The sequence below is a fragment of the Marmota flaviventris genome, chromosome 16, assembly GCF_047511675.1.
Source record: "Marmota flaviventris isolate mMarFla1 chromosome 16, mMarFla1.hap1, whole genome shotgun sequence".
Classification (NCBI taxonomy): Eukaryota; Metazoa; Chordata; class Mammalia; order Rodentia; family Sciuridae; genus Marmota; species Marmota flaviventris.
The window spans coordinates 43,476,954-43,549,042 of record NC_092513.1 but is presented as its reverse complement, the minus strand read 5'-3'; positions in this window follow the sequence as shown (position 1 = coordinate 43,549,042).

Here is a 72,089-nt window from a genome sequence, read left to right as displayed (position 1 = left end):
GACTTGATTTAACAATGGTGTTCTTCCCTTTACCTAATACATAGTTTACCTAACACATATTTTACCTAACACATATTTTTGGGACCATAATTTCTGAAAATGATGTGGACTCCAATTTGCATGACAAACACTAAATAGATTGATTCCCACCCTCCATGTCTCTATGGGCTTCAAGGATATTTCTCCATTTTGGCAGAATCACACCTGCCCAGGCTCTGGCACCTAGACCTTGAGTTTATTGGTGCTGCTCCCTGTGGTAGCTTTCATTTAAAGTTGCTCAGTTTGCATTCCTGAAAGTGAGTGTGAAGGAAATAATAATGAAAAATCCAAACAATTCTCTGTGGTTGCATGTAACAAAATCACTTCTAATTGTCTCCATTTCCTTTTCCCAGCTCCAACATCATATAGTGACTTGCACAAACAGTGTTCTCAAGGGCTATTTGGAAAGTAAATTAATAAATGCACAGTGTGGTTCTGTACAAGAAGCAATATTTGCAGCTGTGTTGTTTTGGCCATGTGTTTAAAACCAGGGTCAGTCCTCTCGGGTAGGCACAGTGGTTCTTCCCATTATATGTCTGGCACATATACTAAGTGATCATTGGGCAAAGAAATCAGACTTTGTTCATCCTCAAATCATACCAGAATATAGAAATCGTGTAAAATAATATATGAACTTTATATATTTAAAAATTAGCAATTAATGTCTAGATTTGTTATATTATTGGCTCAAGGGCACAAAGTAAACTAAAGGAAGTAGAACTAAAACTAAAATTCAGACTCTGTTCAAATCTTCTTCCATCATATCGTCCAGCCCTTGTTGAAAAAATTACTCCGAACTTGCTTCCAATTATTCAGAGTAAATGTTGGGTAAACCTTGTTAGACTGTGAGAACATATATGATCTTTATTTTTTGACCCAACATGCCAAACTAAGGTCAGATTGTTAATCTTATTTTATTTCTTGCTTCAAAAATTGACACACGATTCAGTTCTTTCTAGAAATATTAATAGGTTCCTCTTGTGTTAAAAGATATTTACAGCAGAGTCTTAAAAAACCAGAGTAGCATTACAGAAAATAAATCAACAAAAGTTCAAGTTACCTTTCAAATATCAATCATATGTTGACAAGTCATTCCCTTTCAAATTACAAATTGCAAAGAAATGTGTAGCAGGTAGCAACTGCTAATGTTTTAAATGCAAAGTCTTCTGGGAAACCATTGCTTTTCCTAAATGAATAGTTTATTTTCTGTGAAAGCATGGTTCTAAATTTTAAGTACATTATATTAAATTTCCTTGAACTATAATCACACCTTTCCTGATAACTGTGTATAAGGCAACTTTGCTTTCTTCACCTCTGATAGTATTTGGACATATTTTTATTTGTTTAAAAAAAGTGCTCAAAGGAAATTCATGTCATCCTATGTAATCAAAATCTAGTTGTTCAGCAATTAACCAGTCTGTTCTTAATCATGGTAACTTCTGCCCATTGGAAAAGGGAGAATGCATTGGCTAAAACCCACTGCTGCCACCTAGCGGTACTGGACAGACACTGCCTCTGCTTGATCCCTTGCCTTTGTACATGGGAAAGATCCCATCTTTTGCCTTTGTACATGGGAAAGATCCCATCTTTTGGAGGGAGAGACCATGAGCAGTGAGACAGTGAGAGACAGAGAGAGAGAGAGAGAGAGAGAGAGAGAGAGAGAGAGAGAGAGAGAGAGAGATTAGTTACTTTAGCAATGATCTTCATGATTAATTATTTCGGAAACTTTTGTCTCTTCCTTTTGACTCTTTTATTTGAATAGTTCGGGTTCCAGACATGGTTCTTCAATACGCTTGGCATTTGAATTCTTTGAAGGCTCTAAATTGATGAATACTAAAGACAATGTGGTGGCTTAAGGCAATCATCCATATTGATGAGATCACTATAAATAGATGTAGGCTGCAATAACCCAAATGTAAAAGCAATGTGTCCTTTTTTATTCTATTCCTATTGATTCCAAAACCCTCTAAGGATGCCATTGTCAGTAGCTCAGCCAAAGGCATCAGAAGAAAGCCACAGACCACCAAGTAAGTCATCTTCTTTACAGAGCAAAGACCAATCCAAGAAAAGCAACCACTGCCATACGTTAATTGAGTTGATCAAAGTACAATAATTTTCTGGCATGAGAAATGCTATTGCTCAATAAGAACTACCCCTTCAAGTGACCTAAAATAATGGGATTTAAGTGACTTTTAAGGTCCCTGTCTCTATCAGAAGCATTTTTATATATATTCAAGAGAAGCTGGTGAGGGAGGGGATGTTAGAAATGTGAAGGGCTGGAGTACTCTGCAAAGAGCAGCTGTCTCAAGGGAGGGTATCAAGATCACCCTTTGTGCTGCAGAGGGGGAAGGTGGGTGTTCAGACATCCAGGAAGTATTCTTATTGAAGAGAAGAGAGTTCTGCTACTCCCATCCCCCAAAAAAAGAGGAAGCACAAAACAGTGCAAGAACACAGGAGCGGGTCTTCACATGTGGACTCTCCCATGGCTCTGAGTGTGTGTGTTTGAGCCATAAGCTAGTTATACCAAGTCTTTCGCACTCTTCCTATTTTACACAAACTACACCTGCACAAAATGAAATCAGGGGAGTTTCTTTTATGGGTGTGACTAAAACAAGCCCTGGAACATTCTCTTCCCCAAAATATAAATAGAATGAGCTGTCCCTTGGTACTGTCAGCTTAGAGACATATAGGAAGAAATGAACCCCCAAATCTCAGGGATTAAACCACATTAAGTGTCTCACCTGTCTCATTGTCCAATGCAGTGCCCCACAGGCAGCCTTTGGGCAGAGACACAGGGACTTGGGGCTTCTCTATATTGTAGTGATTGCATCTACTAGGACCTTGGAGCCTTTTCTTCCAGACAGGAAATGAAGAATCAGCAAGTGTGGGCATGAGGCACTTGTGTGACTAGACCTGAGATTTGCATACATTACTTATAGCAGTCAAGTCTGTGTTTTTTTTTTAATTGTTGTTGTTTTTGTTTTTCTCCAGTGACCAAAAGACCTAACAAGAACAATTTAGAGGAGGAAGAGTTTATTTGGCCTTCGTGGTTTCAGAGGTCTCAGTCTATAGATGGCTGACTCCATTGCTGTGCGCCTGAGATAAGGCACAGTATCATGGCAGAAGGGCAAAGAAGAGGAAAGCAGCTCAGGACATGGCAATAGGAAGCAAAGAAAGCTCTCCTCACCAGGGACAAAATATAAACCCAAGACATGCCCCCAGTGACCTATCTCCTCCAGTTAACTCCCTACCTGCCTAAGTTATCTCCCAGTTAATCCATACCAGTGGATGAATGCACTGATTAGGTTAAATCTTTCATAACCCAATCATTTCACTTCTAAACTTTCTTGCATTTTCTTACACCAGAGCTTTGGAAAGATACCTCAGCTCTGAAGTATGACACCCTCATTTCACTGGACAAGATTCAAATGCAGGACCACACCTACTTCCATGTTCACTGGTAAATACTGCCCAGATTTGTGTTCAGAAAATTGAGGGGATGGGTTTTGATGACTATAGATAGAGGTATAGATATGCATATCAATACAATGAATGTGTTACTTACATATTTTCTAGGGACTCTAAACTCTTCTAATCAGGGTTTGGCAAATATGTTTCATTCATCAAATCTAACATGTAACTGTTTTTGTCCAGCCCATGAGATAAGAATGGTTATTACAGTTTTAGCTGATGAATGGGAGAGAGAATAACATGCAATGAAGAATGTTTGTGACTCCCAGTATTATTCAAAATATTTACTACCTGGCTCTTTACAGAAAATGATTGCCAAATCCTGGCCCACTAGTATGGTTTAGGGTCCTGAAAGGAAAGAATGTCACTCTTAAAACAGCATTTAATAAAGGGACTTGAATTGCTTTTGACTGCTGCATAACAATTTGCTACAGACCCAGGGGCTTAAAATATACCCATGTATGATCTCCTGGTTCCTATAGATCGGGAGTCTGGACACAACTTCTCTGTGTTCTAGTCCTCTCAAGGTCTCCAGTTTGCAATCCAGATGTTGGCTGGGGCTGTGATCTCATCAGAAGCTCAATGTGGGAAAGATTCCTCTTTGTTGTTAGAAGACATCATCTCCTTATGAGTTAAGCACTGGCATCCCCATTGTATAGCCCTATCTCCCTGAATCTGGTCACTGAAGGCTGCCTGCATTCTCCCTCGGGTCTTAGAAGCCACTGTGATGGCTAATTTTATGTGTCAATTTGACTGACCACAGAGTGGCCAGACATTTAGTCAAGCAGTATTCAGGGTGTGTCCATGAGTGTGTTTCTGTATGAGACTAACACTTGACATCCTCTCTAATGGAGTTGGACCTCCTTCTGACAGTGGAGGGCTTGGATAAAACAAAAAAGTTAACCCTCCCACTTTGAGTTGGAGCATTGTTCTGGTTCTCCTGTGTAAAGATTTAAATGGCAACATCAGCCCTTTCTGGTTTCTAGTCTGTTAGCCTTTGGACTGGACCTACTACACCAGCTCTCTGGTCTTCATATTTTCAGACTCAGACTGAAGCTGCACGTTGGATCGTTCTGGGTCTCCAGCTTGCTAACCACAGGTCTTGGGATTTGTCCACCTCCATGTTGGCATCCTTATTGATTTTGCTTCTGTGGGTAACCCGGACTAACACAATCACCCCATTCTCTGCCACATAACCTTCTCCTCGGTTTGCAAGTATGACTGCCTAGTTTTTCATGGTCTTATGCAATGCACTCTTATCAAGACAGTGACGTCTCATCACTTTTGCCATATTTTATGGTTAGAAGCAAGTCGCAGGTTCTACCCGTACTAAAGGAGAGATCATAAATGTGCTTGGCTCACTGTGGGATTTCCCTAGGGAGTGTCTTCCCCAGGACAGTCTGTAAAGGGTTAGCAGAATAGATGGCAATCAGCAAGAGATGGGGACACCCCCAGCTTTGGAAAGCCACTGCCACTCCGTAGCCTGGAAAAGGACTGGGATGGGGGTGAATACCAGAGCTGCTCTTTTTTCCAGGTCTCTGGTCACTGCCTGAGCCTCCCAGTGCCTAGCCAACCCAACAGAAAGAAAGAGGACAGACAGTAGGGCAGAGACAGGTGGAGAATGGATGGAGGCAGGGACGGTAAATGACAGCTATTCAAAATATCCAGCACTTTACTCTCCCAAACCTCAAAGGAAGCAGCAAATGTCCTTAAGAACAAACGATAGATCGAATTATATATCCTTATGAGAAATAAAGAATGACCAAAGAATCAGCAGCTGCACGCAAAGGACTAGTATGCTGTTCAAAATCATCTACACAGAAAACAGGGCCCGGCATCCTCAGGGGTAAGCTGATCTCAGAGAACCCGGAGGCTTTACCAACTCACAGAATGGAAAATGCAGCAGCATATATTATCCTAACCAAGCGATGCAGTTAGAGAAATGAGCTTTCTGGAAAAATTGAATAGAGCTCCACCCAACAGCAGGAGCAGGTGACACCTGCTAGTCCTTCACATTTGAATTTTCAGCTTAGTGTCTGTTTTTAAATGAATTGTGAGCTTGTTCCCACTGAGTCAGGTCTGCTGTAGAAATGGAGGCATGCTCCCATCTGTGGGAAGGTGGTATTTTTAAAGATAAGCCTTTTGGTAAGCACATCACTTAACAGTAGAGCCATTTTAGCAACCCAGGACTAGACTGGCTTCCCCCAGAGAGCTGCCCAGCCTCATTCATTGCAGCTAGAAGAGGTGTCTTTGCAATGCAGGAGAATATTGGATCTGGAACTGCTAATGGATGGTTAAGGAAAGAAATGCAAAAGAATTAAAGCACACCATTTTGGAGACATGTTTTTTTGATGTTTTTGTTTGGGTTTCAGCACATAAGAGAATAGTTGGAATTATCCCAGAGTGAGTTTGGAGTTCCTATCATTCTTCAATAATCCATTTATAAGATTTAAGTGTGTCATGTATGCAATCAAATAAAAAATATAGGAGACATTGAAAAAGAAAAAACTCTAGAAATAAATGACTTGGCTAATAAAATTTTTGAATAAGATTATTTGGTTCATGTAAGAGCCGATTTTTCATATCACTTCCTCCCATGTCTCAGCACCCAACAAGATATGGCTGTGCAATTGAAAAGTTTTCTATTAAGAGTTTAGATAAAATAAATTTTAAAGAATTCACTAGCTGTGTGTGATATCATGGCAGACTTTCTACAGCAGTTTTACTGGTTCCCTATAAATAGAAAATTAATTAACGATGAGAAAATAAAGCAGTAACCATACCAAGTGTGAAAGGAGGTATTGTCTTAAACTTTTATTAACTGTTCATACATTACAATGAATTATAATGGCCATGGAAGGCTCATCTGAATTCCAAATTCACTTATGATTACTGGAATCAGACACTGTATGAGTTCACAATGGGGAGATATGTGTAAATTTTTCTGTAAAATATACATCCTGGAAAATCATGACAGCAAATTTTCACTGTCTTTCTCGGGTGAAAAATGTAGGCATCTTTAGGAGTTATGTATAGGGAATATTTTTAAAACTAGGATTTTATTTTTTGCATCTTTTATATGAAAAGTTACTTATAGAATTTTAAAAACCCTCATTTTTAAAAGACAAGACTGGTATAAAGTAGATAAAATGTAACCAATAACTTATTGTGTACCAAAAAAGTATAGTGGAAAATGTGTGCTTTTTGAAGGGGAGAGGCTCTGCAAATGGTGGATACTGGAGGAAGGAAGAAGGTCAATTATTTATTTTATTAAAGATATTCACCATATTCTTCATTAGTTTGCTTTAATGTTGAAAAGCAACTATATGGTCATGTAATACAGTGTTAAGTGAAATTTGGTAGTTATTCATTTAATTTGGTCATCAATCAAAATATTTCAGAAAATATAATATTTGACATGTGTTTTCTAAAATAAAATGTGTATTTATATTGATCAGTCTCCCTTTAGAGTAGTCAAATTCTACAATATCAAATAATTACTTCATATTGAGTAAGACAGAATCAGATCTGGCATCATGGATTTAAATGATTACCCCTGGATGCTTCCTCACCCTCTTTCTATATAGATGATCTACATCATCTACAATCCAGTATCCTTGCTCAGAGCTCTAAGCCCCTTCAAATTTTGTTCTTTTTGTCACCTGAGATATCACTCTGTATGATTGTGGGATGAGTGCTCTGCCTTGGCATCCATATCTCCTTATTATCATGTCTTAGTGCATGAGATTCCCTTGATTTGAAATGCCCTTCTCTTTTCTCAGCCCTGTAGACTCTTTCTCACCTTTAAGTTCAGCACAACCTCCTCTGTAGAGTGTTCCTTGTTCACACTCAGGCAAAAATTAGTCTCACTTTCTGAGACCCCATAGCAATTTGTGAATATCATAGCACTATTCAGACTGAATTCTGATTATTTGTTCATATGCCCATGCCACCGTTAGGCTGTGAGATAGCTAACTCTTATTTACATCTACCTCACCACTAGCATAGTGGCTCACGATAGATTTTAATGAATCTTTTTTAAATTAATGAATGATTACATTAATGGCTGTATATTTGAGTTGGCCTATTGAGAATCAATAGTCTGTTTTATATACATGAGAGAGAATAATGAATTCAAACGTTTATATATCTGTCATCTGAAATCTAGGAGCAAACAACAAAGGCTAATGTGTATGTGTGTGTGTGTGTGTGTGTGTGTGTGTGTGTATCCTCTTGTGGATATGCCAGTTTCTAATCTGGATCTGCATTCTCATGGTCAAGGTCTTGGTGTTTCTTAAATGCTTTTGATGAACTTCAAGCACAGTAATAGAAATGGAAGATTCAGATGAGCAAATAAGGGATCAAAAGCTGGCACGTTAATTATTGGAGGAAACACGACAAAAAGAACCCAGAGGCCCCGCAAATCTCTAACATTGTTGTTAGATTTTTTTAAAAAAGCGGAATCAACACAAAGCATGATGTCATGTTTTCTCTCTGCCAGTAGAGGGCAGCACACGCTTCAGTAACTACCCAAACAAGGCTGCCGCTGAGTTGAACTGCATATAGCAGCTGGAGCTGGGAACAATTTGTCCACAAAGATCCCAGGGATCTTCCACCCCAACCAAAAGTCTCTTCAGAAATTCTTATTCTTGAAACACTTTTTGTATCAACATAATTTCATCAACTTTGATCATGCATTTCAAACTGATTATATTTATGCCTCGGTGGGGAATGTGGCAAAGTGGAAAGGAAGTAGGGTACAGAGCCAGGAAACAGTGGAATCCAGCACCTACCAGCTGCGCGATCTGGTCGAGGTCCTTAATCTTTCCAAATCTCCTAGTTCTTATCATTAAAGCATAGGTAACAAGATCTACCTCCTGGGATTAATGCAAAATTAATTTTAAAAAAAGACGCATCAATTTGATATTTTGTGTTTCCCCCTTCTCTGTTTCTTTCTATGTAGGAAAAACAAACAGTATCTACAAAATGTCATTTGCTTGCAAAGGTCTTACAAGGTGTCCTGAAAGAATCAAAAAGTGCCTAGCCAGAATGGGCCTCAGGTCACTTTGCCCAATAAGCCTAACTTTTCTGCAGGAGCTCAGGCTAGGAGTTGTCCAAGGGCTACTTAAGAAGGAGGAAGGGGTGGAAAGGCCTAGACTCCATTCGAACCTCCCAGACCCTCTATTTGTATCTAGGTTACAAATGGATGGCGGGGGAGAGGTGACTCGGAAGAGTGACTGGGACTTCAGGGAGCTCAGTAGGGCTGTGAAAATTGGAATGCAATTCACAAGAGTCAAATGTAAAATATCTGCTTCAAGTCAGCACTGGGAATGTGGAGGATGTCTTCATTTTTTCCAACTGGTGTAACAAAATATTATAGACTGGGTGGATTACAAACAGCAGAAATAGGTGTCTCACAAATCTAGAAGTGGAGAGATTCAAGATCAAGGTGCTAGCAAATTCAAGGTCTGGTGGTGACCCGCTTTCTGATTCTTGGACGTCCATCTTTTGCCCTCTACATCCAGGTGGAAGGAGCAAGGGAGTTCTCAGGAGTCTCTTTGGTAAAGACACTACTCCCATTCCTGAGGGCTCCATCCTCATAAGCTAATCATTTCCTACATGTCCCACCTCCACATGACATCATACTGGGGATTAAGGGCCATAAGAATTGGGAGGAACACATTGGATCTACAGCAGAGGACAAGCTGGGAACCAGGGCTGTGGTGAACAAAATGATCCAGCAACACCAAACACAGTCTGGATGCCCAATGAGGCGTGGTTCTGGGCACAAAGTGTGCAAGGTTCAGAGGAGTGCAGCAAAGAGGTATGCAAGCAGAAGTTCCTGAGGGGACTTCTGCAACTAAACCACAAGGAACTTTGCAAAGCAATAGCAGCTATGAGAAATAGTAGCAGTATTTCTCATATGCCTTCAATGTAACTTCCTCTTTCCTGAAGATGGAAGACATCCGTTACTTTCATCTTTTTGGACTTATTGCACATCTGAAATGTGGACAGTGAAATACCACAAGTATATTATAAGGATGAGACAACATAGCATTGCTGTGATGCCTGGTAGGAACTCAAGAGATGTGAGTCCTAATCTTCTTTTTTCTTTTCTTTCTTTTTTTTTTTTGTGTGTGTATCCTACATGCTGCTGTTTTATATCATTTAGCTGAGTATATTTTCCATTTTGAAAAAAGAATATCTCATCACCATTTTTAACATAACAGTATTTGGGGGTGGGGTACCAGGGAACTCAGTGGTACTTGACCTTTGAGCCACATCCCCAGCCCTATTTTGTATTTTATTTAGAGACAGGGTCTCACTGAGTTGCTTAGCACTTTGCTTTTGCTGAAGCTGGCTTCGAACTTGAGATCATCCTATCTCAGCCTCCTGAGCAGCTGGGATTACAGGCATGTACCACCACACCTGGCAACATAATAGTATTTAATAGGTATGAAATAAATAACAGTTCTTGCTGCCCATAACCACGCATTCAGCATCTATAACTTCAAGCAAACTCAAATCAAAAATAGCTAGAAAAAAAGAAATTTTCTCTATAGTGAACATGCATAGACTTTTTTTTCTTGCTATTATCCTCTGAACAATACAATGTAACAACTATTTACATAGCATTTACACTTTATTGGGTATTGTAAGTAATTTGAGTGATTTAAAGTGTACAAAGGTATGTTTATAGGTTACCTGAAAATACCATGCCACTTTATTTAAGGGACTCGATTATCCACAAAATTGGGATACTGAAGGGGATCCTGGAAATAATAATCCCCTGTAGATACTAAGGGACAATTATATATTCTAATTTCTCAGTCTTTTCCAAGTCTCCTAAATTCTATCTCTAAACATGCTTGCAATCACTGAGTTTCCTTTTGCTTTTACTCTTCTAGAGTGTCTAATTTTATTTCTAATGTTTCAACATTAGGTCCAGTATTACTAATACTGGGAATATGTCTTTTAATGTGATAAACTGTACTAACAAATTTTCTAGAATAAACTCCACTTAATTAGTATGTATTATTTTAATGTAGTAATGATGAATTCTGTTTGTTATTATTTTATATAAGATTTGTGCAGTTGGTAGTCATAATTGAAATTTCTTGGTTGTTTCTTTTTTTGTGCAATCTTTATAAATTTTATTTATAAATGTTATAATTCATCATAAAATGAAACAGGATGATTACCTTCTTTTTTCTACTCTCTAGAATTCTTTAATTAGCTTTGAAATTACCAGGTTTTGAAGTTTTGGTAAAGTTTCCCTGGGAAACTTGAGTGCACTCACTTTAGTCCAGTTACTTAAATAACTTTGTATCTTTTATTAAAAATTGTCTACATAGACTTTCTGTCTTTACTGGGATCATTTTTGGTAAATACATTTTTGTTGGGATGTTTTTCCAAATTTTCAAATGTAATTGAATACATAAAACTATATGTTGTGTGTGTGTGTATATATATATATATATATTTATTTTTTTTTCTCATTTGTGATTTTTTCCTTCATTTTTCTTTTGTGTATTTGTGATTCCACCACACCCCCCCCCCACCCTTTTAATTATGTTTGGTAGCAGTTTGTCATTTTGGTTGTTTTTTTCAGAGCCTAGTATTTTGTTTGTTAAATTAATTATTTGGTTTTCTTATTTATTAGTTTCTAATATACATGTGTATATGTATGTATGTATTTTATTTGTTTGTTTATTTAATTGTTTAGTGCTGGGTCTAGAACTGAGGGTATCATGCATGCTGGACAAGCCCTCTGTCACTGAGTGGCAACTCTAGTTCCTAATTAGTTGTATCTTTTCCATTTATCCTTTGTCTATTTCTTTTTACTTTAATCTCTTTTGCAAATTTTTGAGTCATATGCAATTTATTTATTAACATTTTCTCTGACATATATTTAATGACATAAATTTTGCTTGAAGCTTCACTTTTGCAATACTGCAATACCCAGTAGATCCTGATCTGATGAGCTTTTAGTTTTATTTTCAAGAAACTTTACAATTTTTTGTTTATTCCTTCTTTTTCAAATCTCCAATTCCTCTTTAATGTAGCAATTACAAATCATTTCAAATATAAGAACGTTGTTTGCATTGCTTTATTTTTCCATTGCAATATGGTCCCAAGAATTTTGTTTGTTGTTTTTCTATATTTTAGAGTTTTCACTCTTTATTTAATGTGTAATATATAGTCAATTTATGTTGGATGTTTCTTGCTTTCTAGTGACAAAGGGTGGGAAGTCCATTACTGAGGTGCAGAATTCCACATGGAGATGTCAGATCTGTCCTATTGATTTTGTTGTTAGGTTTTCTCTATTCTACTAATTATTGTCAAACTAATCTGGTTTAAAATTATATGTCATAGATTAAAGAGTTTTAAATTTGTATTTGTTCATTCATTGTATTTGTGTGTGTGTGTATTTTAATTCTAGTCTTATGCATTATGTTTTCTTCCTTTCTCTGCTTAAGACATTTTGACTTGAATTTCACCTGCTCAATATCAATATTGCAATCCTTCTTCTACTCTTTTTTTTTTAATTTCCTTCTTCTACTCTTTTTTCCTTGCATTTGCCTTTTAACAAAATATTCTGAACTCCTTTGTTTTATGTATGTCCTTGTATACAGGACAACATTGGATTTTGTTTTGTTAGCCAATCTGAAAATACTTAATGAGTGAATTATATCCATTTGCAATTACTGTTATGACCAATATGTTTGGTGCTAATTCTGACATATGGTTCATTTTATTTGTTTACTTTTTGTTTTGTGATAGTTTCTTTGCAAATTTTCAGTTTGCATTTGTGTTCTAAGATCTATCTTTATACTAATTTCTTTATAAATTACTTTTCATCTTCTTATTTGTAGCTGATGACCATTGACTGACCGCTATGAGTAAAATTGAAATTACTAACCAATCTCTTTATTATTCTCCTTTCCTTCTTTCCTAGCACTTAATTTAAGGCAATCCTCTTATACTCGTGAAAATAAGGAAAGATAACCCAAAACTAGCTATTAAGAATTATTTATTCAGCACTTGTTATAGCACGGGGGTCAGCCACCATCTTCTATATTTGACAGAAACTCAAAGGTAGGCAGAGGAGTGAAAAACTCTACAGTGGAAGGAGAGACAGTCAGCTATGTCTAATTAAGGACCATCTTGGCAACACTGTAGCTGGGGTAAACAGAGGCATGGCATGATGTCTTGCATGTTTGGTATTGGGTATATGTACAAATAACTTTCTCCAGGTTGTTGAAAGTTGGAAGCTTAGGGCACTAAAGAAGCTGACAGTTCCCAGCGATGTCCAGGCCACTCCAATTGTCACATGGCTTATTGTTTGGTTTCTTAGACTGGTTGCTAGATAGTAACCTGATTTCTGGGACAGGTTACTGTAGATAGTAGGTTGGCTTCCTGCTGGTTGCTACAGGTCGTGAGTCAAAGTTTTATTTTTATATGTTGTCTGCCCAGCGTTTGCATGCATATTTAACTGCTCACTATAAAATAAATAAATCTACAGACCAATAAGATGTTTTTCTGAATTTCTTAGCATTCCTAGTCTTTGACTTTCTAGATTTCTGATTCTCTCTTTCTCTAATCTCTGGTAACTCACTTGTTTTCTAAAAGCCCATTTTCTTATCTGAAAAAGGACATAGTTATTGAGGAAATAGTTGCCAACCTCACACAGTAGGCAGGTAGATGGATAGGAGAAAATAGTTTACGGGGGCAGGAATTTAGGTAGTGATTGAGAATTACAGACTCATAGACTGCATCACCTATGCCACAAACTCAAGTGAGTAATATATAGAATTCAGATAAACATTACCTGGCAGGTTTTTGTATTCATTTTGTTTTGGTATCTCTTTGTTTTTGTTTTTGTGTTTTTGTTGTTGTTTGTTTTGTTTTGTTTTGTTTATGTAGCAGGGATTGAACCCAGGGATGCTTAACCACTGAACCACATCCCCATCCTTTTTTTTTAATTTTTTATTTTGAGACAGGGTCTCGCTAAGTTGCTGAGGCTGGCTTTGAACTTGTGATCCTCTTATCTCAGCCTCCTGAACTTCTGGGATTACTGGTATGCACAGTTGCACCAGACCCTGACAGGTATCATGCTGAAGAGAAAAAACTAGTTGAAAATCACTGGTCCAGTAAACCAGTTGGGTTCACTCCACTACAATTTTAATAGGAACCAATTCTTAGCTATAATCTACACACCTTTAATTCTGCGCATGACCATCACTAGCATTTATGAGAGTAAACACCTAACGGAAGCAAACAATACCCTAATGATCTCTGTGGGTTCAATTGGAAGGTTCATGTTGATCAGAGGCCAAGATCAATAGTGATATTGATTTGGTCATTAAGTTCCTCCTGGTCTTCCAGTCTGCCTAATTTTAATCCTTTTCTCTTTCTTGGGGGCTTAATTGTCCTTACATTGACACTGCCCCTGCTAAAAGTTAAATTACTTTTAATGTTTATTTCTGAACAAATTGTGAGATAAAAATGCCATATGCTGCCCCCTTAAGATTGCTGAAATAACAGACCATCATCAGTCACTTCGCATAGTTTTGCCAGAAGTTGAGATCACAGAGCTTCCTATGTGCTACTTTGTCTTGTAATCTCACTTACCTAGGTGTGTTATGCACAGTGTCAATCATTTCTCTATTCAGTTCTAGTAGATACCAGAGACTCATCTGGGTCCAAGGACCCATCAACAAATAAAAAGATAAATTGCTAGCCTCACTGGAGCTCACATTTCAATGCTATATGTTGGACTTAAATAAGTAAAGTTCCAAAAGTGATAAATACTCTGAAGATAAAGATATAAAGAATGATGAGGGGCGTCACAGGAGGCTTCTTTGATAAACTGAAATTCGAGCAGAGACCTGAAAGATGTAAAGAAAATTGCAATATGGAAACAAGGAAAAATGCTTCTGAGCAGAAAGAAAAGGGACCAACGTCCTGAGACTATAACATACTTGGAATGTTACAGATACTCTAAGGAAGCCAATGTGGTCAGAACTGAGTGAGGGAGGATGATAGGAGATAATCACAATCTTAGACGCATAGAGAGGCAAGCCCACAAAAGGTCACTGGGACCATGGTAAGAATCTGGATCCATGATTTGGAGCATGAACGTTGGTAGAATGGAATGGACAATAACCGAGATGGAAACACTGTCGATGACACAGGTTAGACAGGGCTGGAGAGGAAGGGAACTTTGAACATGTAAGGGCCCTGTTAGATATCTACTGAAATATCCAGTAGGTAATTACAAAAATGTGTTGGCCTTGAGAAATAGGGTCAAGGCTAGAAGACTACATTTGGGGATCCGAGGTTTATGTGTGGGATTTACTGCTATAAGAATGAATGCGATCAACGAAGAAGTGACAGTAGGAAGAGAAGACACGGAAGCTTGAGCCTTTGGATATTCAAGTATTTGGTATTTGGGAGATAAAGTGGAATAGCAAAGGATCTTGGGAAAGAAAGGTAGACAACCAAAGAAAAATGTTAGCTCGGAGTCCCAGTGAAGAAAGTGCTTCAAAAATGGAAAGATTCTCTTTGTTTAGTGGTACTAATAGGTCAAGAGGACAACCTCAATAAATTTGAAATGGCAACTTAGAAACTGTGTTTGATGAGAGAGGTTTAGTGGATTGTCAGAGATAAACAACAAAAACAAACAAACAAAAAACCTGATTAGAGTGAAATCATGAGAGATTTGGAGCAAGAAAGCAGAGGTCTCGCATATAGGCAAGGGTTTTGATCTCTGCTATTTTATAAAAGAAAGTGCCACCTGTTGAAGGAGAAGGAACAAGGATTTTTTTAAAAAAAAACTAAAAACATTTTAGCATTATTCTATGAATTACAAAAATATCTGGTAGGAAAAGAACAATGTATGAGACAGGTGGGAGAGGGGATGCCTGCTGGAGGGTTCTCCCTTGAATAGCCAAGAATGGAGGTACCCAGTGTCCCTCTGAGGGGACCGAGTGCTGAAAGCAAAGTTCAGCTCATCAGGAAGGAAGGTGAGCTGTACACACAAATGTAAGGTGGTTGTTCATTGTGGTGTTGGGAAAACGTCTTCTCCATTTTCACAGGGAATAAGAAGTATAGCCATCAGCTAAAATTAAAGAGAAAGTTTGGTTGGCATCTGACCAGTATTAGAAGTGCAGTTTACAAAAAAAGAAAAAAATGGAGTTGTTCCCAGTGCAAATTACATAGGAAACATACTTGATTTGGATGAACCTAAGAGTTCATGTGTTGGAAACTTTAATCCCTGTGTAGTATTGTTAAGAGGTGGTGAAACTTTAAACAATGGAAAATAATTAGGTCACTTGGTCACTTGGTTAAGGATGAGAGCTCTGCTGGCAGAAGGGAATGATGAAGTTCTGTTAGGACTCTAGCAAGTTCTTGCAAGAAGACTGATTTTAAAGAGTGAGCCTGACCCTTGAATCCCTCTCTTGCTTCCTATCTTGCTATGTCATCTTTCCCTCTTGTAAATACTCCCACCATCACATCATTTTCCATAATGTGATGCAGAGTTGCCATCACACTGTTTGGACTTTTGCCCTCCAAAGCTGAAAGCCAGATAAACCACTTTTCTTTATACATTATCCAGCATCGGGTACTTTGTTGCAGTAACAGAAAACAGATTTATACATGTAAGGACTCAAGTCATGAAATTAGAATACTTTTATAAACAGCTGAAACAATATTATGTTCCTATTTTTACTCACATTCATTAATTATTTCTCAATGAACATTTATTTAGTTTCTGTAATGTGCTAGATTTTATGAGTGAAGCTTGGAAAATTACATCCCTAAAACACAGTCACTGTGATCATAGTGGAGCTTATAGTCTAGTGGGGGAGATAAATGTGGAAAAACAACAATATGTGTCTCTTTTTTTTATATAGAATACACATCATCTTTACAGTGGTAATCTTTAGTTGATATCTTGGAACATTAACCACTTTAAATATTCTTTCTTGTTCTAGAATTGAGCACAATCAGATGTAATGCTACATGCTCTCATCTTTTCCTTAGAAAACAGGATGACCGTCACTGTTGCTAGGCATGTTCAAAATACTAAAAGAACATGGAGGAAATAGTGAGTCACTCTAGATAGAGTGGAAGAGATTCATTTGAGTGAAATCTTGAAGGGTGAGTAGAAAAGGCAACTACATGCCACATATAATAAAGAAAATATATAAAATCCTAGAGGCATGGCTATGGATAGATACTCTAAGAATAACTTGTCAAAGGAGGTAATCTTTATTTTTCAGATAAGTGGAGTTTTGTTTATTTGTTTTCTTTTTAGGCAGAATTTTTGAATTGGTTGATTTTTTTCTTAGAACAGTGAAGTGGCTCTGTGTAGGTGGATGAAAGGAAGAGGACATGGGCAAGTGGGTAGGTGTCATGGTTAAGAAGCCAAGGATGGCTTACTATAGGACGTAGACAGTGGTGGTGAAAATAATGGATAGATCACAGGTTTCTTTCATTCCTCTTCTTCTTTTATTTCATGAACAATTGACAAGACTTGCTGAAGGTCTTATTAAGGAGTGTGAAGGAGCACAAAGGATTAAAAGATTCAATAATTTCCCCAAGTTTTCCCAGGTAGAAAATATACAGTTAGCTGAAACAGGAATTGTGAGAGAAATAGCACATATTCTTTTCTTTTTCTTCTTTTTATTTCTTTCATTTTTTTGAATGATAATTAGGTTTGAATTTTAGAAGTAAGTTTGATTTTTAGGTGTCTACTGCACAGTGCATATAAGGACAAATGCTCAGGAGACAAGATTTGGAAGTCATCAGTGTAAAGTGCCAGTTAAGGCCTTGTGAGATGATGAACTCAGGGGGTGTTTATGTCTGCAATGAGACAAGAAGACTGAAGACTGACTCTGAGAGAGAATTCTAGTAACTGTTGAGAGCCACAGCCGAAGGGGCCCCAGCAAACTTCCAGCTGCCAGCAAACTTCCAGCTGCCGGCTCACAGCGGCCCCAGCAACATCTAGCTGATTGGCTCCTCTGCGGTGATGCTCATTGGAGATGCTCATTGAGCTGTTTCCCCGCCCTTTCAGACTGCCAGCTGATGATTGGCTCACAGTGGCCCCAGCAACATCTAGCTGATTGGCTCCTCTGCAGTGATGCTCATTGGGCTGTTTCCCTGTCCTTTCAGACCACGGAGCTGCTCATTGGGGAACATTTTTGGCTCCGCCCACGTGACCCAGCCAATCCGCCTCAAGAGCAGGAGGATGGGGGGAGGTGGAGGCTGGTGGTTGAGAGAGAGGCTTGTGGGAAGCCGGTGGTGGCAGTTGGGGCTCTGAGGGTTTTTCCTGAGGAGCTGTTTTGTTTGGCGTGTGTGGTTCTAAAAATAAAGTTAGTTTCTTTCGACAAGTGGCTCCTGATTGTGCCCAGCCAGACTGCGGCAAGTAACCAAGGAGCCAGCCAAGATGAGCCTGAGAAAGTAAGACTTAATGAACTTATAAAAATGTGCCACGGCAGCCTGAAACCAGGTTCCTGGATTAAGCATGAGTGACTAATGGGTGACTTTAGTGAGTACAGCTTTCGTTGATACACACAAGAGAATGGAGAAAACAATGGGCCTGGTGATCATGTGTGTATAAGAAAGTAAGGGTTAGTCACAAACATTGTGGACCTCAAGATACGGGCATGATGACTAGAAGTACCACTCTAAGGTGAGAAGCAAAATAGATGAGATCAAACAGATTTTATTCACTATTTCAAATAACCACCCTGCTTCTCTCTAGGTTATGTACCACAATAAAAGGTCCACTAGTGGGAAATTAAAAGAATGGGAGAGGAGGTGGCAGAATGAAGGCCAATAGTCTTGGTCACTTGGTTAAGGATGACATGTTCTAAAACGTAACAAGTAGCCAAGAATCCTTACCAAGTCCCTTCTTGAAAATCCAATGAACAAACAAGACCCAAATATATAACTTTACCTAAATCCCTGGCTGTGCACTAGGCATGAACAAGGAGGGAAGACATGGATGAGAAGGGGTATTTCTAACTCCTTAGTTTCACTTTCTAAATTATTTGATAAAGCTGTATGCATAATTGGAAGAAGCCATTTTGGATCATTGCTCAAACTCATTATATTGCTTTTTTTTTTCAAATTGTACATTTAAAAAAATGACAATGATATTTATATGACACTTTCCATACAAATGAATTTTAATGTGGTATCTTATTGAATCTCAGAACATCTTACAGAACTAATAGTAGTATTACAATCATTACAAAGATATGAAAACCAAGCTTCAGGCCAGGGTAGGGGATTTAGCTTTAGGTAAGACAAGAAAAGGATCAGAATTTAATCAAATCCAGTTAATTTGACACCTGTGCTGTTTGTAATATATTGAATTGTTTGTTTAACCCTGCCTAGAGCCATAGTGTTTCTTCAATTTCACAAGAAGCAAATGGCTGTATTAACTGAGTTATTTTCCATATAATTTTGCAAATCAAAGTTGAGAAGGACCACACCATTTGATGGGGTACATTTTCAAGATTGAAATAAAATAAGAAACATTAATTATTTCATATTATAAAGTACACTACAAATTTATTATAAAAAACATTGAGAAAGAAAAAAGTAGCACTTTCAATAGTTTATGAAATTACCTCTGAAATTCTACTCAACTAACTATATATTGTGAGCAATGAATGAAATCAAATTTTAAGCAATAGATGAAGCAGAGATTATGTATGACTCAGTGGTAAAGTGTTTGTCTAACCTACATGAAACCCTCAGTTTGCTCCCCAGCAACACAAAAAGAATTTTAAAAAAGTAAATAAATAAAAATTGAAAGTATACTCATGAAATACATAAAAGATTTTAAGTGTTCTGTGACTATTTACAAAGATACCCAAGCCAGTGGGTAATGAAAACTTCTTTAAGTCCTAGAGAACAATATTGAATAATTAGAGAAACACTGTCATATAGAACAACAATTTTAAATGTCTGCAGATTATATATTTATAATATGTACATATATGTATAGGTATATATATATATATTTTATGAAATTATGATTGAACAATTCATAGACTGCTAAAAGATATGCACGATTTAGAAGAGAAAAGTTAGGAATAATAAATGAAAAGAAGTGAAGTAAATATTTCATAAAACCAGGCAGGAGTCTTATCAAATAGCTTATTGTCAGGGAGAAGAGTTCTTGTAAGAGATCTGGGTTAATAGATTTTTCATTACTATAATAAAATACTGGAGGCAGGCTACTTTATTTTTTAAAAATAGATTTGTTTAACCTGTGATTGTGGAGAGAGTGGAATTCCAAACAGCAATACATAGGTTCTGCTAAGGATTCCCTTTGGCTGTATCATGTGGGGGCAGGGGTGTGGGGACAACAACGTGTGGTTCTACATCTCTCTCACTCACCTTATAAAGCCATCAGGACTCAATCATGGTGGCTCCACCCTAATGACTAATCTCATACAACTGCTTTCCAAAAGCCCTGCCTCCAAACACCATAGTAAGAATACATTTGCTTGCTCTTAATACCATCAACGTAAGACTTTGGAGATGATATTGCCGTGAGTTTGGGGAGACAAGTAACTAGACTATAACATGTTCCTTCCTGGTGGCTTTTCTTCCAAGCAGCAAAACTCAAATTGGATGGCTTTATACTACTAATCACATTCAGCTGCCAGTGCATGTATTCTGCTCTGATGGTCATTACTAGACTACCTTTGATTTCTGTAAAGCTACTACAGGGGAGAAAAGTAGTGTTTTTCCTTAACCCTCTTGATCTCTTAATTGGAACAGGATTCTATAACAAAATACCAAGTAACAAAAGAAGAGACACATGTCTATTTCATACATGGGGAATGAGTAATTCTCAAAGAGGTGGCTTTGAGTTCCAATTTGCATAGCTTCTTCAACAACAACAACAAAAAAAAAAACTGTAAATTTTTAGAGAAGTAAAAAGACAAGGAAAGGTATGTTTGAATCTATTGAGTCAGGGAGGCCAGTTAGTAAAGTTTCTTGATATAGATGCCTCTAGTGTCTCCTCCAGGTCAATAAGTATCTGAAGTTGTTCTCAGTGATTAACCTTTTTTCTCCCTGATGGAGAGGGGAAGCAAGTTACCTTTAATCTTCATAAATTTATGTCTTGCTTTCAGGTGAGTAGAGGAAGGGCAGAGAATTACCTGGTATCTGTGTCTCAGTGCCTTCAGCTCAAAATAATCCTTTTGACCAAAGAAGCATATTTTGGGTTGGCATGTTCTGATCTCACACACAACCATGTCTTTACAATATGGGTTGTACCTTGGGCTGGGTTCTGCAAGTATTTGGGAAATTGTGTATTTTTTCTTCTTTTGTACATTTTCTATGGAGAATTTTCAACAGATATGGGGAAAGATGTTTTAAAGTCTCAAGCTGCTTTTTATATAGAGAAAAGTAATTTCTTTCCTTGTTGATGTTGTTGATGGTGTTTTCCTTACAGGAATTTAATTATTCTTTCTATAGAATGGAGCAAAATGACTTTAAACTTTACCAGAATAAAGCACCTCTGAAAGTCGAAACTTCATTCTCTCACTTTCATAGTTTTCACTGGTTAAAATGGTGTCCAAGGGCAAACCAGAGACTGAGAACTTTTGTCACCCACAGAACTGAGACCATGTTACTTGAATAAATGACATGTTAAGCCATGCTTGGCCATTATACTTCCTGCTGAGAGTTGTGACAAATCATAGACTTCAAAATGCCATCATGGGGGAAAAATGAGTTCTTTAGGAAAGAACAGTATTTGTCTTCCTCAAGTATAACTCATCATTAAGAACAAATGTCTGGAAAAGAAAACTGCTCTTCAATTGACATTGTAACTTCACCCCTTTTATTAATATTTAAACAAAAAAAAATTCTAAAAGGAAAATCTACATGCCCTTATTAGTTCTCCTGATCACTTGCCAATCTGTAATTAGTAAAGGAGGAACTTGTGTAAAGATTTTTTAAAATGCATAAGGCAAGCAGAAAAAAATCATGCCTCTTGAACAGCAATCAGTCTTTGAAAAAATTTTTAAATATATTTTAAGCTAGTCAAGAATATTTGTATTTTTCTTAAAAAAAAACTGACCTTAAACAGACATGAATAAAAGAAGATGCAAATATCTGACTTACTTTTAAAGCTTTGCATTCTACATAGAAGATGTTGATTATCAAGTATGTATTAAAATAATGATTATACTTATTATTACCTAAACGGATATCTTTCTGCTGAATATGTATTTTTCTAACAAAACAAAATGAAGACAAAGAAAAGCCTAATCAATATATTTCAAACCATTAAATGGAATTCTTGCTTGCTCTGTGACAGACACTCACTCTTCTTTCTTGATTTTAATCCCAAATCAACTTGCATCTCTCAAATGAAGGACTTATTATTTAATTTTTCTTTTTTTAATGACAATAGTCTGCTTTATTAACAATAAAATCAGGTAAAAATTGACATACAGAGCACTTAGCCTTTAGATGAGCCCCACCCCCCACCAAGAACAATCAATTTCAATTTTACATATATTACCTTATTGATTGATCTCTAACATTATTCAAGGACGATGTTATCCACATTTTCCAGAGAAGGAAAAAAAAAAAAACCCTAAAGTCCATCTTAAGATTCAACTGATTTTGTGTCTGCTATGTGTTAATAACATGAGCAAAATTTGGATTTTTGCACCTCCCAAATTCCCATGCTGACTTCTGCATGAGATAACCATGGCCAATCCTGTTTCATTTTGTTATTCTACATAGCTGTCCTCAGAGTGTCACACGTAAACAGCACGTATACCTAGGAGTGAATCTCAAAGTAACTTGGTTTTCTGACTAGGTGTGAGAAACGTCATTGCTGAAAAGAAAGTATGGTTGATTGATAAAACATCTAGACTTTTCCCTTTTTTTGTAAAAGCTAATCTTAAGATAGATTTCTCAGTAAAGGTAACAGCTTGCCTTGACAACTTGGTGAGCATAGTATCATCATTTCACACAAAATATATGGCAGGCATTAATTTTCAGTGTCAGATCAATTCATTGACCACAACTATCAAGAACACGAAGAGACTGGACAATTAATTCCTTTTTGACATGAAATTATTATATAATAGAACTGCAGCCTTCACTCTTTCTCCAACCCATTGTCTGATATTATGCTTTCAGAGGTCATGGAAAGAAAGCACAGGGCATGAAACCTTTGACCAAACTTTTTCCATGTTTCTGTACTTGTTTGATGGTTGTTTTATATCAAATCATTGTTTTCTTTCCAAAGACTCTTCCAGTCTTCCAGAAGTGCTATTTCTAAAGTGAAAATATCAGAAAAGCATGAATTTAACTTAACATTCCTCATTCCTTCTCTGTAATTAGGTTGATCATTTTTTTTACATGAACATGTCTGCATTATATGTGCACAATATTCAATTGATTTTACATGTGCATATATATACATGCACATATACACATGCAAATACATACATATATTCTTTTAACTGTATATATAAATACACATTTTTAAAAATTTGCTTTTGGCTGGTTCCTATAAGAAGTGGACAGCCTAGTGAGGCTAACAGTGTGGTATCCTAAAGTTCACCCTTGGGTTGAACTTGACACTTTATATTTCAGCTTTAAGATATCAAAACTGTTTTTTTTATTTGTTTGTTTATACTGGAAGTGTCATCAAAATCAGATGGGGCAAGAATGATCTTTAGCATACCACCCACCCTACATATCTAGATTAATGCCTATGTGTGGTAGGCAAAAATGGGTACACATTAAGTAGATCTGTGAGTTCCTTTTAAAGACATTTGGGGGCAATATCTGATTTACATGAATGGATTTCTACAAAATAAAGAACACCATATTTGTCAACGTTAGTCACGTTCACTTCCAGTTAAAAAGGGTGGTTTTCATATATCCTTGAGAATGTTTAGGAATCAAGCGATATGACAACAGCATTCTTTGCTGTGGAATCTAAGTAGGTAATAAGTAGACTGGCATAGAGTGATGAGTGGGTTGCGGTCTCCAGGGCAGCGATGGCTGGGTTGGAAGACTGGTTTTGCTCTGTACTAGCTCTGGGACCTTGGACAAATAATTTACACTGTTTAATGGAGATAATAGTATCAACTTTACAGGTTTAAAGTGAGATCATCAGATGAATTAAAGCCACTGAAACAGCTCCTGACACAAAATAAGCTTACAAATCAGAAGAGGAAGAGGAGCTCTATCATTGGTTTCCCATTATAAAAAATGTCACTCCCTCATTTAATTTTACTTTCCTCTCCCTAGTCCCACTCCCAGCTCATTGGACTTCAATGCAAATATCAAAGTTAATCAAAATATTTTCAAGTACATTGCCCTTCTCTCTTGCATTTGAAAGTAAAGTACAAATCCTTCTCCTGGGAAATCCCTTGGCACACTGCACTGAGCTCTCAGCTCTGACCTCTTCAGGAGGTCATTGAGAGGCTGGAGGGTGGGGAGGTAAACTAGCTTCACAGAGTCCAAGGTAGGCAGGTGATAATTCCAAGCTAAGCCCATTTTCCCTCAGGTCTCATGATCTCTTATGTAGACCTCTCAATAAAGCCCTTTGGCCCTGAGTGCCCCAGGAAGTTTGTCCCTCCACCCCCAACCTCAACTTTCTTAGACACTGACTGAACCCTCTTTTCTGAACTTATTTTCAGCCTCAATTGTCCAATTAACATCAAGACCACCCGTGGTTCAATTTCATCAGCCACTGATCTTGTAGAATTTGCTCCAAGAAGCAGAAGATACTAATCATAGCCGTCATCAAAGAAGCTACTGAGTCACATAGAGAGTATTTGTATGAGCATACAGATTCAGAATATTTAACCTAAACTGGTAGGCTTTGGATAGCACTCGACAGGTATCAAAACAATATCTTCTTTATGGCCTATCTGCAATAATGCCAAAAATTTCACTATTTAATGTTTAATACCTTAAATCTTAAAAAAATGTTTATTTTTTCTATCTAAAGATTGTTATCATTTCTTAAAAATTCAGATCCACTGAAAATCCATACTGTTAATTAGATCACCAACTAACATAATAGGATACCCTAGGACCTAACTATATTTAACCTTATTATTTTAAAAGTTATATTTAATCTTCAGATTAAATCTAAGGTTCACACTGCTTATGACAATCTTGTGATGAATAAATCCAGATTCCAAAAAGAACACATAGCTTTTGTGTGACTAAGTAGAAAGTCTAACTGACACAAAGTCCATTCCCAGGTTAACTGAATTTAGGATTTTTTTAAACTAAAAATTTAAATTCACCTAAATGACCTTTCATACTCAACTTTTTCCCTCTCTACCTAGTTGTTTTGTTTCTGTATAAACACGAACCCTGTTCGCCAGTTAATTTCAAAGGCTTTTTAAATGTCAGGAGTTGAGCTGAGATTTCATGACTCTCAAGTATCTGTACAGGTCATTAGTCCAAAGGACTTTTAAGCCAACCCATCAGCCCCCAGTGACTCCAAATTCCAGTTAAACAGATGCCCACACTTGATGGTATCTACTTAAAACCCAAAGAGTAAATCTTGTAAGTAGCTCTGCAGATTTGACTATTGAAAGACTAATGGGTCCATATAAAATAATCTTCCAACTTCTGGGCTTAGGAAAGCCCTAAAAACAAATTAACTTTAATGTTTTTCCAAGGTTTGTTAACCTTGCTTGCTCAACAGCTGCTCTGCTTTCATAATGAAAGAGAAACGAAGTCGTAATGGCTCTAAGGTTGCCAAAATTTGGGGGCAAACAAGCTTTCTGCACTCTGCAGAATATTCCCTCTCCGTGAAGTATGATTGTCAGATTCCAAAAGTCTCAGGACACTTTCATCTCAGCAGTGATGTATGCCACAGATATACAGCAAATAGGCTGCCGTGCAATTTAATGTTCACTTTAGATGCTCCAGTCCTTATTAGAAAAGGTCACGGATTGTCCTACTTAGATGATTAATGCAGACTCTTGCATCTTTATGGGATATTTCTGCAATATGTGCTGCCTAAGTGACTGTTTGTTCCTCATTTCAGACTCTACCAGTGTTTAATACTCAACATGAATTTTGATAGGTGGAAAATGCCACTTTTCAGCCTCAGGTTTTGTAAATGGCTCTGTTAAAAAAAAAAGAATAAAAAACAAATTTTAGGAAACTTAAATCATAGGGTCCAAAAAAAGCTGGAAGCCCATTTTCATCAAACTTCCCCTAGCAGTTTTCTTTAAATTTATGCTGATAGCATAATTACTATAATAAACAAGTCCTTTTTCAGAAGTCCTTGGAAAATGCAAGCCAGAAGTTTGTTTGTTTCAGAAACTGATTAGTTAAATCCTGCCAGACCAATGGTAGCGGCAGTAATCTATTCTTATTTGCTATGTTAGTAAAAGCAACATTTCCTAAGACATTAGTCCTCTGTACCTTACCTGCTAATGAGTGACAACATGATGCACAACATGGCTTGTGACATTTTTTGAGGTCAGAAATCTTGTTTTAACTCCTCATTTTCTGAGAGCAAAAAAAATTAACAATTTTTATATTCTTTATATACCTATCAAAGACCAATCCTTAGCTGGGTGTGGTGATGCACACCTGTAATCCCAGCAGCTCAGGAGGCTGAGGCAGGAGGATTGAGAGTTCGGAGCCAGACTCAGCAACAGCATGGTGCTAAGCAAATTAATGAGATCCTGTTGTTAAATAAAATACACAATAGAACTGGGGATACGGCTCAGTGGCTGAGTGCCCCTGAGTTCAATCCTGGTACCAAAAAAAAAAAAAAATTAATCCTTAGAGAAACAAAACTTTTCTGCAATAACCCAACAAATTTAAACATCTGGATTTCTATTGCTCTTGTTTTTGCTATCCTTCTTCTATTTTTGCTCTTATTTTTGTTTTCCCAAAGTGGGTAACCCTGGAAATACTAAAAACTTAGTCTATTTAATATGTCTTTAAACTGACATAACATTTGTATGGTTATGCAAATCCATTAACAAGTTTCTACTGTTGCTTTGGAAAATTTTTATGTGACCTTGGAAAGACTATTTCCTGGATGGAGTTGACCTAGAGAAAGTTGCCCTTCACTCAAATGAATGTGTTCTCCATTGTAGCCTTTTCCTTCTTGGACCTACTAATGGGTGTCTTGTCGAATGGTTACCTAGCTGTCGTATGTAAGTTACATTTAATAACACTCCAAAGTTCAATATTTGTAGGCCACATTGTTTTGAATTCTGTCGCTACTGTTGGTCACAAAGAACTGATCAAATTGTCAACAGTCAATGTGAAACAGTCAATTAAATAGATCCAGCCCAGAGCCGGGAGAAAATACAGGTAGTAAAATAAAATTTTCTCTTTCTTTTATACGTTAATTCATTTTTGCCAAAGGATTTATTCCATTCACTTTAAATGTCACTCCCTGAATTTGGTCATGTGGATAAACCAGATCTGGAGAGAAAATAAAAATAACAGGTATTAGTAAATATCATAAATATTCCTTTCATTTAAAACAAACAAATGATATTAAACACTCCCTTTTAACAATCACATGTAAGATTTTTTTTTTACAAAAAAGAATAAAACACAGATATATGCTATGACATGGATGAACTTTGAAAATGCTACACTATGTGAAAGAAGCCACACAAATTCCCCATATTGTATATGCATATAAAAATGTCTGGAAGAGGTAAGTCCATAGAAACAAAGGAAGATTGTGTTCACCAAGAGCTAGATGGAATGGAGTATGGAGTTTGACCACCAGCAGGCACACAGAGTTTCTGACTGAAGTGTTAAAAATATTCTGGAGTTAGATTGTGGCAGTGGTCATACAACCTTAAGAATATATTAAGAGCCACTTTAAAATTGGGTACTTAATCAGAGTCAATTATATGATATGTGGTTTAGATCCTAATTAAAAGGACGCTAGATAGCTTGATAAAACTCAGATCAGATAAATTTGACTCAATTAGAAGGACATCCACAAGCCTCCTCTCCTGGCATCTGAGTTTTTTCTACTCCACTCCCAAGAAGATGATGGAGTGGAGAGACTGCTGCCAATAACCAAGGCCTGGGTGCAGAACTGAGGAAGTATCTCCGCCCACTAATGGTGGACAGCCTGGAACTTTCATCTGGGATCTGTGTTCTTTAGCAACATGATGGTATCAGAACCCACCAGGATAAGAAGTTTATATTCACCTTTCTATTTTGGTTGGTCTTGCCGATTTCTGGGTAAGGAGATAAATATATTGGACCAAGTTAACAGAATAATAATGTATTTGGAAGTAGTGTGGCAGAAAGCTGATAGCTCTAATTCATGTATTTTTATGTAGCTCTTGGGTTAAGTGGGCCACTTCAGTCCTGAATTTATGAGGAGAGCTGGGGAATTTACATCCTTAAGAAATACTCCTGGTGATTCTTCTTCAAACTCAGTTTTGACAACCATTGAAACCTGTTTTTTCCTCTAACTTTATATATTTTTAAATGTCAAACTAACAGAAAAAATGAAAATGTTACCTTTTATAACACCACCAAGTTCAATTCTTGTAGGTCAAATTATTTTGGTTTCTGTCATTAATATTGTTCACAAAAAAACAAATAAAATTGATATTTCTCACTTAATGTTTCCTTTACATCTTGAATATAGCCTCAAAGGCTACTAAACCCATCCACTTTAATTGTAGACTTTCTACATATCTAAAACTTAAGATACAGATACATACATTTTTATCTTCTAAATTTTCTAGGTTTCTAAAAATTAGTGTTTGGCAAGAAATATTCTTTAATCTACAATTCTTTAAATACCTGATTTATGAAGTATCATAAACAATTGGCTCCTAACATGTTTAGCTTTATATTCCTAGTGCTCTTGTACACAGAAAGGTGATTTTGTCCCTCATAAATCCTATGGATGCTGAAAATTTTACAGGATGACTGATTCTTTTCTTTTTTCTTAGTAAATAAAAAGATAATACATTTTAAGCCATCTTTTCAGCATTGCTGAAATTCAATTGTTGCTATGGAATGCACTCTCAGACAGATTTTAAATACACTAAAGAACATAATAGGACAAATGCAATCTTGGTCATTGACTTTGAATTCACCTTATCTCATCTCTTTTTTTTATATAGGTATGTATTTGTCTATTTGAAATTATATATTAAGATAACATTATCTATTTAGGTATGTTTTGTCTTAACAAGATACCAAATTTCTCACTTATTTCATTTAACTCTAATTTACTGTGTCTTACATGCCCAGTACCCTGAAAGATATCAATTGCAAGTGGATTTTTTTATTTAAAGGGAAATTGGAATTATTTTCCCCCAAGAAGATATTTTAGTTTATAAAGCACCTGATTTTCCCTGGAGGTCCTTCCCACTTGGTTGAGTTTCCCTCACTTCTACATTGGTCTAGGAAGTGAATGACTGGCTGGCAAATGGAAGGTGCATTAGATCAGCCATTAGTGGGTCTTCACCATGCAGGAGGATTGGGCTGCCCCACATTGCCTAGTCAGAAACCTTCAGAGAGAGCAGGTGTGAGGAGGCATCACGTGGTGGTGATTAGCATCAGCCATTGCCCCACTTCCATGCCATAAACCACCACTCTGCAGTTTCAGCTGCAGTGGATTCTAAAGAGACATTCCTAAAAAAGCCACCCTGGGACAATCCTGAGTTACTTCTCTTCCTGGCAGTTTTACATAATCACCAAGCTGTTTGGTAATAACCTTAATTACATCTCAGATTGTGGTAAATGCCAAAAAGAAAAAAATAAAGGCACAGAAAACTGTGAAAATTTGAAAAAGAAAGAGAAAATTACTCACTAAGTGAAACTACCCCTCCAAGTATTCTGAGGATATGGGGTTTCCTCAGGACACATGGAGCCTGTTGTTATGAAATGTGCTGAGCAATTAGGCATTCAGGTTAACAGTAAACATATCATGGTGGGAAGTTGGCCCCTCACCACTTGGGCAGATTTATTTTTTATAATTCTCCAAAGCAATATAACAAAATGTAGATGTACTCATTCATTCACATCATCATTCAGAAACTTTGATTAAAGAATAGCAAGGGGCTGGAGAATGGGTGAGGGCCATGATGCGCCCTCGTGGCTAACAAGATGCAATAGTTGGCATTGGCATCAAGTCATTCGGAGATTTCAGTGCAATTGTCTGTGTGTGCAGGTGAGATGTGAGTTTAGAGGCAGAATACCTCACCCATTCTGAGATCTCAAAAGAAAATCCCAAAAGAGACCCACTGAGGTTTAAAACTGATGAATCAGTGCTCTATTTCAACCAGAGAACATGAACTAATGCTCCAACTGCCCAAGCATATACTCAGATGTCACGAGATATGCCAACACTCACTTTACCCCCTGCAGGTAGGATAATAGAAATAATCTTCACTAGCTGGGCACAGTGGCACATGCCTGTAATCCCACTAGCTCAGGAGGCTGAGGCAGGAAGATTGAAAGTTCAAAGCCAGACTCAGCAATTCAGCGAGGCCTTAAGCAACTTAGTGAGACATTGTCTCATAATTATAAATGAAAAGGGCTGAGGATGTGGCTCAGTGGTTAAGCACCCCTGGGTTCAATCTTCTGCTACAAACAAACAAACAAAAAAAAGAATCGAAATAATCTTTACTTCCCATTGCAATAGTATTGATTCATAAGAGTACAGCACACAGCTCAGTTTAGAAGGTGGTTATTTACCACAATCTAGAGATATTCAATACTTGTCTAAATTCAATCAGCCTTTGGTTTAAGTATCATGCACATGTGATGGCCAGCTGGCCAAAGATTATAGATTCATTTTAAATAGGAGAGGAGATAATGAATTATGATCATCAGTATTTGTATGTTATTTGTTGAGGGATGAATTATAAATTATTGGTAGGAGAAAAAGATCTGAGAAGTTTGAACACTTAATAAATACTGTGGGGATGTCCCCATTTGCAGTCTGATTTAGAAACTTCAAAGACTATCCTGCTCTGCTCAGGAGGAAACTGTGGCTCATTTTGAATGATCACTGAAGTGAGGGAGGTTGAACACTCTCAGTGCATCAGTTAAGTGATCTTGGCAGTACCAGAGACAACCAAAGTGATTTGTTCAAGTTAAAGGAAGAAATATTTGATACTAGTGGCATTCGGGAACTTTTTCCTTTTTTTCTACTATGACTAAAAAAATAAAATAAAAAAGAGGATCACCTTTGCCAACATAATACACAATTTGACAGATAATTTCATAATTGCACCTGTGACACCTGAATCCATTTGATATCTTTCTTGCTATACCTCTGGTGTGTACTGGGGAGCATAAGACCAGTCTCTCTTCTCTGGGACCTTGTTATCTGAGCTCTTTCCTCTCTCTCATGTGCCTTCATTCTCTTCCACTCTACTGGTGTCTCTTCAGCCTATATACATTCTCATGTCCTTTGCATCGTTAAAAATATAAAGGGTATTTCCTTTAACCGTGATTCCCCTGGCTTATCTTCTATTTCTCCTCTTCCATTCATAGCCATGGTCCCTGACAAATACTATTCACCATCTGAACTTCTACGTCTCCTAATGTCCCTTCATTTCCTACTCAGAGATGAAACCGATGGACTCCTCTCACTCCCATGTTATGGACCACTCTGTAATGCCTGAATGATGACCGCTCCTTTCTTTTAAATTCTTTCCTTTTATTCTGAATGCTCATCTTCATTTTAGCACTTTCTGAATTTCCTTACCATAGTGTCTTTTTCTGGCTTCCATTTTTCCCTGATTTAATATCCCTTAGATATTGTTGTCATTGACCTTTTCCTAACCGTTTTTACAGTGCTTTGGATATCTTCTTTTATACTGTGTATCCCAAATCTACATTATCAAGACGAGACCAGTCTCCTGAGTGCCATACCTATAATGCCACTTGCCTGTGCGAGTGTTCCTCCTGAATGTCACACACACACTTCAAACTCAATATGGCCAAAACCAAAACCATCATCTTTCATTTCTGACTCACTTCATTACCTTGAATTCATCAGGCTTAACTTTGGGCAATATTTCTTGTCTATAACTAATCTTTATGGCTTGCATTTAAAAATTATTTATTCTGTTTATTAATCTGTTAAGTCCTCTGGGTGAAAGAATTCTACCCTATTCCTTTTTGTATCTTCAGCTCCAAGCCCATAATTACTTAGGAACTGAATCATTGAATAGATGGAGTGAGACGAGGTCTCCTGCACAGCCGTACCTTTTTGCACTAAAAGAAAGAATATCAAACCAGATTCCCAATACATAGTTTTAAGTGCTCTCTGTGTAACTTCTCAGTAAAGGATCTTTTTCATTTCTTATGGCCACTATCATAACACTGCTACACAACTACGGCTCTCATCCTCGAAGGGAGGCAGGTACAAGAATGCAATCTCAGGAGATCATATAAGGAAAGATTTTCCTGAGAGTACAAATGTGAGGAATGAGTGCAATTATAGAGGAAACACTGTGACATACTCCAGGAAGAAGGACGAGGTCTTTCTTTTACTTTGATATTTAATATTCAGGAGGTTGAAAGCACTCAGTCTATAGTAATGGATAACAGCCCTGAAAAATGTGAAGAGATTTTAGCATTAAGCCTTACAAATCACAAAAATCTCAAAGGAAAAATTCATTTCATTGGAAAGATTAAATTGCTATAGGGTAACATCATTCTTCTGCCTTTCTCCTACAGCCTCCCACTAATCTCTATTCTACTTCTATCTCTTTGCATTTGACTATTCTAGACTCTTCATATAAGTAGAACCACATGTCTTTCCTCCTGTGATTGCTTAGCATAAATTCCTCAGGTTTTATCCATGCTGCAGCACATGTCTGAATTCCCTTCATCTTTCAGGTTGAATAATATTCTGTTTTTATATACTTGCACATTTTGTTTATCCATTCATCGGCTGCTGAATACTTTAATTGCTTCTATCTTTTGACTGTTTTGAATAATGCAACTGTGAATATGAGTGTACAAAACTGTGTATGTCTCTACTTTTCGTTCTTTTGGGTATATCCCCAGATGTGGAATTGCTAGATTATATAGTAATTCTATTTTGAATTTTTTGAGAAATCACCATACCATTTCCCCAAGGATTGTACCATTCTACATTCCCAGCAGAGATGCACAATTTCTTTACATCCTCACTTATGCATGCTACTTTTTTGTCTTTTTCGTAACATTCAGCCTAATGGACATGGAGTGGTAATCTCATTGTGGTTTTAATTTGCATTCTCCTAATGATGAGTGATGTTGAGTGTCTTTTTATGGGCTTATCTACTATTGGCATATTTTTATTGGGGAAATATCTATTCAAGTCTTTTGCCCATTTTTTAAGTGGGTGGTTGTTGAGTTGTACAAGTTCTATATATTAATCACACCCTTTTAAAAGGTTTCTTTCTGGAAATCATATAATTTACTTTCATTTATATTACTTGGGGTACAAGTTACTATAGGGAAAAGCTGGCAAATGTAGTCTATTCCATGAGGCCATGTACTAAGCTAAAAATTAGGGGTTCTATTACTTTGGGGGAAAAAGTGAGGACAGATCTTGGTGAATAAGTAATCAAGTAATCTGTGCTCAGAAATGTATATTTCATGGTTTATTTTTACCAAGGGGCTTTGTAAATAAACAGAACTATTTGCTAAAAACAGAGTATTTATATATTGCTTATGACTAGTGTCTTATACATCCATGATTCCCATAGTTTTTAGATTAGCATTTTTCTCCTGAATTATATCCTATCATTTAAAAAATCACAAAGAATCACCATATTTATATTATTCTTATACTTAAAAACTTTTTATAGTAACATAAATAAGTAAAGCACTTGATATAGAGATAGAGCTCTTCTGTATTAATGTTAATTTATTATTCCTCCTGGGCTAACCTATAACTGATTTTTCTTTAGGCTTAAGTTGAACTTTATTTCACTTTTTTCATCTGAATCCTTGAATGTTCAAAACTATTTTTGATGATATCGCAGTTCCAAAGACGTTAGCAGTGTTGTATCTGCAGTTTTGGTAAAAAGTGTTTTTTGGTCATACAACCTGCTACATCCTCATTTCAGTGACAAGGTATTTATGCTGCTCAGTCATTTGAGTTAATGGTTAATATATTTAAAAGTAATGCCATTAAATGCATATATTGGATATATGATTATTGACCAGAGTTTAGCAGGGTAAAAATAAATAATTAAATAAAAAGAGTACTTAACAATTTAGGAACACTAATAATAATGTTTAGAAATATTTTTCAATTTTAATCTGTTTTGTTTTTATTATCTCTTATCTCTCCATGAAGGAGTAATGCTAAGAAATATGAGTCACCACAGAGAAGAAGCATCTATGGCCACTCTTTATTCAGACATGTTTGAGACACCTTTGTAGATCCGGGAGCCTCCTAGGAAAGAACTCATCCTTAAGGAAGAAGAAATTTGGTCAAGGATAGGATAGGTCAGTCTCTAAAGGGAGAACTGATTTATTTTAAATGGAGTTTCCTGTCTGTTTTCTGTTTTAGTGCCCATGTACTAAACGTCTAAACTCTGGGAACATGCAGCACCCCTGAACTATTATAATCTAAAGAGCCATTCAGTCAAATGGCTCAGCTGCATCAGGCATGGGAAGAACTTCCCTCTGGGACTACTGTTGGAACCCATAGAGGTACAGAAAGTTGCAGTACTAGAGCAGCTGGCTGGATCAGATCAAGTTGTGACAGAAAGATGCAAGAAACAAAATCATAGGAAAGGAGAAAATATGATGATAAAGTCCAGAGCCAGCTGAGGGCTAGCTAGTTCATCAGGTCTCTTAATATTCCTACTAAAAATGACAGAAAAGAGAAGGGGAAGTTGTGATGGGCTAGGATCCCTGAAATTACAGACAAGCAGAGCCAGAAACATGCCTTTTATCAGTGCTATTGCCGTTGAAGGACATCTCACACTGTTGTGTTGCATGGGATCAGGGGTCTCCCTGAGCTTTTGATCCCTTAGGGATAAGCAAGGGGACTTAAGTAATTTGCATTCAAATATAGATATTTTAAAGGTAAAGATACTCATTCTGTGTCTTTCCCACATATTTTCAAATATTCAAATCACTTTTTTCCTTTCACAAATATGAGATGTCTGGCTAGAAAAGAACATACTCAACTAATGTTCTTTTTTAATCACACTGACCACAGAGGATTTAGGTCATTTACAAACAAGAGCACAATATTTTATTTAAAAAAAATTAAACCAGCAAGAATAGATCATCCATCCTGAAATAGAAAGCCTGGTGGCAGAGTACCCTGGATTTGCTTGGCACCATGGAGGCAGACAGAGCATCTGTAGTCTGCTCCTACACCCTTTCCCTGGAGGACTTGTGGCGCCAACACTCACACTGACACAGGAGCCGTCGGGAAAGCCAGATTTCACACCTTCACCCTTCAAAGTTCTAACACAAGGAAGAAAACCTAAAATCATGGCAGAGACTTTGTGGGGAGAGATGGGATATGGGTTCTGGAGTATCCGGTGCTGGCCAAGGGGCTGTGCCTGGTGTCTTATGTGTTCATGAAGGACAATACTCACAATCATGAACCCTCCAGCCCTTTCAGCCATGTATTGAAAAGCAACAATTAGACAGGAAAGACAATCCTCTGGTTCTGTGGATAAACAAAGAAGAGGCACCCCCAGAGACCCATCCTTCTTCATCAACACTTTTCAAAAGGAGACCACATTGTCTCCAAGGAGAAAGACTCTGAAAGAAGAGACCATACTACCATCATGCTGCCATATGTCTGGCATAAAAACTCTGAATGACAGCAGCATGCATAGTGACCAGAGCCCTCTGTTAGATTTATCCCCAGCCAGCTTTTGACTTTCACTCCGCAGAGGCACTAATGTTCTGAACAAGATGCTTTGAAATCCTGGGATAAGAAACACAAAACATCATTGCAAAAATCCATAAAGTGCTTGGTGCGTTGGTAGCATTCTCAACTAAACCACAGAATAGGAAAACAGTAACCCCCCACTCCACCACCATGCACACATCTTATTTGAAAATAAAGATATAAAATCATGTACAGCCAGGGCAAACTGACTTCTGTCCTAAGCAGTTTTCCACTCCTAACCTAGATCTCACTTGCAGGTCCCTAAACGCAATCTCTTGCCCTTTGAGCAAGTGCCTGAGCCTCAGATAAGGTTAAACACACACATCCCAGGAGGCATTAGCTCACAACTCCTTTTTCACAGCAACACTTTATAAATGACTGATGTGGACACCCAGAGGTTTTTAATGCATCAGTTGCAATCAGCACAATAGATGCTGTTTAAGGAGCTTTCATATTTGCTGTGCAAATCGTTTCCATAAATGTGTGGGTTTATCGATCTGAATAAGCCATCCCTTATATAAAGATGATGAGATCTCTGTTAGTCATCCAATATTTCAATACCAATAAAGCCACACTTTGGAGAATCTGTACCCTTTCAGACCTGTAGCTTCTTATCTTGTTTGTTCATTTGTTGGCTTGTTGCAGTTGAGTGTATAATATCTCTTATTGTATGGTTAACACCACTTAGTGAAAGCTTATTTCTGTTTATCATCTTCATGACATCTAACACAATGCTGGGTGTGCTGCATGTATGTTAAATGAAGATTTATTGTTTGACTAGCCCCAAGGATTTGCTATATATTTAGAGTTGGGACACTGAACACTAACTACATATTAGAAACAAAACTAAGAAAGATGAATCTGTATAAGATCCACTGCAAGCTGGTTGAAATCAAGCAGAGCTGTTTTCACTAGGTAATAGGGATCAGGGGAAAATATGACAATTCCTATGAGTGTCCTGGCATTAAAGGGATGTTTTAATGAACATTTTCTAGACAAATATATTTTTCACATTCTTTTCAAACATAAACTACAGACTCCAGAATATTCTTTTCCACTATAAAAAAATTTAGTATAGACAAACCACCGTGGGATCCCTGCCCTATCAAGGAAACCAGAATATTACACATAAAATATATTCTCATTTTTATCCGTTGAACATCTTGGTGCTTATTCCTAGTATTGGCAGAAAATGAGGAAAAGGAGAAGAAATCCTCTTTCCCTCCTTCTCTTTCTGATTACTTAAGATTTGTCTTTTTTATTGCTTTTGCTTTTAAAGTCCTGATTGCCTAACATCCTCAAAAGCACCCACCTAATTAGGAATTTAGACATACTTCGGTTTTCTTAATATTGTTTATTTATAGATTCCTGGTGGGCCCTTCATGGGGTAGTCTAGATGACTGAGCAAGAAAAGAGTGGTGTTTAAAGGTTGGGTGGTAATAGCAATGGGGTATTAAGCAATTCTGCAAAATTATAATCATGTTTATTAGTGTTTTAATTACTTTTATTATATGCTCTATAATTAAAATAAAATTTCATCCATTATACCCTAAAATACACTGAAATAATCTACTATGACCTACTATCACTAGTCTCATGCTATCATATTCTTCATACTAGAATGTTGTCTCTGTATTGATATTATTCACAAGTTCACACAAAGTAAGTGCAAATCTCCTAATTATCTAAAAGGCACATGATAAAATTGAACTTTTTTGGTTCTTTGAATGTAATATGAAAGGGGTTAACCTTATAGTGACAAATAGTTTCCTATAGTATAAGGGGCCCTGAGACCATTTTTGCTGCAAATATCAGTTAATCAGCAGAGGACTGGATACATGATCCTTGGTTTCTGGAATGTGTCGTAATGAGAAGTCCTCAACAATCTAAATGTCACAAATGACATAATGAGAACCAAATTGATATTTTTTTTCTTCTTCACTTTCAAGCTTAATATTCCTTCACCTGATATTTTAACTAGATAACAGACAAGAAAAAATAGAAATCCATTATGATTAGTTATTCAGCAAAATTTAAAAATAATCATACACAGATGTAAACACCCAGATTTTACAGAAATTGCTTGATGTGTTTTAAAGTCATGTGCAATTTCCAACTTCTTGATACACCAGGGAGAACATATGCAAATCTCTCTAGTTTGGCATCTGTGGGACAAAAATCCCTGAGATGCAGAATTTCATTGGCTGCTCAGAGAGGAAAGTCACTTTGGTTTCGCTTAAAAATTAACACATCCTCTCACTGACATTTAAGACTAGTAATTGGCTGTGAAGTGCTCAGTGCTGCTTTTGGAGGAACTGGGATGTATATATATCATATAGATTACATATACTATTTTATGTATATCATATATACATGTCATATATACATATATATCAAATACATTTTTAAAACATCACCATTAAATCAAAATTTTAGTCATTTACTATATCTTTTATAGCTGTGGGACTTTCCTCATGTTGATATTGTATTGCATGTATTAATACATTATTGAAAATGACGGCCTTTTTACTTTCTTAAGGATTTTTGAAGATAACAAAATTCATATCAAACACCTTTTCCAAATCCAAAAGCAGTAGCAGTTGGAGAGCAAGAAGATCCCAAGGAACTCCTTTCAAACAGACCTTACTATCATTTCATGAACATATAGGACTCTTTCTTTTTTTTTTTTTAAACTGGAGATTGAAACCAGGGCCACTTAACCACTGAGCCATGCCCCCAGTCCCTTTTTTGTATTTTATTTAGAGTCAAGGTCTCACAGAGTTGTTTAGTGCCTCACTAAATTGCTGAGGTTGGCTTTAAACTAGAGATCCTCCTGCCTCAGCCTCTAGAGCTGCTGGGATTACAGGCGTGTGCCACCTCCTATATAGGATTCTATTGCACTCTTATAGCAGCTATGTGATACCTCCAAATTTTAATTGTAAGTATGGAAAAGGTGGGGAAAACAAGCAAGAGAAAAGGTTGAGGATGGACAATCAGACTATTGGTACAACCAAAAAACTCCTCTATGTAAAATGTTTTCTATCTTAATTAATGAAATAAATTCATATTTTAGAATAAAAGCAAACATCCAAATAAAAAGAAAGAAGAAATGGATGGAAAACGTATTGCATTCCTTGTTTTGTCCTTCATCTTCAAATTTTACTCCTATTATTTACCCATGAAACATTCTCCAAAGATACAGGAAATAAAATTAGCAACTGTAACCTGTCATTGAACTTTTTGTCTTCTAATCTGAAAACATGCCCCAGTTAAAAATAATTAGTTTCAGTTTTAATGTATTTGCACAATAAGTATTTCTAAGCCCCACTATGTGTCAGTTTCTTTAATGTTCTGTTTTCATATTACACCCAATCATATTCCCTCTTGTGAAAACACTTGTAAGGGCTTCACTGCAGACCTGTCTCATTATGAAAAACAGGTAACACTGGGAAACTTGAGAGATTGTTCCTTTAAATGGAGATAGCCAAGTACTCATCACATTTTCAAGTTTTTATTAGCTATGAAATATGAGTGATATGGTAATATTTGATGATAATATTTGCAATTATCTCTTAACATAGAAAAGTTTTATGTGTATTGAAAAATCCTTTTCAATCTGTATTAATATTTAGGATCAAGAACCCCAGGAATATTATACACACACACACACACACACATACACACACGTGCATGTTACTGCATTGTTCATATAATGCATTATATGTTGAAAATATATTCAGAGATAATCACAAAATCTATGTTCATAATGCCTATTCTTCAGTGAAAAGTGCTTTTAAAATTTGTGATTTAATAGTAGTTAAACTGAGAACAACATTTGTATTAAAATTTACTTAGTGATGTTAATCTTCCATTCCATTGCTGTATTAAATCGTAGTTCTTATTCTCGTATAGTTATAGTTTTCTTTTTTTAATGAGGAAAGAGAGGAAAGTTAATGAGAACCTTTCTCAGTTTTTTTTTTTCCTGAATAAAGTACATTACTACAAGAAAAATTTTATAAAACATAAAAATGGTTGGGTCTATTGAAATTGTATTGTAGGCTCCCTGTAGACTCCCAGTCTTCAAAATTTAAGGAAAAAAAACAACACTTAATATCTAGGATTTTACCTAGGTAAAAGTTATATAATTATATATTTTATTTTATTTATTTGCAGGGGGTGCTGGGATTTAATTCAGGGGCACTCAACCACTGAGTCACATCCGCAGCCCTGTTTTGTTTTTGATTTAGAGACAGGGTCTCACTGAGTTGCTTAGCACCATTCTGTTGCTGAGGCTGGCTTTGAACTCTCAATCCTTCTGCCTCAGCCTCCTGAGCTGCTGGGATTACAAGTGTGCGTCACCACACCCTGCAAATCATATATTTTAAAGAATGCTATGACCTACATCCTGAAAATATGGCACAAGAAAACCACATAGGTAAGTTTCTCATTTTAATTATACTTCACATATTAAAAATGTACCTAACCAATGAAAAGGTATTATCACACATTCTCTATCCAAAGAAAACAGTCACACATTCAGCAGACAAATGAGAACAGTATAACAGTTGTTTAAATCTGAATCATTGTAATTTTGAGGAAAATATTATGGCAGTAGATATCAACAGTGGTAAAATATTCAAATCCATTTTCTATCCTGAATTTGCATTGTTATAAAATAATTTTAAATTTTTTAAAATAAAAAATAACTAGAAAAAATAGAAATAAAATCAAGAGTATGTTTCAGTAAATTATGATACATGCACAGCTAATGTTAAAATATTATTAAGCCGTTACAATCATACTGCTGAAGTTTTCTTTAGAACTTTATGGATATATAACATACATCTAAAAATTCACATCTGGATGAATTTTGCCAAATGCAACATGCCTTTGTACTCACAACTCAATCAAGAAACAGAACAGGACCCTCTTTTTATTGTGTGAGAAGTTTAAAAACCTAGGTTCTGTAACCGTGGTCCTCAGACCATACCAGCAGCACCAATGTCACAATGGAACTTGTTAGACCTCCTAACTTGAAAAATTTTGGACTCTTTCCTAGACCTATTAAGCTAGGAGATGAGGCCCAGCTGTCCATGCTTTAACAAAGCCTATGGGTGATTCTGATGTACACTGAAGTTTAAGAACCACTAGCCTAGGAAATGTATTTTGTTATAGAAAGAAAAAAAAAGTGCTTACACATATAATTTTAGTAATGTAAAAAAGGCATTTAAAAGAGAAGGCAAATAAAAATGATAAATAATGACAGCATTCATTGCTGAGCAGGTGATTTTTATTTTCTTTTTTATATCTTTTCCACTATCTGGGGCTTTCTGAAATGATTATAATACTTTGGGTATATCATGGAACACTTTTATTTTAGGATTATAACGTATATTATTGTCAGCTAACCCAGAACAGTTTATTTTTTTTTATGACGGCAATGTGAGGTCCACTTGCCTGAACTTGGATGCCTTGATTTGAACTCTTAAATGATTTATCATTATGATTTTTATTCTGCATACCAACATTTCAATTTGGAGTATGCAAGAGAGAGCATCCTATCCCATTATTCAATCGTTAAATGTTTGAAAAGAATAAGGGTAAACTGTTACCACTGAACACATGGGTAGTTTCACAGGCAGAAATAAACATTGCCTTGCATGAATATAGGAGGCACTTTGGAAGGCAAGTTAAATCCTCAACTATTTCAATTTTTACTAAGGCTTTTTATTTTAAGGAACATGACCTTTCTTAAGAAAAGTTTTCTAATTCTGTCTTCCTCCAAAAGGGCTAAAATGCATAGTTTTTTTTTTTCACAGCAGAATGAATCTTCAATGAAGATAGATTAAAAGAGCAATTTAAAAGCTGAAAAACATGGAACTTAGCACTGATTATGAAGCACCGGCTTTCAGTGCTCAGAGCATGTCTGTCCTTCCACTTTGTCATTTCAGAAGGCAGGATTTCCACATAAAGCACTGGCTTCTCTGTCCCTGGGGGCTTTTCCTGAAAGCTGTTCTGCTTTAGGGCTCACAGATCAGAAGTGTCAAGAAGGTAGGGTTCTCCAGGAGCAGCATTGGGGCTATGATAGGTAGTGTGGGTGTATAAAGACCTCAGCTCCCTCGCCCTCTAGTGGGCTAATTCTAAAGCCTAGGTCTCAACAATTCCCATTTTCCCTGTGGAGTCTCACTCTGTGTCAATATATATTTCATGGGTTGCCCCTGAAATTTTGCATTCCTAAATAAATTATTTGGCCTTGACCTCTTGTTTCACTATTTCATAAGCAACTCATACTAGGAGAGTATAAATCCACTAAATGATAGAGAAGACATAGTAAGTCATATATATGATACACTTAATAAATTCATTTTGTAAGCTAGGAGGTTATATTTATTGCTATAATTATAGTTATCAACCTAAATTAACTTCACCAATTACACTTTGTTTCTTAAAGATTTGAGCAGTCCTCAGTTTACCTATGAATGTTTAAACCATTATTCATACAACAAAAGAGGTACACCTAGGGGTGATAGTCAAAATTATTAAACAATAATTTTGTTATAACAAATGCAATAGTTATGAGCATTATTCTAGATTGAAGTCAAATCCTGTTTTGCTGCATATTAACCATTTGGTGGCAGGTTGGGAACAGTGTTGGAATGCTGGGGGAAGTCTATGTGAGAGGGTATTTGAGAAGCTCAGTTGAGTAGGTATTTAATAACTAGGTTAGAAGAATTTAAATATTTTAATAAACAGTAAGGCCCTACCAGTGCATACCAAGAAAGCTCTACCAGACTACATATATAAGTGTCTTTTTGTAATACAAACAATATAGCACTATTTCCAATGAGAGGAACATACTTTGCATATAAAATAATAGCACGCTTTTCTTGAGAATAAAATTTTCAAAGAAAATAAACATGAAGAATATGGATAATTTTTTAAATATAATACAGAAATGCTTGCAATCCAGCAAAATGAATGTCAACAAAATCCTCCTGGTGATACGAGTGTAACTCCTCAACATAAATGAATATAACATGCCAATTGAAATACAATGTCCTCCTGATTGGAACACCTCCTTATTTGTACAATGTTATAAACACATAAGGAATTCACCCTGAGCTGAGTGCCGAATAAAAAGGTGAACAAAAATACTCACTTGCTAAAAAGGTTTGTAATTTTCAAGTACTACAAGAGAATTCAGAGGCCAGTGGTCGGTCAAGGCTGAAGTACAAGGTGAGTGGCCATTGTTATCAGAATGATTTGTGACAAACTTGGGCAGTTAACTAAAGTGTCAAAGATGAGACTGCAAAGGAAAAAATTGTTCCTACTATAATTGTACAAAAAAAATACAGAAGAAGGAAACTACTAAGAAAAGTCTGGCTTGAAAGATTCAGGGTTTACGGTTTTCAACAATAGCCTATAAGCCTCAAAACAAGTTTTAATCTAGAAAGAGAGAAAAAAAATCAAATTGAAATGAACTCCACCTGAATTTATTCAAACAGATAATGAACAAAATGTTTTCTATATTTTAATACAAGCTTTTTAAAAAGAAAAATTCTGCACATGGAAAAGGTATCTTTCCCTAAATAAGAGATTTCCTTTCCTGGTCTCCCACCATACACATTAAGAGTTTATGTTCACCTAAAAATAAAATAGCACTATCCAATAATGACAACAGAGCACAATTAGCAGTTTTTCCATTTATACTTCAGTTGTAAAGCATGTATTTAAATAATTTTTCCCCATTTGACCTCAGATGCACAGCACTGAGTGAATCATTAAATCTTGAGACTTATCACGAACACCAGTGGTCCATGCATAGCATGTTTTTATTGGTTGGTTATTCAATGAGTGTTTTTGAATACTATAATAAACACCTGCTAATTAACCATCTATAAACAAAAGCAACTATGTCAAGCATAACATATCCAATCACACATTTTTCTGTCAGAACATTCCTCTTGGCTCTGCCATCTAAGAGAACTAAGTTATGTTCATCATTTTCTAGTTTTCATTTAAAAATAATTTATTGCATCTGTATGCATTGCTACCACTAACACTTTTTTTGCTTGTTTTAGTTCTTTAAAATGTTACAAAAAAGTATATTATACTATATGTAAGTCTTTTAGACTAACTTTCTCCCTATGTATATATTACTATAATTTTTCATGGTGTTTCTTATCACCATTGTTTTACTGGTGATAATATTCTATTGTATGAATATACACTTTATTAACTCATTCTTCTATTGATGGGGCACATGAATTGTTTCTGGTTTTTAATATTGGAAATAGTGCTTTGGATATTTTGTATCTATGTTTCCTTTATAAACATATCTGATTTTTACTTTAAGGGAGACATCCTGTAAAGTGAAATTGACAGTTATAAGCAAAATAAATGCTCAACCTCAGGAGATAATGCTAAATCATACTCTTATCAACCAAGTTAAGTAATTTCATGAATCCACATCCTCCTTGAAAACTATCACTATTTGGAAATGCTGGCTGACCTTGCCTTCTTAGTATGAAATAGAAAATATGTAGGATAAGAACAGCAACACAAGTAAGACAGAAAATTTTGCATTTATCACAAGCCACTAGTAATAATTAATGAACCAGAGTTGAAACCTAAATATAATGTTTATATATTTCTGTTCTGTATTTAGTTTCTATTTAGTAAAATAATATATGAATAAATGTTGAACTCTATAAGTTATCATGTAAGTAACAATATAGCCATTCAAAATAAAAACAGCACAAGATCCATGAGTGTTCTCAATTTTATCAAAGAAGAATTGACTCCACACAGTTCTAGGCTTCCATACCATGCCATTACCAAGAGAGAAGTCATCTTTCTCCACAGTATTCTTTGATTTTCTTCTTTGGCACACCTGATAATGTCATTGTTCCTCTTAGTCTAACACCAACCCTTTCTCATTCCCACATTAAATTCCTTGATAAATCCTCTCCAGTTTCATTGACTCAAAATACCATTTATATATTTATCAATTACAAATTTGTGTTCAATCACCATGTCTCTCCTGAGTTCCAAATCCCAATTTCCATTAACCAATGGACAAAGCCAATATGTTCACATACTCCCAATCCACTCTTTATCTTCTGTGTTTTAGTTGTCATCACCGTCTCTTAAGATGTCAAGGTTGACATCTCAATTTCAATTTTTCTCCACTCCATAGTTAGTCTTGATTACACATAGGATTACCCAATAAATTTCAGACATAAAAATGTTCGTGTTCTACTCCTGAACCATTAAAATATATCTCAGAAGATAGTCTATAGTTTTTGAAAACTTCCTGAATTATTTCAATAAACAGCCAAAGTTGAATAATTCTGCTTTGATTCAATATATCTTTGTGTGCTATGGAGTCCATCGATTGACAATTTCTCTCATGCACCTCTTTCTTTCTCAATGACACTTCTGTGGTTTGGGCCTGTCCTACATTACATGGATTATTTTGTATTCTCCTAACTACTTCACCCTCAGTGTCTCCTTCTAACCAGTCATAACAATGGGAAACAGTAGGAGAGCTTTGGTAGCATTGTTTGGTTTGGGGTTTTAGTTTTTGTTGACTTGTTCATTTCTGTGAGTGAATCTGAGTCTAAGTGAGGACAGGGATTGAAGGGTTGAATTAGTGATAGAATTAGAAAGAGGTTGAAGAAAAATAACTAGAATGAGAACTGGGCTACTAAGTTAAGGAGGAAGTTCAAGTGTAAGTTTACATGACCATGCAGTCTGAGTAGCTAGGATGAGGTTGACCCCTTATGTAAAGCAAACAGCACATTAAAAGGACAAAAATTGTGGGATGGTGAATTTTGTCAGGGATATGTGATCACACACATGAATATATGGTCACACACAGAATCACAATGTCTTAGTCAACAATGGACCAAATACACAATGGTGGTCCCATAAGATTATACAGGAGCTGAAAAATTCCTGTTGTCTAATTTCATCAGTTATCACAGCATCATGGTACCCTGAAATACCCATGTTTGTCATGATTCTGGTGTAATCAAACTGACAGTGCAGCCAGTTGTATAAATGCATACACACACAGTTTTGTAGAGTGCATAGTACCTGATGATGACAATTAGTGACTATGATAATGCTTTATATATTTACTATACTTTATATTTTTATTTTATTTTATTTATTTTTTAATATATTTTTATTTTAGACTATACTCCTTCTCCTCATTTCCTGAACATTTTCTGTCAAACAGTATGCTATGTTACACCTGCAGAAGCCTCATACATCTCTTGTTTACTGCAACACTTAGTTGAATCACATTCTCTTGTACCTCACTTAATCTTGTTTTGTTCTGTTCCTCATGGCCCTAGAAGCAATAGGCTATATAATATACATACTTGCCCCACAGCCTAGATACATAGTAGCTTATACCATGTAGATGTGTTTAATATAGTCTATAATGTTTTCAGAATAATGAAATCACTGAAGGACACATTTCTGAGAATATCTCCTGGTTGTTAAGCGACATATAACTGTGCTGATTAAGAGGCCCAGAGAGGGGCCATTTCTTGCTTGACTGCAGATTTTAAAAAGCCAGAGAGTGGGTGGAAGTTATGGAAGGGACTCAGATTGCAAACCTGAGAAAATTGGAAGCAATGCGAAAGCAAAAGCCCCAGATTTTGGAATCCTGTCTCAAAAGAGGAGCCATAAAGTGTTTAAGTTGGAACAAACATATCTTCATTTGGTTCCCATACAAACTCTATATTGTGGTAGCCATTAGTGCTGTTCAACAAACATTTCCTGGTTTTGAATAGACAGAGCTCCCAGTTAAAATTAAACACAGTCATATGACTAACTTTAGCTAACAAAATGTGAATGTCAATGATGTATGTCCATCTTGGTAGAAGTCTCCCATCGGCTTCCTAATTGGGAGCAAGTGATAAATGCTTCCTCTGTGTGTCTCTGTGGGTACTTGAGTACTACTATGGGCAGAGACCCTAGTCAAGCTGTGGCAGATAGGTAAAATGAGGGTGTATGTTTCACTGAAGCTACTCAGATTTGGGGAGTGTTTGTTACTGTAGCATAATCTAGCCCATCCTACTTATATATCAGGAATCTGACACTCAGAAAGAAAGCATACATTATTTACATTACATTACATTATTTACAATATTTACATTATTGGTAAAAATGTATGTCTTCATAGAGAGCCAAATTTGAATAATTCTATCATCCAACTATCAAACCCAGATACATCTGGTCTCATCTCAGAAAGAAAGAGGATAAGACATTAATCATTGAAATTAAATACTGCATAGAGTTGGGGAGCACTAGAATGTCATTTGAACAAGCAAACTGTAATTCTAGTAATGAGGACAAAAAAATGGCAAACGTGAGTAAATCAGGAAGTGGTGGGAATTGCCGATAAAGAAGTAATAACTATAAAATTCTCTTCAGAAAAGTTTTTCACAGAGAGAAGAGAGGTGTAAGAGGTGTTACTAGAAGGTTTGTTTGTATAGACTTGTCATTTCTTTACTCATTTTAATGATACAAAATTTGCAGGGCTTTTGTTTTAAAAAAAAAAAAAGAAAAAGAAAAATCTGCTGTAAAGAATTTGTAGTTGGTAGAATCAAGGAGTGGAGATTCGGATAAAGAACAGAAATTCAGATCTAACTGGTAGTTTAGATGGCCTACGGCCCTCAAGACTCATACAGTTTCTTCTAATTTCTCACTAACGTTTCTATTAGAACAGTTTGAATAACACACACAACTCACAATTACTGCTAAGAAACTATCACGGCCTGTCAGCCTACTGGTAGACTGAGACTTAAGTCAAACTGTGCTGAGTGGCCATCATGCTATACCTGCTGAAGGAGCCTGGGAAGGACCTCCAGATCCTCCCTACTTTCTCTGCCTTTGGGAGAAATGTGAATTCTGGGCCAATCAGAATACACCAAAACCACCGTGCCTCTGCCCTCCCCTAGCTGTCCCTATTGGAACTTCTCTAACGATATACCATCAGAGAGACAACTATCAAGGGGACCAAGGAGTGAATACTGGCGCTTCCTGCTGGCCTTGCTGACTGCATCTTTCCCAACCCTTTATTGATACCAAGGTCACAGATACCCTAAAGAGTGAACAAACCATATTTGATCTCACACAGCCCAGAAATAACTCTTGTTAGACCCAGGAAATGATGTAGTCATTGATCACATTCTCAGCTATAGGTCTGAGAGGAGAATTGGACTGGTATTCAAACAGATAAGAAAAATGCACACATTCTGTCTTTTGACAAACAGTGAATTTGGAGAGATGACTCCTTGTTAGAAAACAGAATGAAAGATAAAAAAAAAATCACTATTTGGGGGAGAAAAATGTCACTGATTAGGGAATATGTACCACTCTTGACTCAAATGCTCAGAAATAGTATAAAAATATCTATTACAGGGAGCAGAAGAGAATGTTAGATAATTTTTTTGGCAGTCCAAGTGAATTCATGAATTTAAAAATGAAAGAAAACTCATTTAAAAAAACAATGAGAAAAAGAAAGTAGAATATGGAAAGAGAGAAAGGCAAAATTATGAAAGGCTACAGAGAAATTACTATTAAACATTAGATTAAATATCTATTGGAGGATTAAAACTATGGAGTATGGTTGATGATGAATGTCCCAGAAACTTAAGGACCTACTAGAAGAGAAATTCTGTTAGTACAGATATAGTAAGTGAAAACAAATAAACACATAGATCAGATTACAATAAATCATCAATCAATAAACTTGATGGTCCTGGAATTGAAAGTATTAAACTATGCCTAAAAAAATAAAAACTTGCAAGTGGAAATTGAGGCAAAAATAACATTTTGATGAGTAAAAGTTTTTCAATATTAGTAGAGAAATTTGTTACTGGTTAAAAAAAGCATAAAAAACAATTACTAATGGAGCAGGAAAGCAATTTTACAAGGGGAGAAATAACGAAAATAATTGAACCCACAAAACAAAAAGGGAAGAAAATATAAAATATAAAAAGATAGGAGGTATTGAATCAAGAATATCATTAATCATGACACTAAATGTGAACTAACTGGTATCTTCTATGCTAAGACAGATTAAAAGAAGGTTAAAATCAGAACAGTGATAAGCCTGTGGAATGGTATACACCTGCAATCCCAGCTACTCAGGAGGCTGAGGCAGGAGGATTCCAAGTACAATACCAGCTGAAGGAACTTTTAGTGAGATTCTGTCTCAAAATAAAATAAAAATGGCTAGGGATGTAGTTCAGTGGTAGAACAGTTGTCTTGTCCTGGGTTCTTCCTCAGCAAAGGGGAAAAAAAACTTGAAGAGAAAACAGAACAGATAATATTAATATCACTCAAAGTGGAATTAGGTCAAAGATACTATATAAAAAAAGAAGCATTATGTAAAGACAAAGATATGCATATAAAGAAGATATGAAGTTCCCAACAGGTGTGTGTCACTTACCATCACAACTAAGCAGATGAGGAAAGAACCATTATAACGCAAGGAGGTCTTTATATAATTGCATTGTAGTTTAGTGAGAAATTTTATTTCCTCAGAAAATAAAAAATAATGAAGATTTAAAAGAATGTACTAATAACAACAGTAAATTAAATTAATAGCTGCAGAGAATTTTGGGGCTGTCTATGGAACATTTACCAAATTGTCTATTTGATCACAAAGGAAACCCTAACAATGAGCATAACTTCGTATAGAACAGGTCTCTTTATTTGTTCATAACCCACAGAAGTAGAAATACATAATAAAAGTTGGCCTAAAATATCCAGCTGTGCATGCCTGTAATCCCAGTGGCTCAGGAGGCTGAGACAGGAGGATAGCGGGTTTAAAACCAGCCTCAGCAACGGTAAGGTGCTGAGCAACTCAGTGTAGACCCTGTCTCTAAATCAAATACAAATAGCACTGGGGATGTGGCTCATTGGTTGAGTGCCCCTGAGTTCAATCCCCCGTACCCTCATCAAAAAATTAATAAAATATCCAGAAGTATACCCCATTATTCACATATCATATGTTTATTTATTAAGTGCAATTTATGAAACAAGTAGCATATCAAATTCACACTTGGTCATTCACACTTGGTCATTCATCTGAAAGAAAAAAATTGGAATTAATATAAATATCATTTCTGAATAAATTTTTGTGCAAAGATAAAATGATAAATTTCATGTAAGAAAACCTAAAGTAATATTTTTCTTCAGCTTAAATACCCAGAAAAATATAAAAGACAATATAGATATGGGAGAAAAATATAACCAGCAAAGTTGATAAATAAAAAATATATTTTGAAAAATATGGCAAAGCTGATAGCCACAGGACTGATTTTTAAAACATACTAAGCTATGTCTTATATTGACTAGAAGGCAAATTAATGGAACATGAAAAGCTATTTACAAAAAGGAATCCTGCTGGCTGAAAACATATAAAATATTCATAGTCAAAATTAGAGAAATGTAAACTAAAAGAGTTGGACATCTGTAAATACCCATTAGAAAAGCAAAAATAGGAGACTAAGAATTCACATGTCAGATGAAAATTCAAGAAAATAGCTGGTGAGTATATGAGGTGTAGAAATAAATCCAGCAACATTTCATACAATTGATAATTGGGATACCTTTTGAGCCAGCAGTTTCATTCTTGGTAATGAATCTCCTCGAAGGAAAATCCCAGGTGAAAATAAAACTATTCAAAGGAGATTGGTTGAATAATTCCAGTATATCCATAGAGAATAATATACAGCTACTAAAAAGAATGAATCTGAGCTACAGCAATTTGTCTTTGAGAACATTCCAGGAGATATTTTCAAGTGGGAAAAGCAAAAAAATCGTCTGTAAATGTTGTATTTAAAAAAAAAGGCAATAACAATGAAAACCTTTTATGTGGAGGAAATATGGAAGGATAAATTCTAGGCATTTTTAGTGGGGTTCCAGGTGGGAGACAGTGGAGGATGTGTTGCCAAATGAAATACACTGGATCTATTTCCCAGCCAGTGAGGATAACTCAAAGCTCAGGTGGGCGACCCAATTCAATCACATGTTTTAAACTACCAAAATGCAGGCCACCCACCTGCATACATTGAAAATTTGCTACTCAAAACCAGTCACAGAGTTGCGCTTATGAAACAGAGTATTTCATGCTCATGAGAAGAGATATTTTTAAAAGACATAAGGATTTACTTTCAAAAGTCCTACACACCCTCTATTGGTCTGGAAAATTAAGTGGGCAGAGAGGTTTTTTTTTTTTTTTTTTTTTTTTGTCCTAGAGACTAAAAAATCCTACAATCCTTTATTGTTTATTCTTTTCCCCCCCACTCCCTGATACCTTGTCCTTTCCCCTCCCTAAGGGTGAAATGAAAGGTCAGCTGCACCTGTCCATCTGCCTGACTTGGCTCATTTAGAATTAAAATTCACTTAGTCAGCAACACTGGTATGTCTCTAGCTCTGGAATGAGAGAACTAATTCCAATTAAAAAATGTCCCTATTCCTGTATGGATTGTCTAATTCATAAGCCCTTTATAAAAAGGATAATTACCGCTGCTTCTTGTCATCTCTGGGTTTGCGTATCTCTGTGTTGATAATAGCTTTGCTTTTAATCATTTGTTCTTATTAAAAAAGCAGAAATAGGCAGAAAGAGGAAAAAAACATGTCATTTGTATCTCTATAGAGAAATTGCATGCAAAGCTGTCAGAGTTTCTTTAGACTGTTTAAATTAGGAGGAGTATCTCTCACAGGGAATGAATGTGAAGCAAAAGATGATGCTATTAAGAAATTGTGGATAAATGTTTTTTTTTTCTTTTTTTTTTAAATTTTTACATTGAAGTGTCCAAAGCATTGTGGGTATGTGTTTGTATGTGGGTATGCAAATCCTCAACCATTTATAATGGTTTGAAAATGCATGCGCCTCAAAGATAAAAACTCCCAGAATGAAGTATCTGATATTTTTTAGTACCTGTCAGCAGTTCTAGGTTCCTTTCCCCTCAATGGAATACATCTGAAACAATCTTGATTTACAAATATAGTCAGGAAATAAGTATTATCCCAGGTATTCTCACAAAGAAAATGGGTTTCTCTTGCTTCTAACCTATCTATACCTATGAATGAAGTCAACCTAAATGGAGAAAGATTCTTGGTTACTTTCTTATAAACAATTATTTTTTATTCAGATATAAATAAACCAACTAACCAATTAGTTAGTTTCTCTTCATATTATCTAATAGCTCTTTCCCAGGTCTTACATTGCTAATGGTTTTTGCAGTATTTTATTTTATTGCCATCTCTTGTAAGAAGCTGCAAACTCAGACTTTATTTTTTATCCAATCTGATAATTAATTTTATGCATCTAACTTGACTTGATTAAGGAATACCCAGATAGCTACTAAAACAATATTTCTGGGTATGTCAGGGTGTTTCTAGAAGAGATTAGCATTTGAATTGGTGAACTGAGTAAAGATGATCAGCCCTCACCAATGCAGGTGAGAATCACCTAATCCCTTGAGGTCCTAAGTAGAAGGAAAAGGCAGAGGAAGAACGACTTTGCTCTCTGTTGATCTGGGACATCTCATTCTTCTGCCTTTGGACACTGATGCTCTAGTTTTCAAGGCTTCTATTTGGAAAGGAGTTTTCTTCTTTGACTCCTGTGATTCGTAAGTCTTTGGACTAGGAATGAACCTACACCAGATTCCCTAGACTTTCACCAGCAGATAGTAGATCATGGGACTCCTCAGCTTCCATAATCATGTGAGCCAACCCCTCATAACCATTCTTCTCCTCTATATATAACTTATAGGCGGGTTTCTCTGGGGACCCTTGACTAATAGTTAAAACTATTTATTTGGCATGTTAATTTAATTCTGATATGTTATTTTTTTGCTTTGTGTTTTCTTCATGTAGACCTTTTTTATTTAATAGTTTGGGGGTATACATTACATAGGTTTTGTTCAGAGATTTATGTTATCATCTAAGGATACTGAAATATGTATACTGTTTTAGTTTTTCTAAAACTTCTGCAAGAGCATATCTTTAAGTTCCTCAAAAGTATGCATTTTTCATTCCAGAAATCAAGTATAAAACAAGTTTTTAATACTGTCAATGTAAATCTAAATACTTAGAATATATTTAATTTTCAATAATTTCCTTATATTCTTTTTATTAATATAATCTAAAATGTTTAGCATTTTACAAGGACCATTTTTTATATTTAGCCCAATTTTATTTTTAACTTATTTTAGTGACAAAATCATTTCTGCTATGACTCTGTAGTTTTACTTTGGATTCTTATGTCCTCTGGCTATGATGCCTTAAAGTAATTTTCTAAGAAAATTGCATAACAGAGCTAGGCACAGTACCACATGCCTGTGATCCCAGCAGCTGGGGAGGCTGAGACAGAAGATCACAAATTCAAAGCCAGCCTCAGCAAAGGCGAGGTGCTAAGCAACTCAGTGAGACCCTGTCTCTAAATCAAATACAAAATAGGGCCGGGGATGTGGCTCAGTGGTTGAGTGTCCCTAAGTTGAATCCCCAGTGCAAAAAAAAAAAAAAATTCCCTAAAAGAAGGCTTTGCCTCCGTTTTCACTTCCAAATTGCTGGATCTAAATTGCTCATGAATCAACTTTTCTCCTCCTAGCCTTTTAGCAGAATAGTCCTAATTTTCCTTGATGTCTCAATCAATTCTGATTTTATTCATTTGAGGGCTTTTTCCCCCCAGACATTTTCTTTACAAGATATTTTTCTTTTTCCTCATAATTATAAAAGTAAATAAATAAGAGTATCATAGTTTGTCAAGGTATGAGTATCTGTTTTCTTTTTCCTCGCCAGTTTGGATGTAAGCATTTTTCAATGAGTATATTTGGGTCCCTTTAATGAGGAATATTTTTTCTTTCAGTGTATCTGTTGTTATTTCTTTTTTATTATTTATTCTGGTTTCAAATATTCTTAAAAAATAGACACTAAGCTCAGATAAGCAAATAGAGTTCTCAGTTTAATCACAGAGGTCAGTTTAGAATAACTTAATATACAAATCTTGTGGTCAATCTTAACCCTTGTTTAATCCCCAGAACGGGTAGTTAGCTTGCCACAATGCCAATAGTTTGAATTCCTAGATTCTTCCTGGTAAGACTTTAAGTCTGAGCCCAACTTTTTCACTGGCTGCCAATGAGACCTTATAGACAGTCTTCTCCCACAAGACTGTGAATGCTCTTCCTGTCAAGTGTTGTCAACTTCAAACATATCTGCCATTCTTTCTTTTGTTCTGGATCTTTAACTTCATCTCTCTAACCAAAAGGTGACTTCATTATTTTGTTTATAACCTCCAACTTTGTCTTGTTATAGAATTAGCATCCTTTAGACTCACTTCCATAGAAGAAAGGATCATACAAAGAATGTCTATATAATTTAGTAGAAGATCCTTTATTAGTTATAAGTCAAAAAAGAAAAAGAAGTGAGTGGATATATGAGGCCTATCACAGAGACTGTCACAAGCTTCATTTCACTACCGTGATTGAGCACTGGGTTGTAAACTGCTTTGTTCGTTTATACCAAACGCTCTCCCAACTAGATATGATGGTGATGCTTTTATGGGTAATATGTCAAAAAAGATAAATATCAAATCTTTCTAACTTTTCCCACCTTCATAAAATGCTGACGCTATATTGAGAATCATGTCTGCTGCTTCAGAAAATAAGAAAAAAGTACCTACAAACTTCAGAACTCCATGAAACACACCTAGCTTGATACCCCACTCAGAATTATGGTATCAAGTTCCATAAAGTCTCCAGGAGCTATGATGAGATACCAGCTATTACCATGAACTCATTGCTTTCATTTCCCATTTTAACCACCATGTACCTGAAATTAACAGTTGGCCTATTTCTTAGAATTCTTCACATTACGAAATAATCTTTTTATCTCCAAGTTGCTAATTTTATAAAATCCTCAAGGATGAGAACTTTATCTGTTACAATTCATATTCCCACAACACCTACTTCAGGATCTTCAATATGAAGCCACTGTTAATACAAAGTCATACCCACCTTCATTTCTACATTAAAAGTAAATTCCTATCTGGGTGCAGTGGTGCATGCCTGTAGTAATCCCAGCAGCTCAGCAGGCTGAGGCAGGAGGATCGCATGTTCAAAACCAGCCTCAGCAAAAGCGAGGTGCTAAGCAACTCAGTGAGACCCTGTCTCTAAATCAAATACAAAATAGGGCTGGGGATGTGACTCAGTGGTTGAGTGCCCCTGAGTTCAATCCTAGATACCAAAAATAAATAAATAAATAAATAAAGTAAATTCCTTTTTTGAAGCAAAAGGAACTAGTTGAAACTATGCACAAAGTTTTAATTTAAACATGCCTGGAGCATGCGAATGTTCTTTGTCTTTGTAACTTTGCCTGGTTCCCTGGAGAAATATCACTTAGGAAACATCTCTCTCAGGTATCTGAATAGACTTGGCCTGACTTCCCTGAGCCAAATATAGTAGGTCCTGACTATTCTGGTTGCAGTCCTGGCTCTGAAGACAATTGCTGTTCTATTTTAACCTCCTTCCTTTCAAATGGTTTGGAATTTGAGATAACTACAAAAGTTCCTCAATGTATTGAAAAGTGTGCATATGCTACCTTCCCTTTTGTTCCTGTTCTTTGGCTAACTGAGAGCATTCTGTCCAGCCTGTCTGACTGCTTGCCCATGAGATTTGAGATGGCTTGTCAAAGAATAACAACAGTGAAGAGAATAAGAATACTTTGATACCGGCCAGCTCTGGAGAAGTATTTACAAGTGATAATTATCCTACAGGACCAATGGTTTGCCTCTATTGCCAGCTTTCCACGTGTTCTCAAGATTACTGCAGATGGTATAAATATCTGCCTGGCTCTAGTGTGCGCAATCTAATCAAATAAACCTTCACTAAGACAGTCACAGTATTATGCCCCATGCGGTATGTTTCAGAACTGTATAATGATGGTCATATTCAAAATGCTTTCTCTGAGAATTCTGAGATAACCACAAACATCCTGTGAGATCTTCTTTTCTATCTTTCACTTCAACACACAGAGAGATTTTAAAAACCTCTCCCTTGGCCAGGAGATTTTCTTTCAAAATAACTCAGAACTAATCTTTTACCTCATAATACTGTAGGCTGAGCCACTGAGGAGGAAATGAGTTTCACTGTGTTGTATAAAACTTAAAACTTGGCTATTAATTATTTTAAAATGTTTTTAGCTGTAGAAAGGCTATTACTTTTTGAAACAGAAATAAATCAGAAATACATATGTAAAAATAAATTGGGGCTCCATGGGGCTAAGTACAAATTGGTATAAAATAGTTACGGTAGAGGCTTCTTGGTATTTCAGGAGCACTCCACACATGCTCAGCTTAGCTCTAGTCCTGACTTGGGAGCAAGGATTAACATCCATGAAACAGGAACAAAGGGTAAGGATGGGGAGCTAGACACAGGAAATATACCTTCGATTCTCAAATAATTATTTGCTTTTAATTGGGCCACCTAGAAAGCCATTGGGGAGTAGCTGGAAAAAACACTATGACACTATTTCATTTCACTTGGAAAAAATAATAAATTTCTTCCATGAAACTAATCATTTTCTCTCTTTTTATATGTAAAGAAAAATGATGCTGAGTGTTTTTGTCATAATACTATTTTTGTGAACATAGAAGTGTTCTTCAGAAAATCTCTTTTGAAAAGTGTACGCAGCATCAGGGATAAACTTTGCAACACAAGTGAACTAAACATCTCAAATTTCAAAATCACAAAATAGATAAGATGCTTGGGCTGGGGTTGTAGCTCAGAGATAGAGCACTTGCCTAGCATATGTGAGGCACTGGGCTCCATTCTCAGCACCACATAAAAATAAATAAAGGTCCAACCACAACTAATAAAATATTTTTTAAAAGGAGAAAAAAATGATGCTGAAGAGTATATTTTGTGAAAAATTACCCCAGGAAGATGTGGTCCAATTTTACACCCGTGGAGAAATCATTCCCCAAAGCATGATCATTTATTAAGGACTGTCACATATTACTGTGTGATTATGCACAACCCAACTCTAAGGCGTTTTCATCTTGTAGACTACAAGGTGATGTCTACACTGTGGCCCCAAATCGATTTTTACCATTTTTAGAAATCCTAAATAAATATTTTTCATTATATAAGAATTGAACATTTTATTAAAAAAGAAACTTAATTCGGTACACCAAAGAAACTTACTCAGTACACTAACACTGTGCATAAAATAGATAAAAGCACGCTTGCTCAGTTGGAAGTGTAGACTGGGACTCTCATGGCCTCACCCACTCACAGCTGCCTGGAAAGACTTTTATGTCTCTGCAAAGAAAGATAGCTTGAAAGCAGTACTATAAAGCTACCTGTTTGCATAAGGAAAAAAAAAATTCCAAGATTAGTTGAAGCCATGGAAGGCAGAGTATAGAAAGGTATTGATAGGGACATCGACAAGCCACCTGAAATTTAGCTGTGGGTGATTCACAAGACCCTGAGCAACTCACAATAGTTCTAGGAGCAGGACTAGATGGAGAAATGGTAATTGAGTCTCATCTGGCCCATGAATCCAGAAGGATCTGAGAAAGCATTATAACTCACCTCCTTCCACCTTGTGAAAGCCAAACTGACCCACAGTTATGCTTTTCTTGTCTGAGAATTATTGGTACCTTGGGTCTACTATTGCTCCCTGGACATCTAGAATAAGTAATCATGAGGACATTCCGGGTGCTAATGTTATTCTATATCTCATATCATATTAAGAAAAGATAAAGTCGAACAAAGAAAGTGACCTCGTCATCTTAAAACATGTGAGTCAGCTCTCCTGTGCCGCAAAATGAAGACTAAGAATTGCAAAGTTTGCTGCCTTTCAAAAACTGGCAAACAAATCAAGGTTGATTATAGTGTGTAGAGCTCAAAGTAGCCCTCTTCTTTCCTGAAAATATGGTTTATAAGGCAAGTGCTCATGGTGTGGAGACATTAGATTTTATTCTGCCTAAAGCCCGCACATTTCCCCAGAGGAGGCACCATTGGTAGTTCAACTGGTCCCATCCAGCTGTATGCAGTATAGTGAGCAGGAGACCAGCCACCAGCCTTTCAACCAGAACATCTCAGTCCCAATTAGGGACTTGATTTTTCTTGTTGGAAAGGCCATGACCAAAGTATTACAATATGCACCACCTTTCTATACCCTCCTCATAATATAGTTTGTGAACTATATTATTCCTTGCAAGTTAGATTATTAACAGTGATGGAAAATATTACCTCTGACACCAGCAATACCTGAGAACCTAAATGTCTGAAAGTGACTTTTGTCTCTTTCTGAGCTCGCCTGCTCACTAATATTTTATTTTCCCTCTTCAAAGTCACCGATGAAGGTATTTTATGTAAATGCTATACATACACTTCCAAAATGTACATTTATTGAGAGTAGAAACTGGATTCCAAATGGCAAACCTTCCTCTCCTTTGTCAGTTCCTACTTATTTATTTATTTATTGGACGAAGCTGCCAAAAACACCAGGTTGGAAGGATTAGGACCAGTCCCTGGAAGGAATTTTATAATCAAGTAATGATATTTGTAGGAGCAAGAAGGTATTTTATGGACCCAAAACTCTTATTTTCTCCAGCCTGTTTCTCACAGTCTCTAGCAGGGGCCCTGATGCTTCCTCCCACATGGCAATCACAGAAAGCAGTAGTGGATGAGTGAATTGGTAAGTGCAAAGAAGGTCAATCAACATATGAAAACCTCATGAAATCTCTATTTTTTCCCAACCTGGTTTAAGAAAATGTAGAATATTGGTACATTATTTTTATATTAAAAATGTTACCTATATATTTCAGATGCCTAAAAAACTCGAAGGCTTACACAGAGAAATGATTAGTGGATACTTCTTAATGCTGAGAATGTCCCAGGTTGGAAGACCATCACTGTAAGCATGACCTCAGGATAGTCCAAGTGCTTTGGTAAAATGTGAATTCTGGAAGAATTAATGCTGAGATCAGATATTAGCCCTAGACTTCAACTTGCTTAGAAAGACAGTCATTTTGTTTTGTTTTGTCACCTTGGGACACTAGCCATTTTCTGAAATAAGATAGATGCTCAAAGTAAGTTTGTTGAATGAATGAATGTATCAACCAACCAGTTAACCAATCAATTAAGGTATCTTAGACAAGTTTACAAATTATAGCAACAGGCCAATTCCACCCACACCTCTTTCTTGCTTCATGACTACCATAAAGACCACAATTTGCCTTTTGACATTGTCATGAGTCACCTTCAGGATTTTGGGGCAAATCTCCAAATAGGTTGAGTTCCATCTTCCTCCTTTTTTAACAGGGAAGATCCTCCTTTACCTAGTTTTTGTCAAAATCCAGAGGGTGGTATCCACACACCTCTGAGGTGAGGTCCTGGTGAATGACAAGTGCTCCTGTCATTAATTCCTTAAAGTTGCCACTTAATTCTTTCAAGGAATATATTGTTTTTCTCTCTTTATTTAAATGATGTGGCAAGAATGTAATGAAAATTAATTCTGCAAAAATATTATTATGCAGCTCCTGCTGGGTGATAAAATGTCCCGGACGTCAATTGTATTCCCTTTCAGCACTTACAAAAGTGGATGACGAAAATTTAAAAAACAACACAGCTGAGCTGATTAATCATTTAATACCCTACACTGAATCACATGTTTCTTTGGCTTCCCCAAGGTGCTTGCATATTTCTCTAATGCCTTTTGTGTGACACTTAATAATACAGTGCCATGTTTGCTCTTCAATAGGCAATTCCTTTCAGTTATTACATTTTGAGAAAGATGAAAATAATACAGTGAAGTTTTGGGGAGTGAATAGCACCCTCTTATATGTGCAGATGTGTATTCTTCTCTTTTGAACACAACATGAACCATAAATGAATTTTAGTTTATTTACATATAAATATTTCCTTTTGACTTTCTGAAAAGTCATCATATTTTCTAGAATGCCAGCTAATTTCTGTCTTAACATGTCATTCATTTTTTTCTTGTTCCTTAAGTATTTTTTAAAAAAATAATTTAAAAAATGGAAAATTATTTTGTCTAATCATAACCATATTTGTTCAAATATTGAATGCCTTGTTAAGTTGTTTTTTAAAAGCTAATAGGCTGAAGTCTAGAGAGACATTTCAGTGATTAAGTAAACTACTCAGTCAATTCAGTTAAATAAATTGGGTATGACTAACTCATTCCGATATCACCTAACTCAGCTTACTGCCTTGTCCAAACATAGTAGGCACTAATAAATATTTATTGATTTAAGTTGCCTGTTCTTTAAAGTGAAATGTACTTAGGTTGAAACTAGAGCAAGTAATTTTGATAATGCATGTGAAATGCCTAATAGCTCCTATTAAGTCCTTTTCCAATTCATGCACACCTTCTCTTGATTAGTGAGTTTCATTTGTTCCTGTTTTATTATTGAGCATGGATTTAGATACACATTGGCAAATTGTTTTCCCAATACCTATTATCTATTTTGTTATAATAATTGTTCATTGAATCTTCAGTCATCTCCCCATCGTCTTTATTCTAAGTATCCCTCTGTTGTGAAACTGTATTACACAATATTTTTTAAATGACTTCAGGAAAAAAACAAAGCAGAATCACCATGGGTGCCAATGAGAAAGTGCTTCTTCCCAGCAAGTGTGATTCATTAATAAGTGAGTTCACTTTGAAAAGAAAATCATTAATGTTTTCACTCCTATGAGACAATAACTCTGTGAGAGTTAGATTTGATCAAGCAATGATAAGATGAATGGTAGGAAGATACAGATGAACTGTGAAATTATTACTTCTGGGAATTTGATTTACTACTTTTTTAATTTTTAAATGTGAGAGCATGACATCTAGGAGATCAATAAGTCTGAGGAAAGAATAAGATTAAGATATCACCCAATGTGTTCTATTAGCAAGGAAGAAGGTTTTTAACTACAATCAAAATTATACAATAAAGAAATGTATTAAATAGCTACATATTGGATTATCTCTCTTGATCTTTTACATTTTGAATTCCAGGAAACCACCCCTACAAACCACTGAGGAACATAGATTTCCATTGTATAATCTACATTTTGTCATTATAACCAAAACAACTATAAAATATGGGGTTTGTTTTTTTATTTGACATAAATGCAGAGTTGCTATTCAAAAAGCTAAGGTTGGCATTATAAAATTCATTTCTAAAAGTGAGCAAATGTATAGTTGATGTATATAAAAACCAAATTGATATTTTTTACTTCCCTTTCTGTACAATCAGAAACAAAGAACAATACATATATACTCTCAGAATACCCTGTTTAACTTTATTATTACATATGAACAACCCATGTCCCATTAAGGCACAGAATCCTACAGGGGGTCTACATTATTACACTTAGACCCAAGGTCTCCTAAATCACCCTTAATGACTTAGGTGCTTGGGGATGGCCTGGGCCAACAGTGACATTTGAGTGGGGTTGCCCAATCCTAGACCATAAACCACATGAGCCTCAGTCCTGGCTTCTGAGACATTCTATGGTACTCTCCAACACTCTACCCACACAGGAGCTTGACCAGATGCCCTAAGGAGTTCTGAGATTCATGTCTATAGGGTTATCTTGTGCCAAACCCAGATTCCAGGAGAGCAGCTTGGCAAGCAGATTATTTTGATTTTCTGGCATGGTATTTCTTTTACAAGATTGCAAGAAAAAAGACTTCCAAAACAGTGCTGACATGGTGTTTGGTGGGGTGGGGAACTTTAATCAATTCAGACTAAGGCCAAGTCTGGACCTTGGGCTTTGGATAATCTACCAAACATGAGCATGTACACAGGTCCTTGTGTGATTCTGGCTCATCCATACTTTGACCTCAGAGTTATCGCTGGTCTATAGTACCCGAGTGCGATGGTACAATGGCCAGCATCCATTTCCAGGGTGTTCTTGGCAAATGAGAGCAAGGAAAGCCCTGCTCCCTTTACAGGCTCCCTACCACAAGTCAGACATTTCTGAGAAAGGCTTCCACTTATCTCCTCCCAAAGGCTTTTGAGGACTTTCTAATCCATGTTGTCTCTTGGCTCTGATTAATGAAGCAGTTGTTTAGCTGTGGACTCTACTAGGCTGTGCTGGAAGAGGGAAAGCATTTCTTAGACAAGAGGATAGCTCTTCTCAATTATTCCGTGGCTTCTGGTCTATGGTCCCTTAGGTCCATGTGCACTTAGGTCAGTTCATATTCTGAGAATGTCTCGATTACAGCCTAGAGTGGTTGAAATATGTTTTGTCCTACATTAACATAATAAAATTCTAAATACATTTTACACAGCCAAAAGTCAAACTATTATTCACATATTCTTACATGTACTGGGAGAGACTTGACTTTGTGGTCATCTTCAGAGAAATTAATTAGAACCTTTGACTGACTCTTTCATAGGAAGCTAGGATCCACAGGTGGCCCTATAAGTAAGGTGGCCATCATAAGCACTGATGTGACTGACATTAAAAAATGGTAATAGGCAATGACAAAGGCAAAAAAGATCTATATTACTTCAATATAAATCGGTTCTAAAGAACCATGGCATTGTGAGAAATAATAACATTTTCACTCTTTTTGTCATGGGAAATATTATGGTTTGGATCTGGAAAGTACACAAAAAGCTCATATGTTAGAGGCTTGGTCTTTGTTGTTGAAATATTCAGAGGTGGGACTTTGGGGAAATGGTTGGATCATGAGGGCGCTGACCTCATCCTCATCCGTAGTTTAATCTATTCCTAGCTGAATGAATATGTTAGAAATTTCAGGCAGAAATTTCTTGGAGGAAGCAGGTCACTGGGTCATAAAGCAGGTCACGTGTCATAGATAGGCACCACCCCTCTCTCCCCACTTCCTGACTGCCATAAGCCGAGCTGCTTTTGTCCACCACGCCCTTCTGCCATGATGTTTTGCCCAATCTCAGGCCCAAAGCACTGGAACCTGCTGATCATGGACAGAAATCTCTGAAATCATAAGCCAAGATAAATCTTACCTTCTCCAAGTTTTTTTTTTTTGGTCAGATATTTTGGTCACAGAGACCAAAAGCTGATTCACAAAGTAGGAGATGCGAAATTAGTGAGGAATGAATATAAATGACAATAAAAAACACAAAGAGACGGTGCCTAGGTATTTCACATGTACTACTTAGCTAATAAACAAATATATATTGTATTAGATTTCTCTAGAGGAACAGAACCAACCACACACACCCACACATACATACTCACATACACACACAATTATAAAAAGGGGATTTATTAGATTAGCTTACACAACCAGAGCTGGATAGTCCCACAATGACTGGAGAGCTGGAGGAACCAGTAGCTGGTCAAGATGTTGAAGTCTCAGAATAAGAGGGATCAACAATACTACCCCAATCTGGTATTGAAGGCTTCTGGCAACTCCCTTGAGAATCACTGGCAGAGTCCACTTTGGAAGAGTGAAGGAGCTGAAGTCTGATATCCTCAGGTGATCACAGCAGCAATCAAGAACCCATTCAAGAAGAATCAAGCTTGTATCTGCCACTGCTTCCTTGTTCTTCCAACTAGTATTCCATCCAAGCCTCCAGCCTATTGGATGGTGCTGCCCACACTTAGGGAGGGTCTCTACTTCAGTTTGCTATCCCACATGCCAATCATTCCTAGACACACCCAGAAACCTCTTAATCTTAGGCATCTCATAATCCAATCAATCTGGCTCTTCAGATTAACCATTACATTTATGGACTTCTTTTATTATTTTCTATCTCTGTGATTAAATCTGTATACCTCATGAAAGTCCTATAATATATGTATGTTATAATATATTCTAAATATAAAACAGTTTATATAGAGAGAAACCTGGCAGAAGATAATTGCCTGAAGTCTCAAACAACCTAATGATGGCCCTGAGTTTCTAAGTTTAAAAAATATTTCCATTCCTTTCTTATGTCATGCAAAAACTGCTAGCTAGCATTTGTCCAGACTCACCAAGTATACTGGGAAGAAGTTCACAATATCATAAATCAAACAGCTATATTTTACATCAGTTCTCAGTTGTAAGAATATTGTCCCTAACATTGAATCAAAACCGATCTTCACATTACATTCCTACAGTAGTGGTCTTCAGTTATCACGTGTCCCAGAAGAACTCTGGGAGCTTTTAAAAACCATCAGGTGACCAGGTTTCATGGTTCAGTGATTTTGTATGCTAGCTTCATGGCTGAGGCCTCTATGACAAGACAGAAGAACAAGAGAAAATAATGCAAATTTATTTAATATGTGTTTTACATAACATGGCAGAAATGAAGGCCCAATATGGAAACACAGTTAGATGAAGGAAGAGGTTCTGGTATTCTGTAGCATAGTGGAGTGACAATAGTTCAAAAAAACTGTTATATAAATTTCACAAAGATTTAGAAACGAGGAGTTCAAAGGCTCCAAACATAAAGAAGTGACAAGGAAAGGGAAGTGCTAATTACACTGATTTGATCAGTGCATGTGTGCGTCAAAATAGCATATTATACCCCATTAATATGTACCCAAAATGCATGTTGATAAAAATAAAATAATTTTATGAGATTATAGTATGGAAAATAATACAGATGTCATACACTTGTTATAGCAATTCAACAAAAATAGAAAATCTACAGCTGTGTTGCTCTGCCTATCCTGTAAGAAATATTTATCTCAGATAACTGCAGTTCTCAGATTAATGCATTCAATCTTATTTCAAAGGGTTGACAATGGTTTCCCTCCTCTCTCACCAAGATCCTGCCTAATCACAGAATGTTCCAGAAGGGTCTTCTGGACCAAGTCACCAGAAGTCGTTCTGTAATTTCCAGGAGTTACCTTCCCTTCCAGGGAGAGAGAAGACATTATTTTGGGTTTTTCATATAAAAGAACTTAGCATATACTCTGCAGCCCAAATGAGTAGATAACTTATATGCATTTCATAATGTATTCCTTAAAAATCTATAAATAAACCCTGAGCCTAAGATGCCAGACCACCTACTGCTGTCCCAGGGAAAATGGGTTGTTTTCAGCCAGAGATTAAAGGGACCATTGCTCTTCAGCTTCTTACCTCTGCTCTTTTCACTATATACACACCCTCCCTCTTTAAGTAGGCTCAGTCCAAGGGAAACCTGAGCACATTAAATAACGGTCATCCCAAGAACAGCCAAGACCCACTGCTGGCTTAGGCTTAAGAGTCATGTCCTTCTCTATCTTCAGTGGCTAGGAGGGCTACTTTGAGTTGAGCCTTTTAAAAAAGACTTTCCTCGGGCCATACATGGGAGAAAATGTGAGTTTTGTAAAGCAAGTCAATCATCACCAGGGATTCTGTGAACATCCAGCAAGCAACATCTTTCTGGAACGAACGACCTCTTTCTGAAGGAATGGACAGATTGTTTGCTAACCTAAGCAAAAGTAAAGTTTTTCAATATCATTTTTACCATCTGGTAAAGCAACAGGGATATGCATATTGTGCGTCCTCAATAAACAGTTGTAGCTATGAAAAGAACAAAGAAGAAAATGAAGACCCCAAGAAAGAGGAAAAGATGTATATTTGGGTGGTGGGGGGGGAACCAGGAATTGAACTCAGGGGCACTCAACCACTGAGCCACATCCCCAGCCCTATTTTATATTTGATTTAGAGACAGGGTCTCACTGAGTTGCTTAGCACCTTGCCATTGCTGAGGGTGGCTTTGAACTCCTGCCTCAGCCTTCTGAACTGCTGGGATTACTGGGTGTGCACCACAGTGCCCCGCAAAAACCTGGGGATTTTCTATGCTCACTTTGATGAAGAAGTAGTAAGCTGTGGAGTAGTAGAATTGAAAAAGATAGATACCCTCACATAGTAATAAACTGCGGGAAGTTTTGTAGTGCCATTTGTTCAGATTCTTACCCTGTCCCTATGTCTTCAGAGATAAAGGCATTTCTTTTTTCCAGATATAGGATGGGCACCCTTATAGGGGTGCAGAAGGGTTGACTGATGAGTTGCCTCTGAGGAAAGTCAGAGAATTCCTCTATGGCCTGAATCAGGAAAGAAGGACAGTTCAAGGTGAGAGGGACTTAATTCATTTTTCTGTTCCTGCAAACGCAAATCTGTCATATTTGGGAGTCTGTGTTCTCTACTCCATTAGGATTTTTTTTTTTGGTCTGGATAGGAGTAAGACATTGGTGTATTCAGAAGCTTCTACCTGTGCTCCAATTAGTTTCCCAATAAGACTACGTTGAGTTTTGTTTTGTTTTGGGTACCAGGGATTGAACACAGGGACACTCAACCACTGAGCCACATCCCCAGCCCTATTTTGTGTTTTATTTAGAGATACGGTCTCACTGAGTTGCTTAGCGCCTCCCCATTGCTGGGGCTGGCTTTGAATGAGTTTTTAAGAATCTATAAATACACCAGGTTCTGCCCAAGACAAGCTTAATGAGAATTGGAAAAGCCGGAGCCCAGATTGTTGATTCAAAATTTTCTAAAATCTCTGATAATTCTAACTTGCAATGTGTTGAGAACTACCACTCTAGAGTAATTTTAGTTGGTGCTTTTATCTGTACATGGTGGGAAAAGGTGATCTCTTTTATTTAAAGTGAGTAATTCCTTTGAAACTGTTACAGAGACAAACTTACTCATAAATCTTATTAAATTCCAACATTGTTACATTTGACCTACAAAATACTGTGGTTCTTGTGATGTTCAACCATAAATTTCACTGGATTTTAATTAAGTCAGTTCATTATTTGCATGGACCTGTCCACATTCTCTTGAAAAGCAGAGTGCTTCTAATTTCATACATTCTTATTTGCTCATAAGTGAGGTCCCTGGAGGAACCTGAGCATACCTTTAGAACTGTGTAGTAAGGAGACGGAAGATGAAGCCAGGCCCAATTCCATAGTCCCTTCCCTTCCGGTCTTCACAAAGACCTCTCTCCCAAACTGCAGAATTACCTTGCAGCACATGGGAGGCAAAACCAGCCTGACTGATAAGCAAAAATAGGAGCTGGCAGGCATAAGAGGAGCACAACCAAATCTCAGGCTTGTGTTTATCCAATCGATAAATGCCATGGCTCTTGAATAACTGTTGTTTAAATTCATTTATCTGTGGCAGAACAAAAGGAGTGTAATGAAAGCAATGCTGTTAGAGAACTCATTAGAGTCAGGAAGGAGAAAGCAGGCTTTAAGATAATCACTCTCAGGGAGACAACATCTAACCATCTTTTGGTTCCCAATAACATCAGTAGGCAGTGTGGCGGTTAGGCAATGCCACTTGCTTTGTCTGTAGAAAGACTACAGAAAGGAGAATAATCAATAGACTCATGGCAGAAAATCTCCCTGGTTTGTGCAACCCTTTCGTTGAATCTTTTGTCCCTAATTCGTTTTTTTTTTGGTAATATGAATCTCCTCCAGTGCCTTTCAGTGTTAGCATTTGAGGAGCAGTTAGCCAAGCAGAAAGGCCACAGATCAAGCCTATTGTCTGCTGGCAAAGGCTCCATTGAAGCCTAATGAACATAGGAATCCAGCAAAACAAAGAATCCTTAGTGTCTTGCACAAATGAATCCTACATCAGAGAAGGCCGAGGGAGTCCTTTTGATTATCTGAAAAGGTAGTGATTAGAAGGTGAACCTATTCTGAACCAAAAATAGGGGGAAAAAATAAAAGGATTAAAAGGAAAGAAAGAAAGAGAAAAGCAGAGAATAAAAAGATGTAAGAACAAAAAAAAAAAAAAAACTTTTTTTTTTTTTTTACCTGCAATGCTTCCCCAAGGATGTAAAAGAAAACTTAGAACCTCATGTATGGAAGTCCGTGATGCCCTTTGACCCCACTGATGCAGAAATTGGCTCACCGTGGTCTCTAAGAGAGAGACTGGATGCATTTGTCTTTCAACCTTTTTTTTTCAGGAAAGAAATATTTGTGGAAAGTGAGAGGAGGAAGGAAATGTTCACTTTGTTGCATAGTGGTTGTCTTTTAGGGAATATATGTTCTAAAAATGAACTGGTCTTTTCTCTAAAATTTTAAACATTCATTTTTTTTTCAATTGAATTTGTGATATCTGCTTTGGCTTTGTCATAGTGTTCCTAATGCAATAGTTATTTTAAGACATAAAGAATGGCCAGTGTATGTCCTCTGTGACTTGTTTTTCATGGGCATTCATTGTTTCACTTGTGTGATTTTATTTTTACTGACTCCAGTAGTTGGCTCTATGTAAATATTAGTAAGTTTCACTATTTTTCAAGGATCAACAAATAGCATTTTTTATATTTAGGTGTTAGCTTGATAGCACTTTTCCAGTGCCCTCCCCCCCCTTTTAATCAATAAAATATAAAAACTATATTCATGGCATGACTCCTATCCTTGACCAGGAGTCCTAATGAATGCAATGCCTGGGTGAAACCGTGACCTCTTTAGGTCACCAGAGAGCTGTCCCATAGAGCCCCTTCCAGCTGTCACACATTCCTGAGACTGGTGATGGTTCCGAGGAGCTGCTGGCCAGACATTTCCACTCATAAACTTCCCAACTTGCCAAGCTGCATTGTTTGCACTTCGGCTGTGGGTCTTGAAGTTCTGCTTCTTTCTTGCTTATTGGGTTTACACTGTGTGAACCAGGGCGGCCAAAGGAGATTGCTGCTGTTCTCATTATCCGCATGTCTGGATTTGGGCTTCAAGCTGAAGTATTTGGTTTGTTGACTTCAGCACTGGAATTCAGTTCTTTCTGCTCTCTCCAATTATTGCTGCTTCCTTCTGTTTATACAGCTCCCAGGGACTCAAAGATATGCCTGTGTAATTAATTGACTCCTCGTCCTTCCCTAATAAAGAAGGTGATTCTGTGAATATCGAAGAGTCAAGCGATGTTCATCAGGCTTTGTGATTTATCTTTTGCTTTGGCCAATCCCATCAACGTTTTAATACAAAACAAATCCCTGAGCACTAAGGGTAGAAGCTCATAGGCAGACTAGCCATTTACCATTCAAAATATCATCTTCCTACCAAGGTCAAGTCATCTCAGGGGACAGTAGACATTTACCTAGAAACCTCTGGGGAAAACTTCAGTCATTCACTTTCCTGGATGTGCCATTTTTTTTCTTATTACTCATCAAAAGTGAGTCATAATCACATTAGATTATGAATCCAATTTTAAGAAACTTGTTTTTCCTTGCTTCGATGTTACTACAGGTTAAACTTTATGTATTGTACATGAAGGGATTGTCAGCATTTGCCTTCCAATTAACTGATAAAGCCCCTTGGAATTTCACTAGGACATGTGAGAGGCCTTAGAGGGGAAACCGTCTTTGGATGTCTAGTTTAATAGGATTGTACTGTGACAGTTGGGATTACCTTGTGTTCCAGTATAATTCCAACCGAGAAATATTTGTCACATTTAATTGTCAATTTGGTGTTATAATTATGTATTAAGTATATTTACTCCAGTCAAGCATTAAGGTAAGTAAAACTAGCTTTGGGCCTCATAAGAATTAGGGGAAAGCATGGTGGAGACTTCATTATCTACCTATGGGGAGGCTGTCTGTAACTATGCAGCCCTGACAGCCTTTTGGGAATGGCATCTTAGGTTTTATGTGTGTGATCAGTGTCAAATTGTGAACCGCCACTTGGGATTCATCAAAGCAGGATGCCGCGGGGCCTTTTCTCTGCTGAGGAAACAGAGCCTGATCTTGTTCCTAATAGCCTCTGTACAGGATTACCTAATATCTTTAAATGCTCCTCTCTGGGCCTGCAATCTTTTGCATAATCCTATACAATTCTTATCTCCTATGGGTGCCATTCTTGCTTAGAATAACACAGTGTCTGCCTGAGTGTCGATTTATACCTGAGAATTGTGAATTCTTCCTTGTAAAAGTTTAGATTCTCCCCCCCCCAACTTCTTTTTCCCCAGACCCAGCATTTATACTGAGTGTTAGAGAAAAAGACAGGAGAGAAGGGAAAGTGATGGCATGCATTTTTTCCCATTGTCCTTCTATCATCTCTTCTTTCTATTTTTACAATTGCATCTTTTCTCCTGGGAAAAGGGGAAATGCTTTCTTTGAATGGCTGAGAGTGGCTATGTAGAGTCCGGCTATAGTTAAATATATATATATATATACATAGCTTTTGGAGATTGGGTAAAAGTTCCTGCAGAGCACCAACATTTTTCTGTCCCAAAATAAAAATACATTTTCTTTATCTCTGTGAGTGAGTGAATGGGGTTGAGGTTCTTACTCATGGACAGATTCTCATCTCAAAAAAAACTTTCAAGTAGTAAGATCAGGGAGAGGCCCATGATTGTAGCTGTTACTACCGATGTGGTAAATAAAATGAGATAATGACGCATATGAAAAATTGAAAGTCATGAGGCTCTTATCATGATTATTATCCAAAAATATTACAACATTACGAAAAGGTGGTGAAATATTTAGTGCTTCAAGATAACACCTAACAAAGAGTCCAAATTTAAAAGAAATGGATAAATATCGAGAGCCAGAAATCTAGAGAAGACCCTAAAAAGCATCTTGTCTCCTGCCCCCTATTGATTCCGTGTCCACACACAAAACCATCTACACCAGTCACTGATACTTATAATGATCTAGGATTTGCTTTGTTGAAGGTAATCAAAGTAAAAAAAAAAAAATGCTGTTGAGAGGGTAACACTTGTATCAACAGCCCTGCGTCAACTCAAAATATCTTATACTATGTGGTAAATAGAATTCCCAGTCCATGAAGTGCAACTTTCCTACTCTACATTGACCTACTCATCAACCAAAAGGGTTTGAAAGATCTGCAATCTAAGGAGCTGGGAGCCATTCACAGGCTGCTCAGGAAAATTCTGAGCCCAAAGTGGGTGGTGAAGGGGACAGGATGAAAAGGAAAGGGCTGAAGGAGTTAAATGTGATAAAAAAGGGACACTGAATTAGGTAACCCTGATGCCAAGAGCCTCTGAGTATCTCAGAATAAAAATCAACAGACCGTGGGCAAAATATGCCACCATTTTCCCACACATTTATGAGACCTAATAAATGACTCAGCTAAGATATAAATCTTTATTTCTGTAAAAATGCACTGTTAAGAAAATACCACCCTATATCATCTAGTGATCTCTTAGAAGTGAGAATTAATCAGAGGGAAACAATCATCTCTGAAAGTCTTTGATGCTGACTAAATAAATGTAAGATAAAATTAGTACAAATGGGTAACAAGAAATGATTTCCATATTTTACTGACAAGTAATGTTAGGAATCATTATCCTAATGCTTTATGAACTTCTTGTATTACCAAGTGACATTCTGGAGTAATATTATGATCAGGAGCAGAATTTTTCATCCCTGTTTGACTTAAGCAAGGCAGTTCTCTAGATTTTTCTAGTGTGTGTATATATGCTTAAAACGGGAGAATCAGACTTTTTTCCCCAAGAATCATCATTTTCTTGATAGAACAGAAAAGAGTAAAGAGAACTTATTATTGACAAACTTTATATAGTCAGATTACCTGGGAAACCATAATCATCACCAAATCCTTTTTGATTCCCAGTTAGTTATGTTAAGGGGAGAAATTTCTCTCAATACCTTAAAGCATGATCTGTAACTGATCCTCAGCATGACAGTAGAATAGAAGGCTCAAGAGGGCAGGAGTTCTAAATCCAGGATCCCCCTTCTTTAACACCTGGGCAGAGTTCCTATACGGTGGATGTGAAGGTCATCAAATAATTTAGAGCTTGTCTAGCCAATTGTTTGAGGGCAGATCATGTTGCTAAGATAGACAGCAGAGATGAGGAAGAAGATAGAAAGAAATGTGACCTTTTTGTCTTTCCTTCTCCTTCACAGCACAACGTCTACCAGTCTCTTGAGGGGAATTTGAGCTTTTGAACCTCAGTCTTCTCTGGAAGCTGAGCACTCTCTGTTGGAGCTAAAAAAAAAAAAAAAACAAAAAAACAAAACAAAACAAAAAAAAAAAAACTCAGGGTTGGAGGTGGATCACAATCCTTAATTTGATGGAAAGAGATTGGCCAGAGGCCATCTCAACGTTTCCCCAGGACTGAGCAACACCAGCCACATGATTTTCAGGGAGGAAGTACAGGTCTCCTTGATCCAAGGAGCTATGCAAGAGTGTGGGACGGTCTTACCAGTAGAGGACACTTGGGGGCACAGAGGCTTCTCCCAATGTCAGCAAAGTGGTGGCAACTTGCGGTTCACACCTCCCACAGCCTAGAGAATGCTCATAATCAAAGAACAATTTGGACTTCTAGTCCAAGTTTTTAAAAAGTCAGAGGAAATGCATCTCCAAATTAAAAGAAAACCTACAAAGATTCGATGAAGGCATATAATATATCCCTGAATCTTAATAAATATAGTTTAAAGGATTTTTTAAATTTCAGTAGAGAAATAGAAAAAAAGGCATTAACATGAAGAAATAGAATAATTTAATTGATGAGCTCAACTTAAAATAAGCTCTTAATATTCATTAATAGGAACTATTTGCTCATATTTACCATTTAAATAGTCACCAGAAAATCACATATTAGTCAACAAAAGGAACTAATCAATTTTAATAATAGAGATTTTCCCCAAGAATTTATCTACACCCCCCAAAATATTTGAAAATGCAACCTTTTAAAATGATCCAAAACATAGTAATTT